The sequence below is a fragment of the Tenrec ecaudatus genome, chromosome 6, assembly GCF_050624435.1.
Source record: "Tenrec ecaudatus isolate mTenEca1 chromosome 6, mTenEca1.hap1, whole genome shotgun sequence".
Taxonomy (NCBI): Eukaryota; Metazoa; Chordata; class Mammalia; order Afrosoricida; family Tenrecidae; genus Tenrec; species Tenrec ecaudatus.
The window spans coordinates 126,323,979-126,395,166 of record NC_134535.1 but is presented as its reverse complement, the minus strand read 5'-3'; the positions used below and the strand labels follow the sequence as shown (position 1 = coordinate 126,395,166).

At 47.1% G+C, this 71,188-nt stretch overlaps 2 protein-coding genes across 2 annotated transcripts; one reads left to right on the top strand and one right to left on the bottom strand.

Annotated features, from left to right (window-relative positions):
- Positions 1 to 23,637: 23,637 nt before the first annotated feature.
- On the top strand, positions 23,638 to 33,947 carry C1S (complement C1s). The gene is made up of 12 exons (XM_075552107.1): positions 23,638 to 23,915; positions 25,014 to 25,091; positions 25,509 to 25,716; positions 26,253 to 26,430; positions 27,165 to 27,290; positions 27,790 to 27,989; positions 28,188 to 28,341; positions 28,711 to 28,826; positions 29,205 to 29,283; positions 29,810 to 29,938; positions 31,436 to 31,510; positions 32,739 to 33,947. The coding sequence occupies exons 2-12, from the start codon at positions 25,087 to 25,089 to the stop codon at positions 33,527 to 33,529; spliced, it is 2,061 nt and encodes a 686-aa protein (XP_075408222.1). The 5' UTR covers positions 23,638 to 23,915; positions 25,014 to 25,086; the 3' UTR covers positions 33,530 to 33,947.
- A 25,517-nt stretch (positions 33,948 to 59,464) lies between these two features.
- Positions 59,465 to 69,562, bottom strand: C1R (complement C1r). Its single transcript, XM_075552106.1, has 11 exons — positions 69,410 to 69,562; positions 68,486 to 68,714; positions 66,909 to 67,101; positions 66,472 to 66,618; positions 66,173 to 66,369; positions 65,770 to 65,917; positions 65,539 to 65,660; positions 63,386 to 63,464; positions 62,961 to 63,116; positions 60,806 to 60,880; positions 59,465 to 60,343 (listed from the first exon to the last, which is right to left on the bottom strand). Exons 1-11 carry the CDS (start codon positions 69,457 to 69,459, stop codon positions 59,574 to 59,576), a joined length of 2,166 nt encoding a protein of 721 aa, XP_075408221.1. The 5' UTR covers positions 69,460 to 69,562; the 3' UTR covers positions 59,465 to 59,573.
- Positions 69,563 to 71,188: the final 1,626 nt, after the last annotated feature.

Here is a 71,188-nt window from a genome sequence, read left to right as displayed (position 1 = left end):
GTGATCCAAGTGAGCTTCATGAAAGATAGAAGACGGTTCCGGTTTACATAGGCCCCCTCAGGGCCCTTCACACCTGTACAGCCACCGAGAAGCTGCTTGAGAGACAAAAAAGAGCTGCAGTGGGCTCCAGATCCGACTTTTCTTTTTTTTTTTTTCCAGATCCGACTTTTCACTTGCTCTGCTGGGAGGCATGGTCAACGATCCTGGATGATCCCATTGACTGAATTGAATACCACCCCTTCCTGGCCAGAAGCTCAAACCTCTGAGCACGGGCAATTGACACCCCAGTCCCTGTGCTAGCTACCTAACACAACCAAGGCTCTGTCCAGGGATGTGGATGGAGGGGAGACCCCAAACCCACCTGTGTGAGAAACTGAAGAAAAAAAATGGGAAGAGCATATATTCGGGCAAACTCTCAACATTCATATATTAAGGAATCTGGGAGGTCAGGGCTCCCGTGGAGGAAACCTTCCCGTTTGTGGGTTAGAGATGTGTCCTACTGACATTCTCTTAAGTAAAAGTTATTCCCCTCAATGCTCCACCCCCATAATAATGCCAAATTTAAGGTGCCATCTGCAAACACATGGTCAGCTGCTCAAAGGTTATCTGCCTGAAGGAAGTCAGCCATCTAAGCAATCAAACCTGGTCTGTCCCACCCCAAGTAGGACCCACTTCCTTCTCCTAAGGATCATGGATTGTCCCCTCGGAGGAGAGCTCAAAGACCTCTAAGGACAAGCCAGCTCAGAGACGATCCAGGCTAGACTGCCATCTTGTTACACATGTGCCTCCCTGTCACATGTGTGCCCTGAATACAAGCCCTTGCATACTTTATCTTGTCTGATGTCTCTTTAATTTACCCCTCAATTACATAACTGCCTCTTGGACCCATTTGGTTGTGGGGAGGCTGGTCCTCCACACACCTCTAAGATAATTGGACAGTCCCTCTCAGAAGGGTCACACTGCTATGGGATTGTCGAATCGTACCCCACTGTGGAAAACAGCAGGACACTGCCTCAAAAAGCTAGTAATAGAAATACCCTGTGATGCAACAATCCCATTCGCAGGTATGTTTCGGGAGCCTCAAAATGTTTACGGAAAAATCTCATCTTTCAGTTCCATGAACTTTTTGAAATCTCAAATATCCTAGAGATTTAAGGGCCAGGACAGGAATAAACACATTCCCACTGAGTTGATTGCTGAATTTATAATAACTAAAAGATGGAAATAATCTGAGTGTCCGTCCATGGATGAGTGGATAAGCAAACTGGTGCCTACATATAAAAGGAATACTATGCAATTACAAAGAATAACAAGGAGTTTGTTGTCCGGAGCCATGAGGCCCGGCCATTACTTGGAATTTATTAGCCTGAGCTCTGGGCATTCTTCTACCCCAGCCTATGTGACAGAGCACTGCAGCTGTAAAGCTTGAGCAAACAAGGGGTAATGCTCTTTAGATAAGTACCTGTGTCCTGCATCCCCTTGATTGGGCAAAAGATTGTTCTCGCCTATGCTTGATTTGCATGTACATGCCACTCCTCTGCGTACCTAATTGAAGACTGTAAGCCCTTACTGACTCATGGGCAGGGCACCACGCTCCCCTGAACTCCCTGATTGGCCTGTTGCCAAGGTAGCCTAATCTGCATGTGCAGCTGAGGCTGCCCCCTTGGCTGGCCCTTTTAAGCTGTGACTCTTTGTTCATTAAAACAGGACTTGATCAGGATATTGTCTTGTCCTCATTCTCCGTGCCTCTTGTATCCCCACTCTCTCCCCCAGGACCCACGGTGAACGTCCCGCGGGACGGGACAGTTTGTGAAACATCTTTTAACTGGGATGAATCTGGAGGATATTTTGATAAGCAAAATAAGTTAATTACAAAAGACAAAGATTGTACGGGTCCAGAATATACATACGGAAAGCAAAGTTCTTCGATGGTTACCAAGGAGAGGGGAGAGAGGAAGTGACTTTCTAGATCATAGATACTTGTTACTTTTGGTGATGGGAACGGCAATAACCCAATACAGGTGAAGTCAGCACACCGTGACTGGGGCAGTTATGTAATCTCCTGTCAGTTTGAGCTAACGGGTGGAGTCTAGCCCGTCAATCAGGTCACAGCTGGATGACCTAATTTGGAGGCATGGTGGAGATAAATAAGCTCACTGGAGGCCAGACCCGCTCTCTGCCTTCCCTTTACTGCTGTTGAGACACTCAGAGAGCATGTAGAGACTGGCATCAGTTTTGGGATGGTGCCACTGCCACTGGATCCACAAGACCTTCTCCCCACTGACCTGCGTTCTTCCTGCATTTGGCATCATTGCATGTGCTGTGTGAGTCTAATGAGGAATTTATGGACTAGTGTCAGACATATGGGCTAATATTGGACTTAGGGACCTGATCTGGGCTGGGCTGGAATGTTTTCTCAATATACAATTGCTCTTTACTATAAAGCTCTTTCTTATATACATATGAGTGTCTCTAGTCACCTAGACTAACACAATGACCAAAGTAAGCAAAGGCCTTTAAGTAGTACATAAGAAAAGGACAATTTCAGTAAATGCTATAAGATACCATTTTTCTTTTTCTTTTAAAAATAAATCACTTTATTGGGCACACTTACAGCTCTTATTATAATCCATCCATTGTGTTAAGCACATTTGTACATATGTTGCCATCATTTTCAAAACATTTTATTTCTACTTGAGCCCTTTATCAGTTCATCCCCCCTTCTCTCTCCCTCATGAACCCTTGATAATTTATAAATCACTATTTTTTTCTTGTCTTATACCAACCTCTGTCTCCCTCCACCCACTTTTCTGTTGCCTGTCCCCCTGAGAGGGGTTATATGTTGATCATTGTGATCAGTTCCCCTTTATCCCCTTCCCCTTGTGATATACCATTTTTCAACAACAGTAGAAATAACTAAAAAGTCCGTGTATGGTTACAGGGTAGGTATGGATGCATTTATGTACACAGAAAGGCATATGTGAGTAAACGGGCACCTATAGGTATATTTGCAGGCATGCATGTGCACATTTGTGGGTGCTGCATATACATTTACATATATAACAAGCCACCTAGGGGACACAGTGGTGGAGGTATCTTAGACATACCCAAACAACCCGTGGGATTAGTTTACTGGGCTGAAAACTTTGGGACCAGGACCATAGTCTTGGGGGTGACTTAGTCAACTGTTATGACCTAATTCACAAAGATAGCGTTCCACATTCTAGATTGGTGAGGAGCTTGTAAGGGACCATATAAGATGTAATGCTTGGTCTCTAGGGAGATGGAATAAAAGAGAATGAAGCTAAAGAAAGGTTCAGAGAAGAAACCAGTTCATGGGACCTTTCGGACACACAAAGAACAGCCTCCTATAACTTGAGACCAGAAGATGCTTGGTCCCAGGTGCTCGATACATGGTGCTTGAGGAAAACAACACGGAAGCCGTGCCTGACTATTTCTGGTTATACAAGAGACTGACTCCTCACCAGCCCCAAGCCTATTGCCATAAGGCAGAGGTCAGACATCCTTTTACCCTCCATCCTTCCGACACTTTCTTCCCATAACACAGGGAAATATTCTTGCGTTGGATAGTCTATTGCAACGACCAAACCGAACTCACAAGCAACCTTCACGAGAAAGGGGGTTCGTGAGGAAAGTTCACAGGGCACCAGAGCCAGGATCAGAAAACAGTCACCCAGTGATTGTTCCGCAGCGGTGCCCCTCCCCAGCAGCAGCCAAGTCTCTCTCTAGCCCTCCTCTTCTCAGCCAGCGGCCTTGGCTGGGAGAGACCGCTCAGCCTGCCTGGGCCAGGAAAGCAGCCTCGTTTCCCTCCCAGTCTCATAGCCTCCGTCCCGCTCCTCGGTTCTGTCTCAGGCGTCTTTGCCTCAACTCTGGCTGAGACCTGTCTCTTTTGCTCCGCCCCGTGCTCTTCAGCCTCAGCCTCTGGTGCCTCTGGTCTCGGCTTCCTCCACTCCAGACACAGAGCTCAGTGTGCTCCACTGGCGACAACCCCGAGCCTGCTCTCTGCTGCTGAGGTGGCTGATGCGGGCGAGTGGCAACCGAGGCGGAGGAACCCTCTCTGTTGCTGCACCGGCCCTATTTTCACAGTGTCGCCCATAGTTACAGAGCCTGGGAGAGAAAGGCCACAGTGAGAAATTTCACTCCACCACACACCCTTACCAATGGTTTTGGTGAGGGGCGCAATCGAAGGTTCAGGTAGAAAAATGTAGAACAAACCTCAGGTTCTCAGAAAAGGCTGGACTTACGACACTGCTAAGGGCCAGATGAATCCCAGAATCGAGGGTCTGAAGATAAACTTTGAACTTGGGTTGGATGCTATTTCTTAGATGATTTCTCAGTCAAATAATGGAGTTGTTTATAAAATAAACAATACCGCCTGGAAACAATGTGCTCCTGTAAACAATAACCACAGGAAACCAATGGTCAACATTTACCCAAAGGAGAGAAGGCCAGGAGGGGAATAGAAGCTGGATCAATGGAAACAGCAAACAGAATAGAAATCACGGAAGTGCTGAAAACCGTAAAAATGATAAACAATGGCACAGAACAATTTGTATAACACTTGCTAAAAGGGAAGCCAGTTGCCTAGGTAAATGCTCACCTAAAATAATCCAATTTTGAAAAATAAAGATTAGACAGTCTCTTTAAGATGACACATATTCATTGAGCACTTACTATGCCCGGTTCTTTGCGGGGCCTCAGACTCCAAAGTTGGATAAGAAACCACTCCCACTTGCAGTCTGTGTCCAGTGGGAAGAGAAACCTGAAGGGATGATGACAAAACCCAGTGGAAGGTCTGAGAAGCCGCTCTTTTCTTACGCACTCTCCCCCGGGCCTTTCTTATTCCTACAGTAACCTCAATCTCTCCCCACCCCGGCAGTTTTATTGGCCTAGAATTCACATATCATACAACTCAATAGCTCAAGCACATCTAGAAGAGGCGTATGATCATCACGGCAATCAGTTGTGGAACATCTCCTTCATTCTGTGCTCATCGTTATTAGCCCCCCATTGCCCCGCAACCCCCCCTGCCACACCCCAATCCAGTTACTGGGGCTAGAGATTCACCAGTTTCCCTCTTCCACCCTCCCTTTCCACTGGCTCCTTGACCACTGTCTGTTACATCCAGGGCTTCCGTCCTTTAATTCTCTCAAGTTACAAGACAAACAAGCCATCTGCCATCAAATAGCTTGTGACTCATCCTTTTTTTAAGGCTGAGACCTTTCGGAAGCAGAGCACCAGGGCTTTCTTCTGCAGCACCTCTGGGTGGCTTCAGAGCTGCCGACCTTTTAGTTAGTCACCGTGGACTGCCTGACTGTTTGCATGCTGCCTTCCTCGGGACACTGGCCAAGGTCTGGCTGGTAAGCAGTTCAAAGCCACCAGTGGCTCCATGGGAGAAAGATGCGACCGTTTTCTTCCCGGAAGAGGTAGAGCCTTGAAACCTCTGGGGTAGTTCTAGAAGAACTGCTCTGTCTTGCAGGGTTGCTCTGAACTGGAACTGAATTGACGGCGGCGGACATCTTTGGGGTGTTCATACCATACCTCGAAGGAGCCCTGGAGGTGCGCGGGCTGCAAGTCAGGCAGCTAACAGCCGTTCCTCGGGAGAAAGATGAGGCTTTCTGTCCCTGTGAGGATTTACAGTCTTGGAAACCCACAGGGGCAGTTCTACTCTGCGCTCTAGGACCACTGAGTCAGAATGGACTCATAGGACTGCAGGGCCATACTTCTTGGGGAGGGGGATCCTTCCCCCCAACTTCCACTTCTTCACCATGACAGAGATGGACGCCTGTGCGAGGTAGAAGGGTTCCTGAGTGGCGCACACGGTGAAGCGCTCGACGAACTGGAAATTTGGTGGATCTAACCTATCTTGAAGTGACTCCAAAGAAAGGGCTGGTGACCTGCTTCCCCAAAGTGACCACCTCGGAAACCCTGTGGAGCACCGTTCTGTCTACTCTGACACACCTGGAACTGCCAGGGGTCGGACTCCCTCACCTGCACCTGGTCTGGTTTTTGTGCGAGGTGGCCGAGTAGGCTTGGGGTGTTTTGCTTCCTCCTTAGTTTCCTCCCTTCTGCTTCTCATCACGACTCTTCCCACGTCCTTTCATTTTCCAAAAATGTATTGAAATGTTTTATTTAAAAACAGTCGTATTGGCACTTCAACCACATGTCCTACCATTCAGTAGTTCAATCACATCAAGAAGAGGTGTACCGTCATTCCCACAATCAATTGTCGAACATTTTCTTCTGCCTGGTACTCACTGTTATTTCTGTCCTTTTTTAAATTGTGGCCAAAATGTACACAACAAAACATTCTCCGATTTAACATGCATAATTCAACGCCATTGGGTACGTTCTTCGTGTTGGGCAGGCATTATAGATACCCTTTTCCAAATTACTCCACCACCATTGGCACAAGGCTCAATGCCCACTAAGCAGAAAGAAATGGCTCATGTGCTGCCTCTCTTCTATTCGCTCTGTCCCAGGAGAGGTAGCCCTCCCTCTTCCCACACTTCAGTGGGATCTTGTACTCAAGGGGAAGCCAACCTACCACCTTTATGAGAAGTCTCCTTTTTTGGCATAAAGGTATTTTTGCAGATGGTCTGCTTAGAAAAATACTTCCACGTAGTTAGTTCTTCCACTAGAACCTTTAGATTTTGAAATCACACGTCCGGGTCTGTTTCCGGATTTGTCCACTTTGCACAGTAGCGGCTGACATTACCGCGTGAAGATGAGGGGAAGCCAGCCCCCTTAAGCCGCCTCCTGTTTCCTGTTGTCCGCCAACTTAAAAACGTCCCAGCAGCATGTATTGCACACCTGGCTGCCTTTACAGTGGCATTACTGCCAACTCCAACTTCTCAGTTGAGCTCACTTAAAAAAATCATTTTATTGGGGCCTCGTACAACTTATCACAATTCATCCATCCATCCAGTGTGTCAAGCACATTTGTACATTTGTTTCCCTCATCATTCTCAAAACATTTGCTTTCTACTTGAGGCCCTGGCATCAGCTCCTCATTTCCCCCCTCCCTCTTTGCTACTCTTTCCCCCATGAACCCTTGATAATTTATAAATTATTATTATTTTGTCATATCTTACACCATCTAACATCTCCCTTCACCCACTTGTCCGCTGTCCATCCCCCAGGGGGGAGGTCATATGTAGATCCTTGTAATCTGTTCCTCCTTTCTCCCTCATATTTTCTCCATCCTCCCATATAAGCTCACTTTTTGAAAATAATGTACACCTCTTATTTTCCTTTTTTAAACAATGCCCAAGTTCTCTTTAGTTTTTTGAAATATGAGTAAAATTTGTCTGACCTTTCTCTTCTGCCTTCTAGGGTAAATTAAAAAAAATAGAGTTAATTTTTTTCAGCAGTTTTGAATCTACAGAGCAGCTGAGCAGATAATCCAGAGTTGCCAGTACCTAACTTCCCAATTATTAATATTACTTTTAAAAACCTTTTTACTGGGAGGTAATACAGACATATTATTCCATAGTTCAATCACATCAAGCAGGATCGTACAATCGCTACTACAGTCAGTTTCAAAACGTTTTTTTTTTCATCATACCTTTACTCCCTGCCATCCCCCGCTGTAGGACCACCCCTCCAGGAGCACTTATTCGACTAGCTGTCTCTATAGGTTCCTCAATCTTGGGCTTCATTTACTGAAATACATCAAGTGATATAGCCAAAATTCAAGAGGGCTATCCCCAATAACAAAGGACATCAAAGTGAAACTCAATATTAAGAAAACAGAAAAAAGGAGACCATTATTAACATCTGATATGAGCATGGCACATCTGTTATAATCAATGAGCTAACAATAGTATTATGTGTTAAAGTCCATTATTTCTTCCAATTCCCTTAGTTTTTTAACTTATGTCCCTTTTCTGTTCCAGGGTCTCGTCCAGGAAAGCACATGCGATTCAGTCATCCCTTAGGTTTGCCTTGGCTCTGACAGTTTCTCAGATGGTCCTTGATCTTGACAACCTTGGCAATTTTGAGGCATGTTTGTATTGATGGAATAAAGATGATCCTTGATACTCCCTCAACACAATAACACTTTGTTCTAATAATTCGGCAGTCTGAGATGCTAACCTTCCTGGCACGATCACTGAAGACAATGGGTGCACAAGCAAATGTGGTGAAGAAAGTGGATGGTGCCTGGCTACCAAAAGATACAGCATCTGAAGTCTTAAAGGCCTGAAGATAAACAAGTAGCCATCTATCTGAGAAACAACAAAACTCACATAGAAAGAAGAAGCTCCCCAGCCTGTGAGATCACAAGGTGTCGAAGGGATCAGGTATCACTCATCAAAGACTGAAAAAAAAATCATAGCATTGTGAATGAGGGGGAGTGCAGAGTGGGGACCCAGGGCCCATCTGTGGGCAATTGGGCATCCCCTTGAAAAAGGGCTGCGGGGAGGAGACAAGCCAGTCAGGGTGCAGTGTAGCAACGATACAATATACAATTTTCCTCTAGTTCTTGAATGCTTCCTTCCCCCCACTATCATGATCCCAATTCTGCTTTACATATCCGGCTGGACCGGAGGATGTACACTGGCACAGACAGGAACTGGAAATACAGGGACTCCAGGACAGATGAACCCTTCAGGACCAGTGGTGAGAGTAGTGATACCGGGAGGGTGGAGGGAAGGTGAGGGAGAAAGGGGGAACAGATTACAAAGATCTACATATAACCTCCTCCCTGGGGGACAGACAGTGGAGAAGTGGGTGAGGGGAGACACTGGATGGTGTAAGATATGACAAAATAATAATAATTTATAAATTATCAAGGGTTCATGGGGAAGGGGGCAGTGGGGAGGGAGGGAAAAAATTAGGAGCTGGTACCAAGGGCTCAAGTAGAAAGCAAATATTTTGAGAATGATGATGGCCACACATGTACAAAAGTGCTTGACACAATGGATGGATGGATGGATTGTGATAAGAGTTGGATGAGCCCCTAATAAAATGATTTAAAAAAAAAAGAGAGACAATCCTTGAAGAGGGTGGGCTTGTATTGTGTGGGTCCCCTTATGGATAAAACAAAACAAGCAGTTTGTCTTTCTGGTAAATTGCAGCTCTCTCTTGGCTCTTGAGCATTTTCTACCATGTTTAGTGCAACACAGTAAACGTTGACTAACACCATGAGACCCACACCAAGGGCCACTAGTGATGTTGGAATGCTCCCAAAGTGTTAGATTGCTTGATGTGTACCACGGACGGAGGCCTGTGGCTGAGGTTGCCCTCCAGTTTAAGACAAATGAATCCATTGTGAGCACCGTTCTAAGAATCACTCACTGCCACAAGTCCATTCCGATTCACAGTGACCTTCTAGGACGAGGGTAGAACTGCCCTGTGGGTCTCCGAGACTGTAACTCTTGATGGAAGTGGAAAGCCTCATCTTTCTCCCTCGGAGAGGCGGTGGTTTCAAACTGCTGTCCTTGTGGTTGGCAGTCCAGCATGTAAAAGAACGGAAACGCGTGAATTAATTTTTCGCTGCAGTTATTCCAGTAGATGCAAAAACCTTGCACTTTGGATGAAATATATTTTCTTTTATTTAAAATGAATCATTTATGTGGGTGTAGTAGATAACCTGGAAGAAAAGACAGATGTTCTACTCCCATTAAGAGCGACAGTCTTGGAAACCCACTGAGGCAGTTCTACCCTGTTCTATAGGGCCACTATGAGATGGAAGCAACTCAGTGACAGTGGGCATACAATTCATATAGCATACAGAATGTGCTGATGTATGATCTATGTCACAGGTAAGGCGTCCAGGCAACAGCAGGCTGTGAGTAGTTTTGGAGAAGTCAAAAGTTGGACATATTTTCAACTGCACAGGGGTCAGTGATTCTAAACCCTGAACTGTTCAAGGCTTAGCTGTACTATAGGATTTGTTTGGTGTTTTCTCATGATCAGCCAAGGGTTACAGGTTTGAGAAGGAAGTAAGATCACAGAGGCCAAGTGTCATTTTTTCACTATCAATTTGACTTATCAGTTGATGCTGACCACCTTGTTGAGATAGTATTTGTTCGGCTTCTCCACTGTAAAGCTGTTCTTTCTCCCTCCTTTCCTGAAGGCACTGGATCTCCCTCCTTTCCTGAAGAAACTGGAATGTTACTATAGAGAACTCACATTCAAGCAATGGGGAGCTGTGCTTCCCTGCCTCTGTGTGTGTGTGGTGTGTCTCCACAACTGATTTGACATTCTGCATCAGAGTGCTAAGGGAACCTTCTGAAGTGTGCTTTTGGTCAACTTTTACTTGTTATCATTTCTCTGTATTTTTTTAGTGGGAAAAGGTTCTTGTGAATAGATATGACTTTTGGATTATTTCAATGATTTTTCATCTTGGCTCTATAATAATCTGAGGGAAAGGAGCAGGGGATGTCTCTGGAGGGAATTGACAGTTTTAAATCAACCATGTTGTATCAAGACACTTTCTAACCAATTTAATGGATCCTCTATTCTATATCACATGCAGTGGTTACACCTTGGACTGCGATCCCCAAGGCCAGCAGTTTGAAACCACTAGGCTCTCAGAAGGAGAAAGATGGAAGGAAGGCTAGGCAATCTCACGGAGACAGCCACTGGTCCAACAGTTCCTGGGGGCGTGGGAAGGCTGAGGGGTGTGTGGGGAGCCAACAATGACGGGTACAGAGGAATAGTAAGTGTTCTAAAGCAAATGTTGAGGAGGGCATAGCATTTCTGGTTTGTTTGATCAACAGTTGTATCTGAGAGGAATTACTGAGAGGGGAATGATGGATAAATACGATAGTGAGGCAGGAGGAAAAAAAAGAAAAAGAGGAAAGAAAACTATGTATATATTTAAAAATAAGTATATGTGTATATGTAAATATATAAACATATGTGACTTTATATGGAGATGCGCAACAAGGAAGGCGATGCACTTGGGGCCGCTACTTACATCTTAGCTCAGTACAGGAATGGTTTGTTCTAATGATGTGACATTGAATAACAATCACCTTCCTATGCAATCACTGAAGACAAAATGGGTGCATAAACGAATGTGGTGAAGAAAGCTGATGGTGCCTGGCTATGAGAAGCTATAGCATCTGGGGTCTTAAAGGCTTGTAGTTAAACAAGTGGCCATCTAGCAGGGAAGCAACAAAGACCACATGAAAGAAGCCTGTGTGACCACGAGGTGTTTGACCAGGATTGATATCAGAAGTTCAAAAACAAGCAACCAAATCTAAGTGAAGTGGGGTGGATGTGAACCCCAAACCCACCCGTAAGATTGGACAGCCCCTCTTAGAAGGGCCCCATGGAAGGGATGATAAATCTAGAGTACAGGAATAGCACCGATGGGCCATTTAACTACTCTAGTTCTTTAATATTTCCTCCTCTTACTATTATGGTTTTTATTTGTTTAAAATCATGAATCATGTTAGACTTGTGTATGCTCATTTGTATATTTAAGATAGTTTAGGTACATGAAAGTCAGGAGAGATAACCCATCATAAACAGTCACAGGAGTAATGGGTCCATGAGGGCATGGGAGAAGAAGAGAGGGGTGGGGTGGGGTAGAGAGAATGGAGAGCTGATAGCATTAATGACTGTGTAAGCCCACTCAATGGGACCAACTACAGAACTGTGGGTGAATGGATATATTGGACTGTGTAAGATATGGCAAAAACAAAACAATTATATATAAAAAAGGGTTTGTGGGGGTGGGGTGGGGAAGGGAGGGGAGAAAGTGGAGCTGATGTCGAGTTCAAGAAGAAAGGACATGTTCTGAGACTGATTGTGGTAGCGATTATTCAATATTGCTTGATGCGATTGAACTACGGGATGTCACAATATCTGTTCAGGGCTCCCGTTAAAATGATTAAAAATGTTGAAAAGAAAAAGAGGGAAACAAAACAAAACAAAAAAGAATTGCAGTCTCAGAAATTCATAGTCTCAGAAACTCACAGTCTCAGAAACTCGTAGGGCAGTGTTGACTTGATGGCAGTGTTTTTTTATTTGCTTATTTTCTACTCTATACACAGTTTTTTTTTTTTTTTTTGCTCCACTCCCCTTTCACCACCCTACTTTTGAAAAAGCAGGCCATGTAAGTGGAAACACCATATGGCTTTCAGAGGACAGGGATTCTTTATTTAGATGTTTACTTTTTAGTTATTTCTGTTCAATAGACTCTAATCAGTTAATAATAGCTATAAAACTGTTAGTGAGGGCATGAGATGCCTGGTAGGGCTTGATCAAAGGTAACATAGCCAGAAGGAATTACTGAAACCCAAATGAAGGCCAAACATGATAGTGGGACAAGAGGAACGTAAAAGGAAATAGAGGAAAGAGCTAGGAGGCAAAGGGCATTTATAGAGGCCTAAATACAGACATGTACATATGTAAATACATTTATATATAACAATAGGACAATAGATCTATGTGCATATACTTATATGTTAAGTATTGAGGCAGCAGACGGATATTGGGCCTCTACTCAAGTACTCCCTCAAGAACACTTTATTTTAATAATCTGATATTATGTGATGCTCACCTTCCCTACGTGATTGCCGAAGACAAAATGAATGCATAAGCAAAAGTGGTGAAGAAAGCTGATGGTGCCCGGCTATCAAAAGATATAGCGTCTAGGGTCTTAAAGGCTTGAAGAGAAACAAGTCGCCATTTAGCTGAGAAGCAACAAAGCCCACATGGAAAAAGCACACCACCCCGTATGATCAAGAGGTGTCAATGGGATCAGGTATCAGACATCAAAGAGCCAGAACAAATAAAATTAATATCAATATGAAAGAGGGGGAGTGCAGAGTGGAGACCCAAAGCCCATCTGTAGACAATTGGACATCCCCTTACAGAAGGGTCACAAGGAAAAGATGAGCCAATCAGGGTGCAGTATAGCACTGATGAAACACACAACTTTCCTCTAGTTTTTTAATGCTCCTCCCACCCCCCATTATTATGACCCCAATTCTACCTTACAAATCCAGCTAGACCAGAACATGTGCATGGGCACAGATAAGAGCTGGAAACACAGGGAATCCAGGACAGATAAATCCCTAAGGCCCAATAATGGGAGTGGTGATGCCAGGAGGGTAGGGGGAAGTTCAGGGGAGAAAGGGAGAACCATTCACAATGGTCGACATATAACAGCCCCCCCCCCAGTCCACCAAGGCAATGAACAACAGAAAAGTAGGTGAAGGAGATGGCAGATGATGTAAGCTATGAAAATAGTAATTAATAATTTATCAAGGGTTTATGAGGGAGGGAGGGTGGAAGAGGGAGGGGAGAAAATGAGCTGCTACCAAGGACTCAAGTAGAAAGAAAATATTTTGAAATTGATGATGGCAACATATGTACAAATGTGCTTGACACATGGATGGATTGTGATGTGAACCGTAAGAGCCCCCAATAAAATGATTTAAAAACCAAACCAAACCAGTTTCTGGTCCTTCTTCCTACCTTTCTGCCTCATCTCCAGACAATTTTTCTCTGTTAAAGTCTGGATTTGTTAGGTTTCTCGGGTGGGAAATACCTCGGTTCTTGGATTCGCAGGAGAAATAATGCATGCCGAAGCTTGGTTTGTGATGCAAGAGGGTTTTTATAAAGGACAGGAGAAGTTTCGGGTTTTACAGTCTCAAAGGAGTACCCGCTATTTCGGGGAAGTGTGCCAAGCTGGGGCTCAGCACTGAACACGGGCAGCCTCGCGGGACTGCGCGCCCACACGTGGTGACCTTGGGCACGGCACAGCAGGCTCAGGACAGGGTCCAAGGGGAGAAGCCTCTGGTGGGGGGGAGGGGTGCGTGGGAGAAGGTATTGGTTTTACCCATTGGCTGAATTAAGCCCACCTGGGCTAGTTTGGGCTGCCCAGGTGTAACACCCACCTGGCTTGGGGGGCGGGGACGGGGGCGGGGGTGGGGGTGGGGGAGGCTTGAATTGGTGCATGCGCTGTTAAAGTCTTTATAGGCGTTTAATGCGCCTGATTCTCTCTTCCAGCCTCCTCTGGGGGTGGGGGCAGCTCCCTCGATGCCCATTCTGCTACCTAGCAGCTTCAAGAAAATTGAGATGGTCTCTATACACACCCTTCTGTAGCACTGGGTCCTCACTTGTGATGTTGTTGGGTGACCTGGCTTGTGGACTCTCTCGTGATTCGCCCTTGTTCCACTCCTTGTTGTTCTGATTGTTGCTAGGTTCCATCAAGTCAGTTCGGACCCAAACCAACCCTGATCCTGCTTCGTCCAGCGCCGCCCTGACAAAGGTTCTATTTGTTGCGCCTGCGTCAACCCGTCGTGCTGAGGGCTTCCTCTTTTCCCTGCCCCTCCACTTCACCAAGAGCGCTGTCCTTCCCCAGGGACGGCTCCTGCTGATGAATGTCCAAAGTACACCATGTCTCGCTCATCTCACGTCCAGGGAACGTGCTGGCCGCACTTCTCCCAAGACAGGTTTGTCTGTCTGGCAGTCCAGGGCACTGTCAATAGTCTTTCACCAGCACCCCCATTCAAACACATTGACTCTTCTTTCGCATGCATATACATTGACCCCAAATCTGATGGCAAATCTGAAAGTGACATTCTTGCTCTTCAGCACCCTAAAGAGGTCCCGTGCAACAGGTTTGCCAATGCAATACGAGTGTATTGCTTAATTTCCTGACTGCTGCTTCCACGAGGACTCCTTGTGGATCCAAGCAGAATGACATCTTTGCGAATGCCAATCTTTTCTCTGCTTCATTTGATACTGTATATTGATCCAGTTGTGAAGAGTTTGGTTTTCGTTCCATTGAGTTGCAGTCCATACTGGAGGCCACAGTCCCCGATCTCTGTCAGCAAGTGCTTCAAGCCAGCGAGGTTGTGGCAGCTGCATATCAAAGTTGTTAACAAGCCCTCCTCTGATCCGACGCCACATTCTTGTTTGCAGATTGTAGTTTCTCACATGATTTTCTCAGCACACAGATCGAATAAGTATCGTGAGAAGATACGACCCTGGTATCCTTTCCGTATTTTAACCCCTCAGTACTCTCTTGCTCTTTCAAATGATTGCCTTTTGATCTGTGTGCAGGCTCCGCTCGAGCGCAGTGAAATGGTCTGGAGTTCCCATTCTCCTCAGTGCTATCTCTGGCTTTTTATCGTCCACAGTTGAATGCCTTTGCATTGTTAAAGTTGTTCTGGTAGAGGATTTTTCACAAAGAAAAGAAAAGAAAAACGATTGCATCTTTTTACATAGCTAATTAAGCTCCCATTTAACAATTTCTATATATGCTGTTCAGTGAAATTGCTTACATTTTCCACGATGTGTTCACATTTTATTTCTGTTCTGGTTGTTCCATTTCCATTAATCTAGCTTCCTTACCTTGTCTCACTCCCCCCCTCCCCACCTCTTTACCTTCTCATCTTTGCTTTAGGATAATTGTTGATTGTTTGGTCTCATATGGATGACTTTTTAAAAAGAGCACAGTATTTTCAGGTGACATTGTTTATGCACTCATTTGTTCTGTAGCTGGAAGGTGGTTGTGATTCCAGTCCATAGTTTCAATGGTATTTCAAGGTGATATTCTGGGGGGCTCCTCTAGCCTCTAATGCCACCCCCCATTATACCTTTAGACTTTCAGTGTGGTCCCCTTGTGAATATCCCTCACCCAGTTAAGATGAGCTGCTAAGTGCTGTCCCTGATCTCCCCCACCCTCTACAATCGGGATTCCTCAGGGACTTCTTGGCTTTGCTCCATGGCCAGTCGGTCTGCAGCACTCCCCTCTTGGTTTGCTCCCCTGTGGGTGGCTCAGACTGGCAGCACTCCCCGAACTGCATCATTCCTCACTGCTGTCCTCTGTAGCGCTGTCATCCAGGGAGGGAAATAGTTGCATTTCTTTTTAAATCATTTTATTGGAGGATCATACAACTCTTATCACAATCCATACATCCATCCATCATGTCAAGCACATTTGTACATTGGTTGCCATCATCATTCTCATAATATTTTCTTTCTACTTCATTTCCCCTCCTCCCTCCCTCCCACCCCTCACTCCCTCACGAACCTTTGATAATTTATAAATTATTATTATTTTGTAATTCATTTTTTTCTCAACCTATTTTGCCATGTCTTACACTGACCAATGTCTCCCTTCACCCACTTTTCTGTTGTCCATCCTCCTGGGAGGGGATTAGATGTAGATCATTGTGATTGGGTCTCCCTTTCTCCCTACCCCCCCACCTTCCCCTTCCCCTCCTAGTATCACTACTCTCATTATTGGTCCTGAGGGGTTTATCTGTCCTTGATTCCCAGTGTTTCCAGCTCTTGTCTGTACCCATGTACATGCTCTGGTCTAGCCGGATTTGTAAGGTAGAATTGGGGTCATGAAAGTGGGGGCGGGGAGAGGAAGCATTAAAGAACTAGAAGAAAGTTGTACGTCTCATCAGTGCTATACTGCACCCTGGCCGGCTCATCTGTTCCTTGTGACCCTTCTGTAAGGGATGTCCAATTGTCTACAGATGGGCTCTGTGTCTCTACTCTGAACTCCCCCTCATTCACAATGATGCAATTTTTTGTTCTAGGTCTTCGACACTGATGCCTGATCCCATTGACACTTTCTTACATGTGGACTTTGTTGCTTCTGAGCTAGATGGCCACTTGCTTATCTTCAAGCCTTTAAGACCCCAGATGCTATATGCACCATCAGCTTTCTTCACCACATTTTCTTATGCACCCATGTTGTCTTCAGCAATCGTGTTGGGAAGTGGGCATTATGGAGTGCCAGGTTATTAGAACAAAATATTGTTGCATTGAGGAAGTATTTGAGTAGAGGCCCAATATCTGCCTGCTACCTTAATACTAAACCTATAAATATATGTACATAGATCTATTTCCCTATTGATTTTATATATATACACACACCTGTATTTAGACCTCTATAAATGCCCGTTGCCTCCTAGTTCTTTTCTGTATTTCCCTTTACTCTCCTCTTGTCCCACCATCATGTTTGGCCTTCATTCAGGTTTCAGTAATTCGTCTCAGTTACATTTGCCCTTGATCAGTCCTACCAGGCATCCTACGCCCTCCTCAACATTGATTTTAGGTCACCTGTTGTTCCCTTGTACCTGGGTTTGTTAACACCCACTTCCTCCATCCCCCCACCCCCACCTCTCCCTTTTCCTTGTCCCCCCCCCCCATCAGAACCGTCTGTCCCATTTTTTTCCTCCAGATTGTTTATCCAGCCTATCTTATCTAGATAGACATGCAGAGACAATAATAAGCACACACAAAAAAAAAGACAGCAAAACAAAACAGCAAAAGAAAACAAAACAACAAAAACAAAAAAAGAAAGAAAAGCCCATAAATAGCTCCAGGTCTGTTGGCTGACCTTTAGGAGTGTTTTCCAGTTGAGTCTGATGGGGTGCCATGTCCTGGTCCCAAAGTCTATTTTTGGTATTCCCCGGGGACTTCATTACTTTGTTTCCTTTGCTGCTCTGTTGCACACCCTTAGTGTTTCACCCCGGAGTAGTAGGGTCAGATCGAGCACAATTACCGCACTGTGTCTCCAGTGTTGGCTCCCGTTGTGCTATGGGTCAGTGAGGGACATCGTGTCTCGTGGTGGGGCTGCCCTTATGGTCCTCTCTGTGCATTGGCTGCTCTGAGCAGGAATATCATCCTTGGGGCTTGGTGGTCCAGGATGTGCTCCACTCTCTCTTCCTCCCCCTTCATTTGCTCCTGTGTGCTCTGATCAGACATGTCCCTCTCCCTGAGCTGTAGCTTCAGTGCTGTCCTCTGAAGTGAATTCTTCTGATGGGGAGGGGAGGTGTCCACATAGTTGGGATTGGGGCCAGCTCTGAAAATAGTCATGTTTTAAATGGCTGCTTATAAGCTTTTAAGATCCCAGATGCTAGCTAGTGAAGGATGAAAGAAACAAACAAAAAGAACAGCTTTATTGGCACATAATCGACATTTCATACAATTCAGCAGTTTAAACATATCAAGAAGAGCTGTACAATCGTCACCACAGTCAATTTTAGAACATTTCCTTCTTCTTTTTAAAAATATTATTTTTATTCTGTTATTAAATTTTGTTGGAACCACATTTTTTTTCTGGTACTCATGGTACTCCGTGCCATGCCCCCAAGAAACCAGAAAATCCAGTTACTGTTTCTACAGAGTCATCTATTCTGGATCTCATATACAGGGAAACAAATATATGGAAAGCTTAGCAAGGTATTATCATAAATTTCATTTCTTGAGATAGTCTGTGTGAATATATATAGTTTGAATGTTTAATAAAAACCCTAAAAAATGAAACAAAATTCCCTCCAGATTCTTTTTCCTTCAAAGCCAAAGAGTGGTCTGAGTGGCCCCCACCTCCCCCCAAAATGGCTTTCTTCCTGCCTTGTGAATTTCTGTTACTTGTCAGGATTCTTGGCTTAGTCATTTCCTTCTGTCTGTATTAGTTTCTGTAAACCTGGAGGCCTATGAGAAACCAAGCAGAGTGTAAAAATATAAAATGTGTCACATTAAAGTAAATGGTGTCTTCAATTATATTTTTTGAGTTCAAAAACCTTTTTCATAATAACCTTGTGCAATAGTCTTTATTCCATAAAGAAATATGTTTCTCCTATTTTTCCCCATGTGACTCCCCCCTATCCCCATTACTTTTGGTTTCCCATTTTTGATAAACAAAATAAATAAACACAATTCCCTTTAATTTTTGTTTGTTTTTCTCAAAGAAATGGTGGTGACAAATGACAACTGACTGTTGGTGTTGCAGTCATTTCTCCTAGGAGAAGCTACGTTCTATTTGTGCTACACTAGCGAGCCAAGTACTAGGGAAACCTTGGCTTGACTTTGTGAGTGCCCAGCCTACGTAGCGAGTGTGAGATTGATGGACAAATTCCATTCTACACTCAGGGCCAAGGTGGATTTATGGGACCGCTGACCTTGTATTTAAGTGACATTAACTTCACAGGCTTGAGAGTGGAAAATTCTCAAATAATTAAAATTCTCGAATAATTACCAGGTGGATTTCAAGGTGGCATTTTTTTGGGGAGTAGGTAGACTTACTGGCTCGGCCTGTGTCCTGCAGAATCAAACAGAGATCAGCACAATGTTTGCCAAAAGAGTAATTCATTTATTGTTAAATAAAAACCAAACCCTTGCTATTTTACAGATGTACTTTTGACCTGGGTGGGGGTTGGTGATGGTGGGACATGTGACCACACTGGAGCTCTTGGTTCTTATCTAAGGACCTAGGCTTCAGAAATTTCACGAATAAACAGAGTTCAGGAATCTGCTGCGGGTGCTTTTTTTGGCTGACACCAGCATGGAGATGAAGGGAGAAACTTCCTTGGGAAGAAGCCTGCTCAGGTCTTCATGATTCCATAAGAGGTCAGTGACAAAAGCCCCTGAGGCTCTTGACTGAAGCGTGTGGCTCCGTACACTGTGAGGCTGCACCCTGGGCAGAGCTCTCCCACTGGGACTGAGTTGAGTCTTCTCAAAATGTAGTTTCGAGCCCTAACCCCTGTTCCTGTGGATGAATGTGGTGGGGAAATAATAGGATTTTCTTGGTTCTGTCAATGAGACCAGAACAATGTAGGGTGTGTCCTCACCCAATCACTTCTTAGTGATAAAATGATCAGACAGGGAAGTGCACAAATTGGGGAAGATGGTTGCCCTGCTAGGGTCACCAAGGAATTGGTGTTAAGAATAGTACTGTGTCCCCACAGTGCATGTTGTAAATTCCAAGCCCTGGATCTGTGGTTTTACGTGGCACACAAATTGGGTAAATGTGGTGAGAGTGCACAACCCTCGTGCACACTTTTCCCGACTTTAAACAATGCACTATTCTTTTGTTCCCAACGGCCTCTTGATCCGTGTGCAAGTTCCATATAAGCGCAAAGAAGTGTTCTGGGATTCCCATTCTTCTCAAGGGTATCCACAGTTTGGGATGGCCCACACATTCAAAAAAGTCCTTCCTCAGCTTGCCGAAGCATTCCAGTTGGTCTTCCATCCACGCCTGGAACTCTGTGTTTGGCGAATGCTTTTGGTGCAGCTTGAACTTCTTCCTTCAGCACCACGGACTCTTGCTCATATGCCGCCTCCTGAAGAGGACGGATGTTGGCCAGGTCTACAGTGCCGCTCTGTATGCTTTCCATCTTCTTTTGAGGCTTCTCGAATCATGCAATATTTTGACCACAGAATTAAAAAAAATCATTTTGTTGGGGGCTCATACAACTCTTATCACAATCCATAAATTCATCCATTGTGCCAAGCACACTTGTACTTTTGTTGCCATCATCATTCTCAAAACATCTTCTTTCTACGTGAGCCCCTGGCATCAGCTCTTCATGTTCCTCCCTCCCTCCCTGCCCTCCTCCCTCATGAACCCTTGATAATTTATAAATTATTATTTTGTCATGTCTTACACTGTCTGACATCTCCATTTACCCACTTTTCTGTTGTCCATCCCCCAGGAAGGGGATTATATGTAGATCCTTGTCATCAGTTCCCCTTTTCTACCCCACCCTCCCTCCACCCTCCCAGTATCACCACTCTCACCACTGATCCGAAGGAATCATCCACCCTGGATCCCTTGTTTCCAGTTCCTGTCTGTACCAGTGTGCAGCCTCTGGTCCAGCTGCGTTCGGTGAGGTAGAATGCCCCTAGAGTTTTCATTGCACCTCGAGGCCTGGCTTTTCCTCGAGTTCTCTCAGTTCAGATCTGCTGGGTGTGGTCTTCCCCTTTGCTTTCCTACCTCTAGGTCTTTGCACGATTATGTTCTACTTGATCTTCTCTGGCTGCCTTTGGAAAATTTCTTTTCTTTCCTTTTTTTACATTTTATTAGGGGCTCACACAACTCTTATCACAATCCATACATAGACATACATCAATTGTATAAAGCACATCCGTACATTCTTTGCCCTCATCATTCTCAAAGCATTTGCTCTCTTTGGCCTCATAATTTCTTCCATTTGCCTTAGCTACTCTGTGATAAAGAACTAGTTTCAGAGTTTCTTCTATTTCCCCATCCTCATATATAAACATATTTGCATATGTACATGCCTTTATTTAGACCTCTATAAATGCCCTTTGCCTCCTAGTCCTTTCCTCTATTTCCTTTTAATTTTCTCTTGTCCCACTATCATGTTCAGCCTTCATTTGGGTTTCAGTAATTCCTCTTGGCTACATTACCCTTGGTCACGCCCTACCAGGCCTCCCACACCTTCCTCACCAGCGATTTGGGTCACTTGCTGTTCCCTTGTCCCTGGGTTTGTTAACACAACTACCTTTCCTCCCACCTCCCCCTCTCCCATGTCCCCCCGGAACTGTCAGTCCTGTTGTTTTCTCCTCCAGATTGTTCATCCAGCCTATCTTATTTAGACAGACCTGCGGAGATAATAACATGCACAAAAACAAGACAGAGCAAAACCAAGCAACAATATACAACAAAACAACAACAACAGCAAACCAATGACAAAAAACAAAACAAAACACAAGAAGAAAGAAAAGCTTGTCGTTAGTTCAAGGACCGCTTGTTGGTTTAGTTTTTTAATTTTTTTATTTGAAATGGGACGAAGACAAGACAAAGAGAAATCATTGGACGCGGGAGACCAGTAGCACCAGGTTATGATTGTGTTTGAGGAGTCACACGCACATGGCCACTTAAACTGGAGAGCAGAGGAAGCTGCCATGAAAGCCTGATCCCGGCAGCCCCCTTCATCCCGATTGCGGGAAAGGCACCGTGGTTGGGATGTGCACTCGACTGCAGATGAGAAAAGCATGGCTCCGGGGCTCTCTGTCCAAGGCAGTCTGGGTATGACGCACGACTATGTGGCCCGAATCGGCTGCCATCGAATGGATTTCGGTTCAGAGCAACCTTGTAGGACAGAGCAGGACTGTCCCTTTGGGTTTCTGAGACTAAACATCTTTGCAGGAGCCGACAATCTCCTCTTTCTCCCTCGGAGTGACGGGTGAATTTGAACTGCTGACCTTTTGCTTGGCAGCCCTGCCTGTCACCCCCTGCACCAGCATGGCTCCTAGAAACCAGATTCCCCTCTAGGGTCTACTACTGAGGCAAGTCTACTGAGAGAGAGGCTGCCCCTCTGGGAACCGACAAGGAGAGTGGTAGCAACCCACGTTCAAACACATTCTGCCAGAGAGTGAAGCTTTGCGCACTGCGGGTCGAAGGTCAGAAAGAACTCCATGGAGGCTGAATCAATGTGGAGACTCAAAAATGGACCAGGGCTCCAACCTAGCGCTCAGCATTTAAGCTCTAGTACACCTCTCACTGGTCAGATTGACCTTGATCACCTGGCTGGGGTCACCCTATCAGGGTTCTTTGGTGTAAAGTTCTTTCCCCTGCCCCTTCTCTATTCTGAAGCACGGCAAGCAAAGCCCATTCTAAAGGAGTGGGGTCAGGCTCCACCTCCTTGAGGGCAGAATTGCCAGGTTCCAGAAAGCAGGTTGTGACTCAGCGGCCCTGTGCCCACAGCAGCAAACACTGCCAGCCCTGCCCGTCCTCACCGCTGTACGCTTGAGCCAATCTGCAGCCACTGGGTCCATCCATCTTGTTGAGGGTTTTCTTCTTTTGTTGCCGAACTTCCAAGCAGGACGCTCTTCTTCAGGAATTGGTGCCTTCTGATAAACAACATGCCCAGAGGACGTGAGACAAAGTCTCTCCATCCTCGCTTCCAAGGAGCATTCTGGTTGAGCTTCTGCCAAGACACATTTGTTTGTTCCTCTGACCAAACCCAAAACTAAACCTAACCCACTGCCATCGACCTGATTTTGACTCATATCAACTCAGAGCAGGCTGTCCATAGGGATTCTAGGCTGTCGGTCGTTACGGGGACAGATCGTCTCACCTTTTCCCCGAGTAGCTGCCATGGGGGTCGAACAGTCCAGGGTCATTTCGCTATTCTTTGTCAACTGTCATTCCAACCAACCAATTCTCGAGTCTCCTTAGCCATTGTCTACTTTCGCCTGTGTCAGAGATGATTGAAAATACCAATAGTCAAGGCTTGGGTCAGGTGCCCCTGGGCCTTCAAAGGGATGCCTTTGCTTGTGAATACTTTTCAAGGGTCTTTGTGCAGCAAATTTGCCCAGTGCAATTCGTCATCTGAAGTTTTGTAACTGCTGCTTCCGTGGACACCGAAATCTTAGACGATGTTAAAAGCAAAACCCCAGAACTTCACTATTGCCACACGAGGTTTGATTTTTCTCTTCCATTCCATTTTTTAAAAACGAATAGTTTTAAAAACAGAACTGCTTTTCTTTTTCTTCTATTCTTTCAGCTCGAGATATCTGCCAAGTGCGTTCTTCCCTTTGGATGTTTCTGACTGTAGGTGTCTGCACGTTCCATGATGATAACGTGGCTTTGTCTTCTTGAGCTGTGCTTTGAAATCTTCTGTTCAGGTCTTTCACTTCATAGTTTCTTCCATTTGTTTGAGCCATGTTCTGATCGCTCGTCTCTTTTAAATCGGGATTCGCATATAGCTGGAAGGCTGGACTTTTTTGACTTGGCTTCTTCCCCGTGTTATCAATCCCCGCCTTTTCTCAAAAATCACCTGACTTCCCTGAAAACTTGGTAACACACCCTTTGGCTGAAAAAGAGCGTTGGGCAATCCGTGAAACTCCTCATGCCTCGGGCAGCCTGGATAGCGGACTCCCCGCAAGGAAGAGACTGCAGTTCTTCTTTCAAAAGCAGAGGGAGCTCCAATATCATGATCGAGTTACTCTTGTCCTAAGTCCTGGTCTCCCAGCCCCCTCTTTGTGAAAGTCAGGGAATTTCAGACAAGCCCACTCGGTCGGTCGGTTGAGACTCATCTGCCCAGAACCAGGACAAGGAGGCCGGCGGAGGTGCTGCAGAGGGATCGTCCACACCCGGTGCTGCTCCCCGAGAGCATGCCCACTGGCCCACTTGTTCCCATCAGCTTCTGAAGGTAAAAAATAACCTCATTCAAATAAACAAATAAATGAAAAGAGCCAGAGCTTTAATGGAGGGAAAAGAGAGGCAGAAAATCCTGGGTGGGAAGGTTCGGGGCAAAGACAGGCAGGTATGGAGCCAAAAAAGTAAAAATAAAAATCAGGAGGAGTAGGGGAAAAGTTATAAATAAAAGGATACAGGACAAAGAGAAGCTATTTCTCTTAGGTTGACCCCACTCACTTCCCAATCACCCCACTGCCTACTACTGTTTTCTGGGTTAAAAATACTTTGGGCAAGATTTTTTTTAGGAATGGTGGGAAGATCTTCATTGCCTTTAGTAAAGAGGGAAAAACAACACAAAAACAAAAAAATCCCAATACACACACACACATCCCAAAACAAACCTGGACAATTACGGTAGGGAACTGAGACAGTATCTTTTGTTTCCTTTTATGCCTCTTGCATCTCAGTGGCTCCCCTTTGCTTGCCCCATGCAAACGTGCCTAACCCGCAGCAGCACTTCTGCTCCCACCCCCTTGGTCCCCAGGCGGGAGCCTTCCCTGCGAAGGCAGCTGCTGCCTCCATCAGTGGCCATGAGAGCAGCCCAGAACCGCTTGCCACAGCAAATGTGGCAAAGAGACTTTGTCTGAAGTGACATCGGGTGAAACTCCTCAAACTCAGGGTGGAAAGAGGGGCGTTGCCTTGTGCGGGTAGGAAAGAGGCTTGGAAGTGTGGAGGTGGAGAACACGGAATAGAAAATCAAGGAAGTAGAAAGCTCAGAGAAAGCCCTCATATCCTTGAGAGAGAGAGAGAGAGAGAGAGAGAGAGAGAGAGAGAGAGAGAGAGAGAGAGAGACAGAGACAGAGACAGAGACAGAGACAGAGACTGACTGGGAGAATGTCGAGGGAAGCAGGGCGAGAGAGACAAGCTCTCAGTGTAGTCTGGACCGGGGACGGGGTGAGAGGATCTGTGTAAATCCGTGTAGCGCACGGTGGTTCATAGTGACAGGGTTCTGCTTAACGATATGATGTGACGGCGACACTGATGACCCTCGCCACCAAAGCAGGTGCCTGTATGTAGTAGACAAATACAGCCAGGCCTTCCCTGCCCTTAGCTTCAAAGTCCAGAAGTGCAGAGAGCCAGGACCGAGGGACGTGCTGCTCATCGGGTTGGACAAATCACCAGTGATGTGGTAAGTGACCAGGGAGCCACAGGCACGGGCAGAGACCTCATTCTCATCATTTCTCAGACCCGAAGCCTAGCTCTCTTTGCTTGACCTTGGCCTTTTGCCTTTATTCTTCTCCATGGCCCATTAGCTGCCCTGCTCCATCCCCCTTCCATCTTCCTGTGACAGTGGTTCTCAACCCCTGGGTCTCGACCCCTTGGGGGTCGAATGACCCTTTCATAAGGGTCGCTGAATTCATAACTAGCAAAATTCCAGTGAAGTAGCAACGAAAATCATGTTATGGTTGGGGGTCACCACCACGAGAAACTGTATGAAAGGGTCGCAGCATGAGGAAGGTTGAGAACCACTGCCCCATGACAAACGCTAGAGTCTTAGACCAGGTCACAAAGACTAGGGTCACCCACCTCTATCTTTCTTTTTCAGGTTCATTTTCATATTTCCCCTTTTGTCATGGGTTTATGCTGAGCCTACCATGTATGGGGAGATCCTGTCCCCGAACTATCCTCAGACATATCCCAACGAGCTAGAGAAATCCTGGGATATAGAAGTTCCCGACGGATACGGGATTCACCTCTACTTCACCCATCTGGATATCGAACTCTCGGAAAACTGTGACTATGACTCTGTGCAGGTACATGAGGAGCATTTCGAGATTCGAGCTCGGAGGCTGTAATGAGAGGGTGTAGGACGGACTGCCCAGGCCGACAGGGAGCTGGAGTGGAATAGTTCAAATGTTGTAAATGCTGCTCCCGCTCCATCTGACTTTCCCTGACTTTGTGGTGGTGCTCTGGGTTAGGTGTTGGGCCATGAACTGCGACGTTGGTGGTCCAACCCCCCAGCTGCTCTGCGGGAGAAAGATGGGTCCGACTGCTCTTGTATCGACTTACAGTCTCAGAAGCCCTAGGTTGGATTTGCTGTGAGTTGGAATGGGCAGCAGGTTTGGATTTCTCCTTCTTTCTTAGGGCCTTTAATTCGTTTATTTTTTATTCCGGTAAATATGTATGGAACAGAAACTTTGCCATTTAAATATTTTTTACATGTGAATTTCAGTAACAATAATTTTGTCCGTCACGTCGTTCCACCATCACCACGATGGGTTGCCGCAATTTCCACCACCCTTCACAAAAGCTTAGGCCCTCCTGTGTTTATCTTGGACTGTTCTCTTAGATCATGTCAGGAGGCCACGTAGAAGGAATTCTTTGTGGGCAGAGGACCAGCAAGGATCCCGGCTCCCCCATTGTGGAAGAGTTCCAAGTCCCGTACAATAAACTCCAGGTGATCTTCAAATCAGATTTCTCCAATGAAGAGCGCTTCACTGGATTTGCTGCCTACTATGTAGCCGTAGGTATGGGTCACCGTCTGTTTCCGCTTGCTTGTCCCAGCCACGAGGTCAGAAAACACAAACCGCCGAGCCATGAATGAGGACGGTTCTTCCAGTGTTGATTGGCATAAGGTCCTCCGTAAATTATCCTTGTGAAATTCAAATATATGATGGTATCTTAGTGCTGATGGTAATGGCACATCATATAATTCATAGTGGTCTCACAGAGAGAGTGTGTGTCCTGCTTCTAGGGGGGAAGACAGGAGTTCCCAGAATCCTCAGGAGAAGGCCCTGCCCACACAGAGGCATGATTGGCTATGACCTGGTTGCCAGGCTAGACCCCACCCCTTCACTCAAGTTGACAGGAGATTATGTAACTGCCACGCTTTGTTTAGATCGGATCGGAGGACCAACAACAGACAAAGTAATAGATGTGCTCATTGTTTCTTCCTGCATAAGACATCCCCATCGTGTTTAACCTGTAGGGGATTGTCTGAAGCTGGAATGCTCTGTAGGTAAGGGAGTTCAAGGGGTCCTGGTGTTGAGAGCCCCCCTCTAGCAGTGCAATGATAGAGCACAACCCTGGAACCTTCTTACATTAGAACAATATAGTGTAACACCATCCTAACGACGCTCCCTTCAGCTCTTTCAGCAAGGAGCCTGAAAGACTGTGTCTTCCCCTCCTAGTTTGGGGTCTAAACTCATTCTTCCTTCTAGGTGTTTGTCCTTAACCTCAAGGTTTTCTTTGCTCTTTTTAGACATAAATGAGTGCACAGACTTTGCAGATGCCCCTTGCAGTCATTTTTGCAACAACTTTATTGGCGGCTACTATTGCTCTTGCCCCCCGGAGTACTTCCTCCATGATGATATGAAGAGCTGTGGAGGTGAGCTTGGCCTCAAGAAGGATGCCCTTCCCTGAGGCTCGGAAGGGCTGGAGCCTGGTGACGGCTCAACTTCCGTCTTTCCATTTTAGTGAGAGCCTTGTCTGGGCCTCTTAAATACATAAGCGATAGCTAGTTATACATTTATATAAACTTATGCATATACATAAACTTAGACCCATCATATGTATTTAAGCGATGCGTTAGCTGAGGGGAAACCACGAGAGGAGAAAAAGACAAGGCTGCAGGGTAAAGTTAGTTAAATGGAGAAGACAGACACGTGGGACGTCCATAACCTTGAAAGATTCTGCCATCGGCAAAGCGGTAGAAACCCAAGAGGCATTAGATAGCCCCTGCTCATTAGTCTTACACACAGCTTCTGCCAGGTCTGGATTTCAGGCTAGTGTGAATGGGGAACCATCAGTTCCGGAGTAAAGGAATTGTAGGGAAGCCCGTTGCTTGATCTCACCTTGGATCCTCCCTTTCTGTGTTTCTCTGTTAGTCAATTGCAGTGGGGATGTGTTCACCACACTGATTGGAGAGATTGCCAGTCCCAATTACCCCAACCCATACCCAGAGAACTCGAGGTGTGAATACCAGATCGTACTGGAGGAAGGCTACCAAGTGGTGGTAACTGTGCGGCGAGAAGACTTTGATGTGGAATCTATGGATTCGGAGGGGAACTGTCCGGACAGTTTAAGTGTGCGTGAGCGTTGATTACATTTCCCCCTGACTTGAGCAAAGAGATCTTTTCTTGATGGCGAAATGATCTTTCTTTCTGCTTCGTATTTTCTTTTTGCCTCATCTATGATCTGTTACTTTTATTCTCTCACTTAAAAAACAAACACGACCTTCTTTTAATTCTTTCTCTCCTGATTGTGTCATTTTGTTTTCTTTCAGTTTGTTGCGAGAGATCAGCAATTCGGCCCTTACTGTGGGAATGGATTCCCTGGGCCGTTAAATATTGAAACCAAGACGAATGCTCTTGATGTCATCTTCCAAACTGACCAAGAAGTGCAAAAAAAGGGCTGGAAACTTCGTTACCATGGAGATCGTGAGTAGCCTAGAAGTTGTCCTTTAATTGGTAGTACCAATGTCCCTGAGCAACCTAGAATCAAAATTACTGTCTGAATGGGAATGCCAAACTGTTTCATTAGTGCTCACATTTGCGACTGCTTAAAAAGATCAAAACCTATCAGCGCGTGCTGTAACCCGAGTAACCCGTCAGCCCTGAGAGTGCGGGCAATTTGGGGTGGTGTGGTAATACCGGATTGCTTTAGACATCTACCGTATTGGAGCGAAGGTAGCGGGACTGAGACTAAGTGAACGATTTTAGAAAGTATGACAGTGTTATCAAATGGCGTGGAGAGTTTCCAGCTACCAAGTCATTTATTTATTTTTCTGTTTTGAATTGTGTTCTAAGCTATCCCGTGCCCGAAAGAAATCCTTGCTAATTCTGTGTGGGAGCCTGAGAAGGCAAAATACGTGTTTAAAGATGTGGTGAAGATAAGCTGCCTGGATGGGTTTGAAGTGGTGGAGGTAAAGTACCCCTCAGGCTTCTCCTTCATCACTGCGAGGCTGTCCCCTTGTTTACGTGGTGTCCCGGTTCACGTCAGCTACCATTCCAGTTCCATGAGCAGAGCAGCTCAAGACCACAAGTCTTTCCTTGTGACTCATGGAGCTCTCTGGTTGGCGTGCCAGTCTCTTTTTGTCATCTTGGGGAGGTGGGGGCTGAGAAGCTAAGGTAAGATTGTCATTACACCCCTAGGCCGTGGACGCTTTGGGCCATTCTGCTGAGATGGCTTCCAACTTCTGGTGGCAAGGCCTCCTCTGAGGTCCAGGGCCAGAGATAGATTCCGCTATTGGTGCTATTTCTCTGGTCACTCGTGCTCAGTTAATGCCTGTTATTATCTCCAGGGAAACATTGGTTCAACCTCCTTCTATTCTACTTGTCAAAGCAATGGAAAGTGGAGTCATTCCAAACGGAAATGTCAACGTAAGCATCTCTTCAAATGCGGACGCCCCTTCTTTCGAAAGGAATCGAAAGATTGGCCCATCAAGATTCAAATGCAATTATTTTTTCTTAGGTTCTTGAGAGAATGGGTTGAATTTTTAAAAAAGGAATGCAGTCATTGAGACTTCTCTAGTCCCGGTTCTGATCTGGTTGCAGGCTAGCCAGACCACTCAGGTTACTGCAGAGAAGACTGGGAGAGTGAATAGCCCCGTGTGGGTGCGTGCCTGCCTCCCACTGGGGACTTCAACCACCGAGGACCAGGCTCCTCTTGTAGTCTTGAAGGGGTCATCTGAACTGGCAGGACTCAGGGAACTGAGGAGTTGAGTGGGGGCAGCTGGTCGGGCCACACAGAGGGTGGGGTGGGGAGATTCATTCCCATGCGTGTTTATGGATGAGTTTATGTGGGATGAGGAAGGAGTGCAGAACATGCCTGGGAGGGTGGAATTGGGTCTAGGACTCTTTCCAGGGGGGTTGTCTTGCCCGTCACTCTCCTGCCTTATTCCTGTAGCTGTGGACTGTGGTGTTCCTGAAGCCATTCAGCACGGGAAAGCCGAAGATCCAGGAGACACTCTATTTGGCTCTGTCACTCGCTATACTTGCGAGCAGCCATATTACACCATGGACAATGACGGAAGTGGTAGGTTACTTTTGCTAGAGGAAAGCAAGAGAGGAGGAGAGGAGGGAGGAGGAGGCAGGAGGGTGAATAAAATGATCTTTCTGGGTTGAAGAGAGTTCACAGAGAAATAGATATCTGTCCATACTTTTGGCTTAGGCTAAAGGTAATAGTTTTCCTATGGGGCAGAGTAAGGTCTTTGAGACCAGCCATAGGGGATGATGGAGGGCACTTAGCTACATCTCACAGCTCCGACAGGAATCACCCCTATGACATCCATGTCCTACAGCCATCCAGCTTCTGAAAAATTATTTAACTGCAAAAGCCATCGGGGTAATGCTTTCAGTCTCAGGTGACCATCCTACGAAGGCTTGCTTTGCCAATGTAGCTGCCCCGAGGGGCTGGATGAGGCAAACTACATCCTACTACGCTGTTGGCTCCCTTCCTTTATTTTTCCCAAATGTAGCGCTTCCTACATTTGTACGAGATTTCTCCTTCCGTCTGCTTCTGAGGCTTTTCCTGCCTTTTCACTGACAGAATATAATCCAGAGGAATAGCTGTATTTTAATTTGAAGTATTCTTTAAAAAAAAAAGAATTTTATTGGCACATAATCCACAACTCATACAATTCAATAGTTCAGGCATGTCAAAGAGCTATACGAGCATTATCACAGTCAATTGTAGACATTTTCTCCTGCCTTGTACTCATGGTTATTAGCACCTCATTTCCCCTCACCCTCCAAGAAACCATTTATCCTGTCTCTGTGAATTCACCCCTCCTGGATTTCATATACCGAAAAACGTACAAAACCAAAGAAACAAAAAAGTTAACAACCATAACAACGACACAGAGAAAAACCTTAATTGAAAAGAACACAGAAAATGTTAAGAAACTAAAACAACTTTAAAATGGGCCAAGAGGGAGATCGGATGGCAGGTTGTTAAAGTTTAACCTAGCGATGTCTGCCATCATCCATTTTCCAATGCACTCTGCATGATAGCAAGGCTACTGATTTGAGACGTTCTTACGGGTTTTTTTTAGGGGGTGGGAAGCCTGCTTTCTTTCCATTTCAGGCGTAAGGATGGGATGGGCTCATCTCCCACCTGGCTACCCTTCTATCCCCTCCCTGAGCCATGGCTGGGTTGCAGGGTGACCTCTGGGGCTGTGGACATGCAGGTGACATTGTCGGGAGCTGAGGCCCAGCCAGGAGGAATTAGTTTAGTAGGCAGGGGCCTGGGCCAGCCCCCACTGAGAGGGTTAGGCTAGACTTGCTCCTTGTGGCCCAGGGAGACAGCCACCATGCAGGGCCATGTGTGCCCTGGCACTTTTAGGCTTGAGAGCCTCCTTCTTCCCCAGTGGCAGCTGCCAGAGCCTGGCCCAGCCCAGTCTTACGGTTCTTTTCTGGCTGACTTGATGATACCTTCTTGCATCCCGAGGAGCGGAGGCGCTGATAGAAGGGAGGGCACGGAAGAGGAAGGATGCAGGGGTGAGTGTGTCCTGCGTCTCTTGTGTTACTGCAGGGGAGTACCGCTGTTCCAGCAACGGGAGCTGGGTGAACGATGTGTTGGGCGTGACGCTGCCGAAATGCGTTCCAGGTGAGCAGGGCTCAGGGGTGTGTACAAACCCTAGGCACAGGTGCAGGTGAGTGGGGCCGTCACCTTCTGAAAGCAGCTGCAGTCTTCACGGGGAAGGACTTAACAGTCCTGCCTCTGTCAGGGTCCAGGACAACGACGTGGAGACAGCACTGGGAGGTGGAGGGGGGCCTGCCAAGGTCTCCAGGAATGCCCCCAATCACCCTGGGTCAGGCCGATGGAAAGGAACAAGAAAAGCAAGCCAGTGATAGTTGGCGTCTGAGTCAGGGACAAGGGGGCTGGTAATGTGGAGACAGGAAGGGGATGCACGGTTTTCCGGAGTGAGGAGGCGACACTCGGAAACCAAACTAGCTGCACAGCTTAGTGGTGAAATTCAAATCGACGTGGCAACGAGCTGCAGAGGAGTAAAGCCAATGAGAGGTTGCAGGCAGATCAGAGGCGAAGCCTGAAGAATGATTCCGGCGGAAGCCACAGTGCTATTGAGAGGCAGGGAGTGCATACCTTTGTTGTGTTCTTGATCTCCTTCAAGTCCGTGGCAGCCCTGAGGTAAGTGGGACCAGACCCAGGGTAGCGACGCGGGAATGAGAGCAAGAACTCAGAGCTCCTAAGGGACAGGATCAGGCTTTGAACCCTGGCCTCTCTCAGGCCAACGCCCATAGTTCACTGCTTTGTCTGTTCAGGCTGACTGGTGAGGGCTTTTAGGTAAGGCAACTTCACCTGAAGTCAAATTCCATTTCAGCTGCCCTTGATAGTGGCAGAAAGGATTGTCCCGGGAACCCAGTCAGTGGGGCGTAGAGGCCAAGGGGAAAGAAGGCCCTCTCCTTGACCTTCGTCTGTAGGCTGACCTTGGATCAGAACTACGAACAGGTGATGAGGTGTGATGTGGGCATCAGAAAGAGGTAAAATGCTGCTCTCTTCCACCGGTGTGAGGCGATGGTCTAAAGGGACCCAGTCAAGCTGTCAATAGCATCAGGCACTAGCTGATTTGGATGCACTGGTCTAACTAGCCTTCTGCCAGAGCCTGCCTGTGGCCCAAGAGGGCTGTTTGGGCCTTCAGTAGAGTCGAGATGAGTCAGGTCCTGAGATGGGTTAACCAAGGGCATGGTGGGCTGTATCCTACAAGAGAACTTCGCTGTCGCTGCGGGGCAGAGGTCTCTGAGTGAGTGGCAGTTTGCAGGAGACAAACATCGATTGCTTGCTCTCTCCTCACCGTGTTTTGGTTCCTTCTTAGTCTGTGGAGTGCCCAGCAAGACCTTTGCAGGAAAGCAGAGGATCTTTGGAGGAGTCCGTGCAGAGATCCAAAATTTCCCCTGGCAAGTTTTCTTCGCAAATCCACGGGCTGGCGGGGCTCTCATTGACGAGTACTGGGTGCTGACGGCGGCCCATGTTGTGGAGGAAAATCAGGACCCCAAAATGTATGTTGGTTCCACCTCAGTGCGCACCGCACATCTGGAAGATGCCCAGATGCTCACTGCAGAGCAAGTGATTATTCATCCTGGTTGGGAATTCCTGGATGTACCAGAATCCCGGAAGAATTACAACAATGACATTGCCCTCGTGAGACTGAAAGACCCAGTGAAAATGGGACCCACTGTGTCCCCCATCTGCCTGCCAGGCACAACCCCAGAATATAGCCCCACAGTGGGAGACTTGGGGCTAATCTCAGGTTGGGGCAGAACAGAGTCCAAAGACCATGTTGCCTACATCCACGGGGCAAAGTTACCCATCGCTCCTTTACACAATTGCAAGGGGATGCAGGTGGAAGATATGCGGTCCTATGTTTTCACTGATAACATGATCTGTGCTGGGGGTGAGAAGGGGGTTGATAGCTGTAAAGGGGACAGTGGGGGCCCCTTTGTTATACAAGACCCCAATGTAGAGACCCCCAAATTTTATGTATCTGGCCTGGTGTCCTGGGGCCCCAAGCAGTGTGGGATTTACGGGCTCTACACCAAAGTGAAGAACTATCTTGGTTGGATAAAAAAGACTATGCAGGAAAACAGCACCCCCAGGACAGACTAAGCCGGACCTTCACGGCCACCCTTTCCAAGGAGCATCATGAGTCTCCGGATTGGTGTGACCAGTCCATTGCTTTCAGTTCCTCCCGATAGTCTTACTACTTCACTGTGACCGAGAGAAGGCATAGGAGTAAGATTGAGCTAGAACCTGTCAGGACACCTGAGAGGAGAACTTGATGGTGCATTGGCCTCATTGTTCAGTTGCGCTCTGAATCTGTGGCGTCTCGCCCCCACCCCGCTCAGTGCCTGCTATAGACAACAACACCACGGGGAGGGCGCCCCTATTCTGCATTTTCAGTAGGGAGTTCCCTTTCCTGATGACTCTGAAATCTTGCTGTTGGAGCATCCTTGGTTGTTTCTCTTTCGTAGCTCTGAAGTTCTGTTTATCATTCTTAGTTATAATAAAGCATGCTGATAGCTCAGTTCTGGCTGACTAGCTTTATTCCACAGGCGGAACTTGGAACAACAGAAAGGGAATGGAGTAAAGAGCTACTGTGTCATGAAGAGTGGGGTGTTTGGTATGAGTATTTAATTGTCATTAAAGAAAGAGTTCGTCTTGTATTCTTTGGTATTGCGCATTAGCATGAACACCCCCAACACCAGGCACCATAGTCTCTCTGCTTTCCAAGCCCATGAAACATACACGATCCTCATTCAGAAGACCGTGTGCCGCAGTGAGGGTTTGGTTGTTGGAAAGCTTAAAGGATCAACTGCGGAGGTACAGGCTGATTCCATATGTCATCTGAAAATCGTCAAAGGATTTTCTCATTTCTGTAATGCCACATGATGACTTCATAATCATTAAAAAGAAATTCAGCATGCCCTTATCTGTTTTCTAGGTGGGTTTAGTCAGTAGTAAAAATGTCCTCTCTGGGTTGAACTGTCTACTATACCAAGTGCTAGAGCCGAATGTTCCGTGGGGCTGGACCCAAAGGCTCTAGCGCAGCGGTTCTCAACCTGTGGGTCGTGACCCCTTTGTGGGTCGAAAGACCCTTTCACAGGGGTCACCCGATTCACAACAGTAGCAAAATGACAGTGATGAAGTAGCAACAAAAATAAATTTATGACAGGGGGTCACCACACATGAGGAACTGTATGAAAGGGTCACAGCGTGAGGAAGGTTGAGAACCCCTGGGCTAGCGGAAGGGAATTTCAAACAAATAAACACAAGAACCAGAATAGCCTCCTCCTTGCAAAAATAATTAGTGATGAGAAATGGCCACAGGCTAGAAACTGCTGTTAGGTGAATTCTAAAATGGAAAGTTAGCATTGAAAACGGACAACAGGAGGATTTTCTTAGGGACGGTCGTAGTCGCCCTAGCAGAGTGGCTAGTGTAAGTTGATGACTGTTTAACATCCCCCCCACCAGTCATGGTTAAAAAACTTATCATTGCAAATTAGGTAAAGGTTTACAGAGCAGGTCATCAGTTTTGCCTTCGGCAATTCATAGACTCTTAGTTTCAACTCATCCGTTATAATTGCTTAAAGTACCATCACTTATTTCCTTTCTTCTCTGTGTTTTCTATTTCCATAACTTCTTTCCTAACCCTCTGTACCTTGCCCTTGGGGAAATCTACCCTTTTGATCTTAAATGATTGACTAACACGGGGGGGGGGGGGGGGGGGGGTGAGTTTGGTTCCAGACTTGAAGGTAAGAGCCATACTCGTGGGCTTCTACCATTCTCTAGCAACCAGAAAGCCTGTTTCTTTTGGGATTTTGAGTTTTGGTTCATATTACCACCACCCCTTCCCTCTCACCCCCAGCCCCATTCTGACCTTGATATTCTAATGTGATCCTTTTCAGAGCAATTGGAAGTCTGAGTTCAGGGCGCGCGGTTCTGGGAACCGGAGCTCTCTGTCTGCGCTGGGAGAAAAATCCTGGTCTCCTTCAGCTTTGGTTCGTTGGTGAGGCAGCAGGGCCTCAGCTCTCCCCACCTGAGCCTGCTCCGGTGCCCGAAAGGAGTCCTGGTGGCAGAGCGTGGTCCACACTGACTGGCTCACTCCAAGTTAGCTGGAGAAGGGAGAAGAATGAGGCAGTCTGCTCCCGTAGAGCCTCTTAAAGTCTCAGAAATCCAAAGAGGGCATCTACTCTGTCCGGTAGGACGGTGTGAGTCGGATTGTCTCGATGGCAGTAGGTTTGGCTTCTGCACCTAAACGGCTCCTTCAGTATCTCAAAATGTACTGGTTCCAGGCACAGTCTACATGGATACAACCTAATTAACAAAACAAAGAGAACCCTATTTACAGATGGCATTCCATCCACGAGTATGTGTAAGTATGAAACGACAGCTACAACAATGACAACCATAAAAACTCACTGCTATCACGTGGATTCGGACTCAGAGACTCTATCGGACAGAGTAGAGCTATCCTGTGCGGTTTCGAGACGGGAAATCGTTACGAGAGTAGAAAGCCTCATCTTTCTCCTTCAGAGTAGCTGGTGGTTTCACACTGCTGACCCTGTGGTTACCAGCCCAAGTCCTAACCCACTACGCCACCAGGAATAAATATAGACATTAGCATTTACAACACTTTTTTTGGGGGGAAACCATTCAATCCATAACAAACTCTAATTAAAGGGCCTTAGAATCAAAGAGGAATGACGAGAGGTCGCCTCTGTGCTCCAAATAGCACACAGCCCTTTACCTTATGCCTTTACTCTGGGGGCTGTAATCACCACCACTTACTCCTCCCACGTAGCAAATGCAGTGGACTTGACCGTGTACTATGGACTGCAGTGTTTAAGGTGGTGAAGATGGATCCTTCCAGGAAAAGAAGAGGGATTGCAGAAAAATTAAGATATTGAAACATAATCTGTGATGAACTTCTCTTCTTTTATAATCAAAATTGTATGATTATACATTGCTGGTGTTGGCCATGCTCTCTGAAGACTCTGGGAAGATCCTTCTCCTCTTTCAACCTCGCAGTGGTTGCTGGCGATCCTGCTGTTCCGTGCCTCATAGACCCATCACCTTAATCTCTATATCTACCTTTGTCTCTGTGTCGAAATCTTCTCATAGGGACACCTGTCATTGGACTAGGGCCCACCCAAATCCAGTGTGACCTCGTCTTCATTTGATGACGTCTGCAGAAACGCCATTTCCAAACAAGGCCACACTCGAAGACTCTGGAAGTTTGGACGGAAGCATCTTTAAAACTTCTGTTAGGAATCGGTTAAAGGTTTACAGAGGAGGAGGGTTTCCCATTCAACAGTTCATACATATTTTGTTTCATGTCATTGATTGCAGTCCTGACAATGTAGCATTATGGTTCTCTTTGCCCTGTGTTTCCGGTTTCTGCTCCCCACTCTTTCCTAACAATTCTCAAGGTTGCCCTGGAGGAAATGCTGCCCCTTTGGCTTCAAATGGTTGATGATTCTAGCCTCCCTGGTGTTCTTGCACGCCTGTAAGACTGCATCTCATTTGAGGCTGACCCTCAATGGGATGGAGGGACGCAGTGGCTGCAACAATGGGCTCAAACATAACAATTGGGAGCAGGACAGCGGACGAGGCAGTGTTTCATTCTATCGTCGCTGTGAGTTGGAACCAACTTCCTGACACCTAAGAACAGCAGCAAATCATCTGGCTGAAATCGAGCCACCGGGGTGAGCTCATTTCCAGATCTGAAGGGTGACGAGAGTCGTAGTCTCAGGGATTTCACCAGTCTCTATCTGACCAGGAAATCCGGGTTGTGCATGGTTAAGTAATTTTGAATTCTGTTCCATGTTTTTCTCTCATTTTATCCAGATCTTCCTAATGCGATTTTCCCCCAGAGCAGTTTGTAGTGAGAGCCAGGGTTTCAGGGCTGAGGGCACTGGCGTTCACATGGTCCATTGCACTGATAGCGTCCCTAGGTCTTCAGTTATCCTCCCTCTTTCGTCCAGCTGTGAAACACAGTAGCCGCACCTTGGACGACCACTCACTAGCTGTTCCGACCTCAGTCGCTATTCCCCGAAGCAGGATGTAGAACATTATTGTTGCGGACTAGCTTATGATGTGACAGTTAGGTTTTGTGTCAACTTGACTGCATCGAGATTCACAGTCATTCAACAGTCCAGGCCTGGAATTCCCTTTGGATGTGATTTAACATAATGTGACCGTTTCCATGATGGGATCTGCTGGGAGCAGTGAAGCCGTTGTAAGAAGCTTAGGGTAGCGTGCAAGCCCTTACTCAGGTCACAAGCCTGATGCAATTGAAAGGAGGTTTCCCGTGGGCTGTGGCCAACTTCCTAAATAAAGAGATATTGGCGGAAAGCTTGCTTGCTTTTTGCTGGGTCGGGATCCTGTTTCTGGATTGTTGACCTCTGGTTCTTTGGACTTGAACCAACTTCCTGCCATATTGCCTGCCAGTCCAGAGAGACATCTGACCTGCGGCCTTTGAATTCATCTACCTCTGCAGCCTGTGATGTTCTTGCCTCTCCTGGATTTATCAGCCCTTAAGCTATGTGAGCCTGGAGAAGCATCCAGTGTACTAACTAGTCCACAACTTGAAACCAGACTGGACTTACACTATTCTAAAAATGCGTGAGCTATCTTCATGACATAAATCTATCTATCATCTATCTATCTATCTATCTATCATCTATCTGCTTTTGCTTCTCTAGAGAACCCTATTGAACCCATATGCCAAATATATCTCTTTGGAGGACACAATTATACCCGCTACAGGGTAATACCAAGAAATGAACCTGTGGTCTGACAAGTAACTGAAAAAGGAAGTCTATCACTGCCATAGGGAATCTACAGTTTATCTGGCTTCAGTCTTTGCTGATGAGCAAGATTTCCCATTGATAAATTAAACTGAAGGAATTCCTTCTTTGCTGCGGCGTGTGCAGTGTGCAGGGTATGGGCTTTGCATGTGTGTTAGGTTGGGTTGCCTAGAGAAACAAATCCATAAAAACTCATATGTGTATAAGAGGGAGTTTTATATAAAGGGTAATTGTATGTTAAGAAAGCATTCCAACCCAGTCCAGTCCAAGCCCATAAGTCCGATACCAATCTATAAAGTCCTCTTCAGCCTCACGAAACACATGCAATGACACCGAATGCAGGACGATCACAGGCCAGTGGGTAGAAAGTCTGGATCCAGTGGTGTTGTGAGCATTTCAGCGCTGGCAGGGGGTCTCCATGTGGCTGGAGACCAGCTTCAGTGGTCTGGTTGCATCAGGGTAGGCCCATGTGGCTTGTCCAGCTCGGGCCACTAGCGTAGTTCCATGTGTCTTGTCAGCTGAGCAGAGAAAGTGTGTCTTCTGCCTCCAAGGAGGAAATCCCAGATTTCCCAGAATTCTTAAGAGAAAGCCATGCCCACACAGAGACCTCATTGGCTAGGATCTGATTGACATAGTAGACTCCACCTCTTCACTCTTCATCCTCCAGCTGGCAAACGATTATGTAACTACCACCATGGCACAGCACACTAAGACTTGCCCCAGATCCTCCCCCCCGCCCCCCGGGTGAATGGCAGGGTGGGGAGCTAAGTGAGTCATCCTCAGAGATTCCAGACGTGGGAGGAACTCAATGAAACGCTCTAAGTTTCTTTTGTGAATTTTATCCTTCTGTAGCTTACCAGTTATTGCGCATAATATGTCACAAGTCACTTGGGAGCAACCTGTGTCCATTTTACCTGAGAATTAGGAAAAGACATCCATGTTTAAAAAAGATGAGGCATTGCCAACATGCCAATTCAAACTGATAGCAACCCTACAGGGCAGAGTAGAAGTGTCCTTTCGGGTTTCTGCGGCTGACATTTTTTATCTCATCTTTCTCACGCAGAGTCCCTGGTGGGCCCCACCTCCGTGTGATTAACCAGCACAGCCAGTGACCCACGACACCACTAGCACTTCCTTCGGTTAAAAAAGGTCTATCTTACTGTAATGGAGTGAATGGTGTCCCTTGAAATATGTGTCTGAATGTGGGCCTTCTCCTAAAATTTGCACCCTGAACTTGAACTTCTAACTTCCTAAACCGTGAGAGAATAAATTTCTGTAAAAGCCAAATAAAAGAAAGAGAGCTGTGTGTGTGTGTGTGTGTGTGTGTGTGTGTGTCTTAGGCCAGGCAGAGAACATGGTGCTCACCAGTGAAGAGAACTTGAAGATATGAAACCTAGTTGAAACTGGTTTCTAGACAGAAGAGATGATTTTGGAACTCTCTAAATTGCTGTTTTGGGGATTCTTAGAATAAAAAAAATTCTGTGGAAATGTGACATTGTGTGATTTTCCTGTTTGTTTTTTTTAAACAAAAATCTGAAAATATGAGAAAACTTTGATTATGAGAAAAATTTAATTTTGATCAAATCCATGAGCTCTCCACTAATATATTTTATGATGTGAGAAGAAATCTTTTTCTTTAGGAACATAGATGCACAGAAAGGTTCATAGGCAGTGCCCGCTCCTTGGTCCCCCAATGGTCACATCTCATGAACTCTGCTGTGGCCCGTTGCCTGTGCGTGAGCCCTGACTCCCGGCAGCCTCATGGGAGCACAGGAGACCGACTGCACAGGGTTTCTACCGTATGTGGCCGGGAACCCCTCGTGGACTACAAACCCAAAACCAAGACATTGACACGAGGTCAATGGGGACGTAGCAGGGGCTTCAAAATGTTCGTGGAAAGTGGAACTAAGTGGTAATTAGATTGTTCACCTCACGTTGGCCGACTCATCCAGATGATTTGTCCATGTCTTGTTTATGTCTTAATAATCAGGTCTGTATTTTAAAAAAAGATCGTGTATTTCCCCCCCACGGAGACTGTGAAGCCTCCTCATAGAGTTTGGTGCCATCTTGTCGTGTGTGTGGACTGATGTAACCAAGATCAAGAGCGCGCCTATCATCACGCACCTATCATCACACGCCTATCATCACGTGGCTCTCTCTCATGGCATCTGCGTACAGACACACCGTTCTCGTTGTAAGGTCCTCTCTCAGTTTAAGAGAGCAAACCCTTGAAAGAGAAACAGTATTTTTCAAGTGTGCTCACTCACGCTGGGGCCAGAGAGAGAGGAGCCTGAGCATCAAACTGGGTGGGGTTGGGGGGATTAGGCGGAGCCACCAGGGACCACAGTGGGAAACTTAAGCACATTTTTTTTTTTCAAAAAGCCAGTCTTTTAATTTCAAAAAAGCTGTGCCACACATTTCTACCGGGTGCCGATGGTCACCTGCCATACTCGCACGAGGTTATCTGTGTAACCTGCAAACAGAGTCTGGCCATCAGCAGACCAGGCCAGAGACGTGCACTGGGGCGGTTCAGCCTTGCTGCTGGTGCTGATCACTTCTTGCTTCAGCTCATCAACAATGATCCTGCCCTCCAAGTCCCAGATCTTGATGCTGGGGCCGGTGGCAGCACAGAGCCAGTAGCGGTTGGGACTGAAGCACAGGGCGTTGATAATGTCTCCTCCATCGAGGGTATAAAGGTGTCAAGCACAGTCTTGAAAGGAGAATACCCTATTGGGGGGACTTGTCTCCTGGGGCCACAGGTTCCATGTTCAATCACCTGCCTCTGGCTTCACACTAAGGAATATCAGAGACGGAAGACTAGCCCCTGCAGTCAGGAACTAGTTCTAATGTGAGCCATGTGTCCTGTCTAAAGGTTCCTGGGAGAGGCAAATAGTTTATGCTTCGCTACGGACCTAAATATTGATGGTTCAGACCCATCCAGTGACATCTCAGTGTGGGAAACCGACCCGGGAAGAGAATGCATGCAGTCAAATTCTCTACGTTCATATGTTCAGGAGTCTGGGAGGCCGGGACTCCTGTGGAGGGAGACCTTCATGTTCGTGGCTTGGCGATGTGTCCCACTCACATTCTCCCAAGTAAAAGTTACTCCCTACGATGTCCCACCCCTCACCCTGACCCCCTTGTAATAATGCCAATCTTAAAATGCTTGCAAGTGACAGGTCCCTAGGTCAGGGATAAAGGGGATTGTCTTCCTGAATGCCTGCCCTAGCAAAAATTAGCCAGACGGCTGAGAAGTGGGTGAGGGAGACATCGGATGGTGTGAGATATGGCAAAATAATAATACTTTACAAATTATCAAGGGTTCAGGGGGGAGTGGGGAACGGAGAGGGAGGGGAAAATGAGGAGTTGATGCCAAGGGCTCAAGTAGAAAGTGGGTGTTTTGAGAATGATGATGGCAAAAGATGTACGAATGTGCTGGACACAATTGATGTATGTATGGATAGTGATAAGAATTGTCTGAGCCCCCAGTAAAATGATTTAAAAAGGGGTTGGAAAGAAATCAGGCACACTAATTAGACACCCAGGGAAAATCCAACCTGGGCCCACACACAATGCTAGGCACCAGTGACATGACATCATCACACAGGTATGCCTACACTTAGTCAACAGGTTGGCCATACGCTCCACCAGTGGGCTGGGAGGGTGTAAACGCAGGCCGTGCCTCTTCTGCCCCTCGTTCCCGTGCGCTCTGCAAGTGGAGCGTGTGGTTCCTCCTGCTGCTTCCAGCCCACTCACTCTCAGGGTTTCCTGCTCTTGGCTCCACACGCGGGTTCCGCACTCCTGATCCGGCATTCCTTCCACGTGCTTTTCCACGCTCTCTCCCAAAGGTCGTTTTCTGTTGCAAACTTTCCCATGGTCCCGCCATGTGGCCCTGCACGCTTTCAGGGAACAACGGGTACTTTCTGACACTGTAATATTTGAAACTTTTCTTTGTCTCGTACAAGTCACTTGGAGTTACAAAGTGCTTCTGCTGTGTGAATTCTTTCCGCGTCGAGAAGCAAGAACTGAAGTAAACCACCACAGAAACCTAACACAGGCCCATGGCTGCTACCACACATGCTTGAAGGCTGCTTGGCTGAAAACAGTCTGCCATGGAAAGCAATCAGACCCTATTGTCAGTTCCACCCTAAGTAGGGCCCACTCCCTTCTGATAAGATTGCTCCCCTGGAGAGGAGCTCAAAGACCCCTAAGGTCAAGCCAGCCCAAGGTTAGGCTGCCATCTTGACTCTAGAATCCACCCATCTTGTTACCTATGTACCTTCCTGTCACCTGTGTGCCTCGGCATCTCCCATTTCCTATTGTGTGTGTACCCCTAGCTTATCCCCCCCCCATGTTACTTGTATGCTTCTAATACAACCCTTTCCTGTTAAGTGTGTGCGAGAGAATACATCACGGCCTCATTCTGGCGCTGGTCTTCACTGGGAGAGGCGAGCCCTGCATGCCTTGTCTCGTGTCTCTTTAATTTACCCCTTAGGACCCATCCAGATGTGGGGCTGGATCCCACGCCTCAGGAGAAAGGCCTGGCCGGGGTGGGGAGAAACCGAATGGATGGCATGGGGGGAACAGGGCACTAACCCACCCAGGGGGAGAGTGTTGGTTGTGTCCCCACAGAACTGGAACAGGCATACGGACCCCACCATGAGACGCCAAACCAGGAGGGCAACGTAAAGTGCGGAGGAATCCACAGAGACTGGACCATAAGCCGGTCCCAACCAGAATTAGCCCGACCCCCACCATCGATGGGAGTACCACAGAAAATGAAAATAGATCGTCTGGTGTGGGAAAGGAACTGACCTACCACACCACTCCCAGAAGGAAGCTGAAGCAAAGGAAGGAGGAAGAACGGACCGCAACACACCTGGGCCCACCAAGCTCAGAGGACGATAGCCCGGCTCGAAGGGCCCATTGTACAGAGAGGAGCATACAGCCGGCCCCACAGCGAGATGCGACATCCTGCACTGACCCATGGCCCAGCACCGGAGACAGTGGGGGATGTGTGACTGAGCTGCCCCCCTCCCCCCACACACACTGAGGCAAACACTGGGGGTGTGCAATGGAGAGGCAGGGGAAGCAGAGCAAAGAGGTCCCGAGGGAGTATAAAGGATGGACTTTGGGACCAGGACATGGCATCCCATCAGACTTGCCCAAAAAACACTCCTAAAGGTCAACGAACAGACCTCGAACTACTAACAGGGTGTTTTTTTTTTTTTTGCTGTCTTTTTGTTTTTTCTTTTTTTCTCTTCTTTTAAATTTTGTATGTCAGTGGCTTTTTTGTTTGTTAGTGTGTCGGTGTTGCTGCTGTCGAAGCCATGTTCTTATGTGCCACCTCGGTGCTGTCAAAACCATCTGCATTTGTATGCACATATTACTGTATCTGCAGGTCCACCTAGATAAGATAGGCTGGACAAACAATGTGAGAAGAAAATAACGGGATCAACAGTGCCGGTGGGACATGAGAGTGTGGGAGGGAGGGGAAGGGAGGAGGTGTTGGCCAACCCAGGGACAAGGGAACAACAGTGGTTCAAAGCCAGTGCCAGGGAGGGGATGGGAGGACTGGTAGGGATTAACCAAGGGCAAGGTAACTGAGAGGAATTACTGAAACCAGAATGAAGGCTGAACATGGTAGTGGGACAGGAGGAAAGTGTAAGGAAATAGAGGGAAGGAGTAGGAAGCAAAGGGCATACATAGAAGCCTAAATACAAACATGTACATATGTAAATATATTTATGATTATGGAGGAAATAGACCTATGTACATACATTTATAGGTTCAGTAGTAGGGTAGTAGGTGGACATTGGGCCTCCTCGTGTGCATTCCCTCAATACAAGAGCACCTTGCTCAGCTAAACGGTGATTCCATGAGACCCACCTTCCCGACATGATCGCTGAAGACAGACATGTGCATAAGCAAACATGGTGAAGAAAGCTGATGGTGCCCGGCTATCAAAAAGATATAGCATCTGGGGTCGTAAAGGTTTGAAGGCAAACAAGCGACCATCTAGCTCGGAAGCAACAAAGCCCACAGAAAAGCACACAAGCCTAAGTGAACACTAGGTGTTGAAGGGATCAGGTAGCAGACACCAAAAAACAAAAACCATCATTGTGTGATCACCTTCCCCACATAAACACTGAAGACGAAGGTGTGCATAAGCAAGTGTACTGAAGAAGGCTGATGGTGCCCGGCTATTGAGAGATATAGTGTCTGGGGACGTAAAGGCTTGAAAGTAAACAAGCGGCCATCTAGCCCAGAAGCAACAAAGCCCACATGGAAGCAGCACACCAATATGTGTGATCATGCAGGACAGAGGGGACCAGGTTTCAAACAACAAAGGCGGGGAAAAGAATCATATCACCGTGAATGAGGGGAGTGCGTGATGGGGACCCAATGCCCATCTGTAGACAACTGGACATCCCTTATAGAGGGGTAGTGGGGAGGAGATGAGTCACTCAGGGTTCAGTGTAGCAACAGTGACACTTACAACCTTCCTCTAGTTCTTAAACGCTTCCTCCCCCCAACTATCATGATCCCAATTCTACCTTGCAAACCTGGTTAGCCCAGAGGATGCACAGCGGTACAGCTGGGATCTGGAAACTCAGGGAATCTAGGACAGATGAACCCCTCAGGACCAGCGGTGGGAGTGGTGACACTGGGAGGGAAGGGGGTGTAGAAAGGGAGAACCGATTTCGGGGATCTATGTGTAACCTCCTCTCTGGGGGATGGGCAACAGGAAAGTGGGTGAAGGGAGATGCCGGGCAGTGTAAGATAAGATAAAAATAATAATTTATAAATTATTAAGAGTTCATGAGGGAGGGGGAGCGGGGAGGGAGGAGGAGGGAACAAAGGAAAATGAGCTGATTCCAGGAACCCAAGCGGAAGGTGAATTTTGAGAATGACGAGGGCAGCGAATGTATAAGGGTGCTTTACTCAATGCATGTATGTGTGGATTGTGCTGAGAGTTGTATGAGCCCCAATAAAATGATTTAAAAAAGAGAAAGGCCTGGCGATCTGCTTTCATAAATCTTAGAGGCGAGAACATGCCATGGAGCAGTTCTATTCTGACACACAGGGGATTGCCGCCAGTCAAATGGATCTGATGACAAGAAAGCGCTGTTACCCTTCAAACAGGGGGTTTGTAGCCTGTGTCTCCCCCATGCTTAGCCTGGGCGCAAATCGTTTCATCTTTTTGGTGGTAGGGGGGTCTGAGTTCTGAATACTTTGGGCATGATATGCGCGGGTTTTCTGGGTTTCGGCAAAATGAAAATGCTTCTTGATTTCTCTTAGGCAGAAAAAAAGAAGGCCCTAAAGTTTCTAACGGGAGCAAAGAGGATGGTTATAAATTGGTGACAAAAGAAAGAAAGAAGAGCCTGAGGATTAGTGGAGGGGAGACTCAGGACAGAGGTTGAACAGAATCTGGGGTTCCTGTAGGCCAGCGCTCTCAGGCAGCTCGGAAGGGCTGAGTGGCGATGGAAGATGCAAGAGAACCTGGCAGGCTCCCAGAGCCTCGCGGAGGTGGTGCGCTCGGCGAAGAGCTGACTCAAACGAACAGAAAACCCCGAGAAAGACTTTGGAGAAAATTAAGCAGCTCTCTCTTTGCTGGGGACGTTGGGGTAGGTGGGAGGTCCTCTCCGTGGGACGAAAATTAATGCAGAGATGGTTGTCAATAGTTTGTCGAGTTGGCTTAGTTCATCTTGGTGGCCTTGAGTCCTTGTAAGTCTGCTTGCCTGGTCCTTGGCCATGTACACATTAGTCCTGTCAACTCTGAGGCTAGAATAACTAGATGGAGTCCAGTTGCACTACCAGCTACTCTGAAAAGGATGACAGTAGAAGATCCTGGAGAGACTGTGGGATGAAGGCCTCAAGTCACAGGAGAGTGCAGGCTTACTGGCCAGATAGAGATTGGTAGAACCCCAAAGACTATGGCCCTTCGCAACCCTTCAAATCTGGAGCCGAACTCACCCCTGTATTAGAATAATAATCAGTCAGTTAAGATAAAAAGGGCAGTATTTACCCAAGGTCAGAGGGTTAGAAAAGGAGAAATGGAAACCGGAAACACAAGGAGGAAGTAGAAGAAGCAATGACACACTGAGGGGATGGAAATAGATGAGTTGACATCATTCAAGGTGTATGAATGATTTATTGAATGTGAAATTCATGATCTGCTCCATAAAACTTCACCTAATTCACAATCAATGTTAAAAAAAAAACTTAGTTCACGTGGCAGTTACATAATCTGTCAAGTTGAGTGAAGGGGTGGAGTCTTGCCTGTCAATCAGATCACGAAGTGATCCACCAGGAGGATTCTGGGAACTACCAACAGGAGGATTCTGGGAACTCCCTGAAGGTGGGACACACGTACTCTGCTTCACATTCTGTTGACAAGGCAGATGAAGCTATGTCGATGGCAGCCAGAGCCCTGGAGCTGGAGGAACCACGTGGAGAGCCCCGCCAGACTTTCACCCACTGGCCTGTGATCTTCCTGCTTTCAGCACCATTGCATGTGCTACATGAGTCTAAAGAGGAGTTTATGGACTAGTATTGACATATAGACTAATATTGGAATTATGGCCTTGATCCAGACTGGGCTGGGATGTTTTCTCAATATACAATTGCTCTTTTATATAAAACTCGCTCTTAAACACGAGTGTCAATGAATTTGTTTCTCTAGTCTACCCGAACTAACACAGTTCACTGTAATCACTTTACTGTATGTTTGTTGTCCATCATCCTCTCTTGCCCCCTTTACTCCATCTCTTCTTTTCCTAATTTAAATTCCGTATAGCAACTCTCTTGCGTACACTTTAGTTTAAACAAACTCTCCTGGTAAAAATCAAACTCTGCCTTCCAAGTAGTTGTATTGATGCAGCTGATAATAACTGAGAACAGAAATGTCTCACTTTTTTACTAAGGGCCCTGACCCTCTACTGAATCCTTCATCCTCCTCTCACACCCAAACCAAACCCACTCATTGCGTTTATTCCATCCATAACCCAAGGAAAACTCAACTACCATCGAGTCATTCATGGAGTCTTCCTCCCAACCAAACTCAAACTCCAAGCACACCGCCACTGAATTGATCCAACTCTCAGTGACCCGACAGGACAAGGTACGGCGGCCCCATATGGATTTCCAAGACTAACTCTTTAAGGGAGTAGAAAGCCTCATCTTTTCCGTGTGGAGTGGTTGGTGGCTTTTAACTGCTGACCTTGTGATTCACATTACAGCGCATAACTGTTATGCCACCAGAGCTCCTCAGCGCCCCCATAAAGCAGAGTAGAATTGCGTCTTAGGGCTTCTGAGAGGCTGACTCTTCCTGGGAGCAGGCATTTTTCTCCTAAGGAATGGCTGGTGAGTTTGAACCACGGACGTCGTTTTGACATTCCAATCCTTAATCCACGGCACCACCAATTTCAGGCAATCAAAAAGGCGTTTTAGGCCATTCTCGCTCTCGTTCTCCTACATGACTATTTAATTCTGTCTTCTTTCCTTCAGCCCCCAGCCCCTTCTCGAGCTTCAGTCAGCAATGACCTATCTTCCATCTCACCAACACAAACAAAGAACGAGACCTTTTACATATGGTTATAGATCCAACAGCCTATTCACCAGCTACTGGAACACCAGCTTCTGATCCCTTAGTCTCTCCAGCCTGCTTGTCACCATGAACAACCATCCATGTTCTCAATCGAGTCCACACTACCTCCCCACCTAACTGGCCATGGTTAGCATTTGCCTTTTTGTGTATGACTGCTATGAGTTGAAATCATCTTGATGGCAATTTGGTTTCTTTTTTACTTTTTTCTTTTTAGCTTTTAACATTGTGTAATTCCCATCTGGATACAAACATGTCCGTTCTCTAATCTTAAAAAGCTCTCGAATGCATACTCCCAACCGCTTGCCCCACTTTTTAGTTTCCTTTCACAGAAAACAAAACAAGTGGTCATGCTTTCTGTTTCTAGTTCCCATTCTTTCTACCACTCCGGTTTGACTTTTGCCCTTTTCATTCCACCAAAATATGCCTTTCGGGGCCACCTTGGTATGATTCTCACCTCATCTTGACTTACACGACATTGGTCACTTCTCTTCTTTGATGTATTTTTGTCCTTGGCTCCTGAAATACTAAGCTTTCCAGGTTTACTGCCTGTGCTTCCTTGCGGATTCGTCCTGTTCCCGGATGGTCAGAGCATAGTCCTGTCTTCTTTCTACCCAAGTTCACACCCTTCGTAGCCTCCCCCAAGTTTGTGGCTTTAGATATTATTTAAATCTACAAATGACCACCAGTTTATTTTCAGTTTGGACCTCTTTCCTTACTACAAATTTAAATGTCAACTCCAATTCCCTCAACTCCAAATTTGTATACCAAACAGCCTATCAGCATCTCACCTTGGGTCTCTGATGAACACACAGAATGCATGTATGATGCTTGTTTTAATGTGCTAGTCTTCTAATTCTATGTCAGCCTTAACTGAATTTTGATCAATTTTCTCCTCATTGTGGTCATATTTTCCAGCTTCTTTGCCTCATGTTTTTGATTGAATGCCATATTTTGATCTTGCTGGGTGCTGGTTATTTTTGTGATTCTATAAATATTGCTGAGCTTTGTTCTGCGATTCAGTAAGTTGTTGGAAGCAATTTGATTCTTTTGAGTCTTGTTTTAAAAGGCTGTTGGATGGGAACAGAGCAATGTTGCACCTAGAACTGGTTATGCCCACTCTGAAGCAAGGCCCTTCTCTGTAGCCACCCAATGGCCCAGGAGTTGATGTTTCCTAGTCCATGATGGATCAGGCTCTGTGCGGTCTTGGTGAGCTCATGGTATGCATTCCTCTAGTAATCTCATGGGTTTTTTTGTTTTGTTTTGTTCCCCCCCTCCACTCTTGGGTAGTTTCTTCATACACAAGTGTTGACCAATACTTTGCTGAATACTTAAGGGAATTTTCAGTCGACTTCTGGAATTTTCCATCTGCGTAGGTCTCCCATCTCAGTCTTGTGAAATCTTTTGGAGTTTTGGCCTTTCCCTCAAGTCCACTGTGCTCCGTGTAGGTTTCTCCTTTCAGTGCCTCAGCTTGGACATTCTCTCAAAGCAGGCCACTGAGGCAACGTGGAACTTAGTCTCTCAGAGGCCACTGTCCTTTGTTACTGCTGTCTAGTGTCTTGAAGAATATTGTGAGACTCAGTGGGCACTGAGTTCATGCTCACGGTGGTGGGACCATTTGGAGAGGGCTATCAGTAACGGTTGTACGATACAAAGAGTATAGTCAATGGCACTGAATTACACATGCTGAAGTTGTTGAATGCGAAAATGCCTGCCACAATTGAAAAAAATAATCACACACATAACAAGGAGTACAAGGAAGAAGAAAATGTTCTAAAATTGATTGTGGTCATGATTGTACTATTGAATTAACTGTAGGATACGTTGATGGAGTATCAATAGAACTGTTAAAAAACCAAAGAAGAAAAAAATATAAAGACTGCAATATCTAAGCCTCAAACAAACAAACAAACACGCAGACAGATGCGCTGTGAGCGGTGTAAGAGTCACCTGGGAACCATGGGGTATTGACAAGGAGGAAAGACACCGGGCCCACACCTCCTTTGGACTGTTAGTCTCGGGCAGACGGGGTTGGCAAACTGGCTTGCTAGCCACTATATGCAGTTCTTTTGGAATATACACGAGGCTCTGAAGTAAAATAGAAACATTTTAAAGGATATTATGTAGACAATGGTGATATCATTTGCTTGTAAAAATACATTTTTTTATCATCCTTAAATGGTGAAGGACAGGATTGGCTTTTCCATCTCAAAAGTTTGCCGACATCTAGCCTGGAGAACTGTGAGGAAATAAATGTCTGTTCTTTTTTAAAAAGGAGAGGGAGAGAGAGAAGGAAAAAGCATTGTTTAATCGCTTTTGTTTATTTCTGGCACCTGCTATTCCATCCCGCCAGAAGTGAAGTTCCTAGTCTAAAAGGCATCTGAAAATTAATATTCCCTGAACGGAACTCATGTGGCTCATCAGCCTGCTTCTCTCGTAATCTCTCACACCATAGCTGAGTTGGGGCTTGTTCAACTCATCACAATCCACACGTGAGGTCTCCTTTTCGACCCTCCTCTATTATGGTCTACACCAGCGGTTCTCAACCTGTGGGTCGCAACCCCTTTGGGGCCTTGGACGACCCTTTCACAGGGGTCGCCTAAGACCATCGGAAAACACATAAATATTTCACAATATATAATTATGTATTGTTTTGTGATTGACCACTATGCTTTAATGATGTTCGATTATGTTCAATTTGTAACCATGAAAATACATCCTGCAGATCAGCCATTTACATGACGATTCACAACAGTAGCAAAATGACAGTGATGAAGTAGCAAAGAAAATAATTTTACGGTTGGGGGGTCGCCACCACGTGAGGAACTGTCTGAAAGGGTCGTGGCATGAGGAAGGTTGAGAACCACTGGTCTACACCATCAAGAAATTATTTTGTCTCTTCTTTCAAATGATATCCATACTATGACCACTTCTTCCCATTTTCCCTGCTGACCTCTGGTCTGATCCACCATTATTCTTGCTTGGATTCCCGCCTTCTAATGAATATCCTTTTTTACCTTCTCTCCTCGATCTAGCATCCAGGCTGAGCTAAGTTCCCACTGCACACACTCATGGCCGCTGAATCAACTCTGACTGACAGGGACCGCACAGAGCAGCGTTTCCAAGGTTTAATCTTCATGGAATCGCACACTGCCATCTCTCCCTCCTGCCGAGTGACCGGTGGATTCAAAGTGCGGACTTCTCGGTTTGCAGCCAAGAGCTTAACCACTCTGCCACATGGCCTCCAGGGTCACAGCGCTCTGCTCAAAACATTGCCTTGACCTCCCCTCAGGAACGGACGCTTCTGCTGACTACATCTCCGGCTTCAGAGGGCGGAACTGACACAGAATTCTACAAAGTGCTGTGGATTCTGTGCTGCCTGGCCGGACACCTGGGAGCTGCCCCTCTCTGGCTCTTTGGACTTTAGTCTAGAGCGGATAGTCCCTCCTCCTTGCCCGCTGTTAATGAACACTGCTTTCCCTGCATAAGTGTGGAGCCGCTTGCGCCCGAACTTGGGCCGAAGCATTCACAGCTTCTGAGCCCTGAGGCTGACAGGGAAATGCCCCGAACATGGCATGCCAGCTGGATAGGGGCAGTTGAGGTCTGCTGTGGACTGGCTCCCAATGCTGGGCTGGAACTCCGGGGGACTGGACGGCAGTGGGACATCCCAGGAGCACCATCGGATGGGCTGACCCTCGGGGTGTGCAGAATCGAGTGGACAGCAATTAGGGGAGAGAATCAGCACGGCAGAGTGCTTCCCTGCCGACCCACCATTTAAAGTGCCAGCACTTGCCTGTCTGCAGGCCCATGTCCGCGCCCAGGACCAAATCAAAGCTGACCCCAACTCTGACATCCCGACTGGTAAAAAGAGCTCTGGCAGGTGGTGTAGTAAATACTCCCTCCCGCCCCTGCTGTGCTGGTCTTGTCCACCATTGCTTGACACTCCCTGGAAACCTGAGAGCCAGTCTTGAACCCCAGGATTTCGATGGAGGAAACATTTAATTGTTTTCTGCCTTTGGCTTCTGCTTGCGGGTAGGCTGGTGCCAAACTGCTTGACCATCCGTGACTATCCTGGTTCCACACTAAGTTGACGGGTATTAATTGTACCCAGAGACATATAATAAAAACAAACAAAATGACATATCTAGAAAATAACGGTCAATTTCAGTGCCCTTATGGAGACAGGAGAAAACAACTGAAATTACTAGACTGCAGAGAGGCTTGGACCTGGAGGAGCTCCTGCGGGGAGAGGGCCTTGGATCCTCCCATGAGGAATATTAGAGGGATGAACTCCAGCTACGTTACACAATTGGAAGCAAAAATTTAGAAACAGATGAGGCTATACAGGCACGCAGGAATGCTCTAAAAGACCTTTCTGACAAAATAAATGAACGTCTCGAGATAATTCAACAGCTTCAAGTAGGAACCAAAAGGCAAGCACTAAAATGCTAGAACCGGCTAACACTTTGAGAGAGCAAGGCAGAATGATTGAAGCAATGGAATCAAGAATCAGTGATCTTGAAGATGAGTCTCTTGAGAACAAAATACAAGAAGATCAAGCTGTAAAACAATGATGCCAAAAGGGTGTCTAAGTAATGGTGGGCCAGAATTACTATATATTTACTATTTTAATGCCCTCCTTATTTTATTATGACACAGATTAACCTGGTAGGCATGCTTCTGCCGTTATGAATGAATATTATCGAAGTTTTGACATATCATCAACTCTTTGTTTTTTTTTATTTTACATTTTATTAGGGGCTCATACAACTCTTATCACAATCAATACATATACAAACATCAATTGTATAAAGCACATCCGCACATTCCCTGCCCCAATCATTCTCAAAGCATTTGCTCTCCACTTAAGCCCTCTGCATAAGGTCCTCTTTTTTTTCCCCCTCCCTCCCCGCTCCCCCCTCCCTCATGTGCCCTTGGTAATTTATACATCGTTATTTTGTCATATCTTGCCCTGTCCGGAGTCCCCCTTCCCCCCCCCCCTTCTCTGCCGTCCATCTCCCAGGGAGGAAGTCACATGTGGATCCTTGTAATCAGTTCCCCCTTTCCAACCCACTCACCCTCCACTCTCCCAGCATCGTCCCTCACACCCTTGGTCCATCAACTCTTTTATGTAAATGTGTCCAGTCACTTAAGCGTTTAATCTGTGAAGGCAACCGTTCATGTAGTGCAGCTCATAGCTGACCCCTACTCCTATAATTTCCTTTTCTCAACAGTGTTTTAAATTATGTACTATATGCCCAGGGGGGTGATTGATAATGTTCTCTAACATAAAAATGACAATGATATCTCTAAGGTAAACCAGAGTCATATATAAACCATAGATATATCAATGGATTTTGAATTGCACTTAATTTTAAGCCAATCTAAGAGCAATCAGTTCGTGTGACATGGCCCTATCGCTTCCCGGCCTGTTGGCTAAGATCGAGTGTAGCGTATGACATGGCCCTGCTCGATGCGCACCCCCATGAAGAGATCACTGAGATGAGCACTCAAGCAAAGCGCAGTGAAGACATGAGCTGGTGCCTGGCTACCAGAAAGAATCCCATCTGGGGTCTTAAAGGCTTGTCTTCAAACAAGCAGGCATTTAAGTGAGGTGTCCCCTAAGTCCACACGGAAGAAGCACACCAGCCTGTGAGATCCAAATTGTAAATCCTAACCCCCAAATCCAAAGGAGGGAGCAGTAGCAGAGCTTCAGTTGGGAACGCCTGGCTTGCAGAGGGTCTGGATGTCAGCGGAAGCCCACATGCATTAAGCGCTCGGTGAATCCCCTCTGACCGTAGTTGAGCGAGGTGAACAGCCTTGCAGATTAGATTGTGGCAGGTGTAGTTAGGTTAAAATGTAATGTCATTTGCTCTCCCTTTTGACCCATTTTAAGGTTGTTTCAATTTTTAAAAAATGAAGAGGAAATATAAGTTGATTAAGCCTCTGATTAATTCCCTTTGGTCTTAGGCCAGGGATGTAAATAGACTTGCTATCATGTAGAATGTGTTGGAAAGTGGATTGTGATAAATGCGGTCAGGTTAAAATTTAACATCTTATTATGTGATCTTCCTTTTGATCTATTTTGAATTTGTTCTAGTTTTTACTATTCCTGATATCTTGTCAGTTGAGGTTTTTCTCTGTTTTATGTTGTTATTGCAGTTAGATTTCTAAAAATGTTTTTCTGTATATGAAATCCAGGGTAGGCGATTCTGTAGAGACAGTAACTGGATTAATGATTTCTGATGGGTGTGGCAGGGGAGGCTGGGGGAAATGAGGAGCTAATAATGATGAGCACAGGAAGTGCTCTGCAATTGATTGTGGTGATGATTATACAACGTTTCTTAATATAACTGAACTATTGAATTGTATGATTTGTGAGTTATATGCCAACAAAATCATCAAAAACAAACAAAAAAGACCACAAAAGCTGAAGAAAACCTAACAGTTCTATGGGACACCATCAAAAGGAATAATATATACTTCATAAATATCCTAGAACATCAAGAATAAATGTTAACGAGAGGAAATAATTGATGACGTAGTAAAGGGGAACTCCCCTAGTACATGATAGAAAACAAAATAACTATTCAAGACGCCCAGAAACTCCGTACAGAACTGACCCACCCCCAAGTCACCACGATGTGTTCTAGCCAAACTTTCTAACATCAAAGAAATGGGCACAATCCTGAGAGCAGCTCAGTAAACAAGGAACAATCACATATGAGGGCCAGTTGACCAAGATAAGTTTATATTTCTTTATTGAAACCACGAAGAGAAGAGGGCAATGGATTTATATATTTAAACCTTTGCAGCAAAGTAAGCGATCAGCTACCAGGAAAAAAAAGTAATAAGAAAGATTAAGGGAGAAATAAATGAATTAGAAAAAAATTAAAACTACAGAGAAAAATCAATAAGACATGAAGTTGGGTCTTTATCAATATTAACAAAATTGATAAATAACTGACAAACCTAACAAAAGAAAAGGATGAGAAAGAACAAAGTCTATGAGTAAGAAATAAAATGGATGATATTACAACAGAACCAAATGAGATAAAAAAGATAATCACATACTATAATGAAAAATTGAATTCTAGAAAATCTGAAAATCTAGAAGTGGACACATTTCTAAACTAAATTAAACTCACTGCCATGGAGTTGGTGCTGGCTTCTATGGGCATGTAGAGCAGGGGCCACCTGCCCTGGGGCTTCTAAAACTGTAACTGTTTGACGGAGTAGAAATCCCTGTCTTTCTCTCAAGGAGCAGCTGCTGGTTTCAAACTGCTGACCTTGCAGTTATCAGCCCAATGTGTATAAGACAAAGGGCTAATTTCAAAAATCTATAGAAAACCTCAATACCTTAATAAGAAAAATACACATAACCTAATTAAAAAAGGGGCACAAAAAGTGAATAGCCCACTTACTAAAGATGACATCTGGGTGCCCAATACCCACTTGAAGAAATGTTCTTGTTAATTAGCAATAAGAGAAGTACAATTTCAACTAACAATTGGATACGACATCACATGACACCTTTAGCAAAAACAAAAAACAAGGGGAGCGGGGAGGGAGGGGAGAAAAAAAAAAGAGGCCCTGATGCAAAGGGCTTAAGTGGAGAGCAAATGCTTTGAAAATGATTAGGGCAAAGAATGTACGGATGTGCTTTATACAATTGATGTCTGTATATGTATGGACTGTGATAAGAGTTGTATGAGCCCCTAATAAAATGTAAAAAAAAAAGGAAAAATAAGAACTAATGAATCTACCGTATCGCCTTTCTAAGGCTCAAAAATAAAGTAGACTTTGAAGCTGAAAAAAACAAAAAGCAAAACCCAGAAAATAATGAATACTGGAGAGGATGTGGAGAGATTGGAAGGCTCATATCTTGCTGGCAGGACTTCAGATTTTTACACCATTATGGAAATCAGGATGGTACTCCTTTGAGCAGATGCAAATACAATTATCTTATGATCTTGCAATCCCTCTACTGTGTATATACCCTAAATAAATAAAGAACACAACATGAACAGACATATGCACACCGTGTTAGACAGGGTTCTCTAGAGAAACAAAACCAGGACACAGAAATAAATAGCTAATTAGTCCACAGAGCAGTACAGAGGGCTCAGTTCAACTCACTTCCATGAGACAGTTGATATACTGACAGTCCTTCAACTCACGAGGGCTGCTGGGTGCAAGTCAAGGAAGCAGACAGCTGAGTCCTCTGTAGAGCAGTACAGCAAATCCGGCCACAGGCAGCAAACACTGGGGCAGGTCACCAACAGTCTGATGACAGGGTCTGACAACCCCCAGTTCAAGTGATGTACACACCAGCAGTGTGGCGAAGCAAGTCTCAAAGGAACCTCAAACTAGAGTGACCACAATCCACAGGTTGGGTGTCTCACAGGTAGTGTAGCTTGCAAGTTGAGGCAGAGAACTCACTCAGGCAGCCACACACTGGTCCGATCATCAGAGAGCAAGAGACAGAAAGGCGAGGCTCCCCGAGTTATTTATCTCTTTGCCCTTCAATTAAACGGCAACCTTATTAACCCCACATGTGTCTATTGGCCAGGTTGGAACAATAAACCGACCTTTTACACACACATAGTTCTTATTGTAGCAATTTTCATAATAGTAGAAAAATATGGAAGCAGCAATAACTACAATTACAGAAGAACGAACAAACGCTAGTCCATTCAGACGATGGGATAGTATGCATCAATAACAACCATTGGTGATTCTATACAACACGGTAAGATATGGACAAAACTAGACAACATTGTGCTTCCCAAAGTTAGTCAATACTATAAAGATGAATATTTGATGACACTACTATTATAAGGAAACCCAGAAGAAGTGAAGTGATTTTCCTACCAAAGGGTAAGAGTTTGAAGATTAAGAGGAAACCAGGGATGGGGTGGGGCTGGGGCAAGGAGAGGGGAGGGACAGGAAATTATGGAGGGAGGGAAGGATAAAGAATAGGGTGGGGGAAAGAATCACATTTATGGGGGGTTAACAGGATACTATTCCTGATTTGAGTTGTTGAAATGGTCATGCAACGACACAGAATGTGTTTTGATTCAAACCACAAAGAAATTAATAAAGTTAAATTTAGGAAGAAAGAGAGATAGGGAGGTCACAGACTTAAAACCCCTTCAGAGTCCTTACCCCTCAGACCTCCTCGTGGGCCTGAGTGGCTATACAAGGAGCAAACGTAAAACTGAAGTGGACTTGCATTCCTTAATGACACAAGTTTATTTCAAACACAGCAACAAAGAGTTTGCCCACAACTAGGAGTGGTTTGATGGCCTACGACGGGGCCAGGATGTGATTCTGAAGGAGTTAGTGCTTGATTTCCGGTACACCACCACCCCTGCAGCCAGGTCTGACAAGCTGGAAAGTAAGTTCTGGTGTGACTCAGTGGTATAGAATGTTTAGAAATCATATTCTTGTTGCATTTGAAGATCTGAGGAGTCCAGGCAAAGTATCATAAGTTAACTGTTAATCAGTGACTCACATGCTGGGTCTCGGGCTGAGCTCTATGCTAACCAGAATGGGGGTCACGTACCTGAACCCCCAGGACGGAGAGTGGCTCAGAGGTCATCCAGACACCCAATGCCGTTAGAGAGGATGTTAGAGACCAGGTTAGGGTTCAGGACAGGGTGGGGCTTGTGGGGAATAATCAATATAAAGCTGCCAATTGGACCCTCAGAGCTGAAGTTCATACTAAGCTCAAACTCAGAGCGTGAGTTCATACTAATATAAACTAGTGATCAAATAAAGAGGCACACGCCCCTATTCTGAAAATAAATAGTATAGTTTAAGGTTTTTGTTTTGTTAAACACCTCTGTCATGTCTGCCACCCTTGCCAGTAGAATCTGGGAGGTACTACTTCAATTACAACACGTTTTCTGGTCATTAAAAAAAAAAACCTACAAGAAAAGTATGCTAAACAGAGAGAGACTGAGAGAGAGAGAGAGAGAGAGAGAGAGAGAGAGAGAGAGAGAGAGAGAGAGAGAGAGAGAGAGAGAGAGAGAGAGAGAGAGAGAGAGAGAGAACGTATGCTCTTCAAATATATTGCACACCATTTGGACAAACTATGAGAAAACGTTTACTTCTGTCATCTCTGCATGCACACGTTTATCTCGGGGAAATCTTAAGTGCCCCAAGAACTGACAGTGCTTTGTAGGCAACAAAGCTTATTTAGTGACAAAACCTGACCTGAACCGATGGGCAGTTATTGAAAATATTCATTTATCTCACCTACTGTGAATATTCAAAAAAATTTCCCCCCAGAGAGTGACTCAGCTGCTTAATTCCAGGAGAGAGATAATTCATAACCGTAGCTAACATTTCTAAAATCTAAAAATCTTGAATAAACCACAACATTTGGCCTTGAGGGTTTTCAATAAAGGATTACAGGCTTGTATTCAGACTTACAAACTTTTCATTAATTGTGAAATTAAAAAAATTTAATTGTGGTTTTGGCAAAAGTTTATATAGCAAGTTAGTGTTCCATTTCACAATTGATGCACATTTTGCTTTGTGATATTAATAGCAATTCTCTCAGTATAACGGCCCTCTTCTCACTCCTCCTGGCTCTCCATATCCTTCACCTTCCTTTCAGGCTCCACCATCATTTTCATTTCTAATTTCATAAAATTTCCCCCGTGGTTGTACCATTTTGTACGAGGGCTCAGATCATTCTATACCATTGGCAACGTTTGTTGATTTCTTTTTTTGTGTGACTTAGGTATTAGTGCTGGGGTGAGATGATATTGCTGTTTTGATGACTTGAGAAGGTTTGAACCCTATACTGTTCTTTGTGCATTCCCACCTGTTTGTGTTGGCTCATGTGAAATGGTTCAGACAAGTCGTTAGTTGTGTAACCATACCCTGAGAATATTCCATCATAAATATATGTCATGCTCATGTCAAAGTTTGGATCTTTCTCTGAATATTAAATAGATGATAGGAAATACAAGTGACTTTAAAATATTGTTAGTGATTTAACTTGGAAATAAAAATTTCATAGCGCTCCTCTCTCAAAAAAAATCCTTAGAACTTGCAAAAGGAGGGACCGAAAATCGAGCAGCTGTGATATTTACAGCTATGTGAGAAAAACCAGAATTTCCTATATATTATAATTACAATCCTCATTGTAAACGTGTGCATAAGTTATTCTCACTGTCTCCCTAAGTGAATATTTTAAATATGAGCATAAAGGTTTTCATATTAATTAATTACCACGTTGACTCATCGAGAGTCCGTGGGCGGTACAAACGTAATTGGCAGAAGGCCAAAAGGTTGGGGGCTGAGTTCACCCAGAGGGGCCTTGGAAGCAAGTTCTGCCAAGCTCCTTCTGAAAGACGGCCATCGAAGGCGCCCTGGCGCGCAATTCCACTCTGGCACATGCCAGGGGTCTGCGTGACGGTGGTCTGCTCACTTGATAGACTTGTTTCTCGTGAAGCTTTATTTGGGAAAAGAGTTTTAGGCAACCACTCAATGATCTGAAAATGGGGAGGAAAAAGCGAGAACGAGAGATTGAGGAGCGATGCTCTTGGGACTGTGTCCGGGGAAGGGCGTGGAGGAGAGTTCAGGAGACAGAATGGATTGAACACCGTGTGTTCTGCGTCAGTGGTTTTAATAGGGGCTCGTGGCGGTGATCAATACCTGGTCGGATCATTTTCTTTTACACACCGCTCTCTGGACTGGGACCTCTGGAGCCTGGGGTTCAGCCCTCCTCCCCCATCTCCTTCTTGATCCAGTCGACATAGCTGAGTAACTTGGTGTAGAAACCGTACCCTCGGCTGCACCCAATGCCCCAGGACACAATGCCGGTGGCCACCCAGTGATCGCTGTTGGGATCCCTCACGGCAAAGACCCCCCCGCTGTCCCCCTGGCAGGAATCCTGCTTCAGGCTCGGGTCTCCAGCACAGAACATGCTCTGGGAAAACACATCGTTCCTTTGCTTCCCCTGGAGCCATTTCTCGCAGGCCTCTCGCCTGGCGACTGGCAGACGGACAAACCGGAGGTGAGAAACGATCCTCTCCTCTGTTATCCCAAAGCCACTGACGTAGCCCATGAGGCCCGTGTCGTAGAAGGTGTCATTGTCCGGCAGGCAGATGGGGAGGAGGTTGGGGCCCAGGGTGACGCTGTTTTCCAGCTCGAGCAGGGCAATGTCCCCCTCGAAGTTGTTGGATTCGTCCTGACGGTAGTCTGGGTGGATGCTGACCCTGCGGATGGGGTGGTTCCCCAGTTTCATGATCTCTTCTACGCTGGTGTGGCCCAGGAACACATCCACAGACGCGTTGCCTTGTGCGGAGTGGTCCTTGGGGTAGAGCGTGTGGGCAGCTGTGAGGATCCACCGGTCACCCAGCAGGGCGCCCCCGCCTCGCCCGTAGATGTTGGTGAACGCCTGCCAGGGGAAGTTGCCTGGCCGGGCCCTCTGCCCTCCGATGATACGCTGTTTGGATTCCACTGGGTTGACTGGCTTCCCACACACTGGAGAAGAGAGAAAAGAGAGGCCAGGCTAGGTCAGCTCCAGGTTCTGTCCCTCCCTGCTCTCTGTGGCTATTCAGTTCCCCCCCTGCATCCTTTCTTCTTGCCCTGTCCCTTCCCTCTTCCTCCTCCAGTTCCCACACTTCCTTCTTTGGACTGCTGTCAACCTTTTTTCTTGGGAGTGAGTCTTCTTGTCCGTGTTTTCTTTCTTTTTAAGTGGGGAGTGGGGAAGCAGACTTCCCGTTTCCCCAGTGAGACTCCTAGAATGCCAATGTCCAGCCTGGTTCTCTAGGTCCCTCTGTCCCTGTCTCCTAGATGCTCTCCTCTCTGATGTCCTTACTCCGCATCTCCATCTTTGACTTTTCTCCTTCACCCCTTTCTCTCCATTCTCTGTGCCCGAGCGCTTCAGAGACCACGCTGGATTGCAAAAGACACCGAGAACCGCCCCGGGGAGTTTCCAGTCACCTGGCAAGCACCGAGGAAGCTTTTCTCCTTCCTGTTCATTCTTCCAAATGCCCTGGGCTGTGCAGGTATAGGCCCCTGAGAGGAGAGGAGAGGAGAGAGAGAGGAGGAGATGCTTGAGCAGGGTGGCGATAGGTGAGAGGTCCGTGCACAACACTGGCTAGCAGAGATAAGGCCAAGGCATGGCCAAGGACCACCAGGCACACGGCTACACAAAGATGGACTATGGAACGTGTTAAGAAGCTCACGCAGATATATGAATGTACAGCTCTAGGTTTGATATGATCCCTTTTCAGGAAAGTAGGCATAAAAACCAAAAGGAATTTGCCAACATCGTCTTCATGCTTGCATTTTGGTAGTGAGATTAAGCTGCTAATGATAGCTGATATTTTCTCATTGCTGACCGTATGCCAAGCACGTTATTTGCGTAATCACACCGGATATTCACCGTGGCATTTTGAGGTATTTCTTAGTATCTTCGTTTTATTAACGAAGAAATTTAGCTTCGGTTGTTTCCTCAAGGTCATGAAACTTTTAAGTACCAGCACCAAGAGGGTGAGCTAAGCCTAAAGTCCAGCTCTTAACTAATACCTTATATAATCTAGATTTCCACCCCTGTTGTCATTAGTTTCCAATGTAGAATGCGTCTAATTTCTTTTATTAAAGTAGATTTTAAAGCTAGCCCCTGGTGAATTTGAGAGTATCGGTACACCCACATGCGATACATTACAACACCGTCGCCTGGGATTGGTGTTGACACGGTGGCGATGGTAACAAGGAGGAGGAGGACAGTGGAAGTGACGGCGATGTGTTACTACTGGTGTTGGGACAGCGGTGACGGTCATGGTCATGGTGGTGGTCACGAGGGTGGTTGTGGGGTTGGGAATCATGGGGATGGTGTTGGCAATGATGATCATAGGGAACTGTTGGAAAAAATCACCCAGTTGCCTCCTTTTTCAAGTCTACCAGATGGCTCTTGGCCTTGTGATTTAGGCCCTGACCCAATGCTCTAATGCGGGGGTGTCAAACTCAATTAAAACAAAGGCCATTTGGTACCACAGATTCATGTGGGCCACATCACATTTACACATCTTGTTAAATTTATATTTTGAAGTGAGGATTCAGGAATATGGATAGGATAATTAAGACACTATAAAATTGCTTTTATTGAGACATTTAACTTATTTAATGTATTTATAAAACTAAAATTATTCTTTTCTCCCTGAAACTTGCCAGCGCTTTCCTCCTACTAGTGTCCACTTACCTCTTACATTGTGACCGGAAAATATAACAAAGTAACTAATAAAAAGCAAAATGTTGGACAGCTGACAAACGTGATGCACAGTCGTCATGGCTTCCCTCTAACACGTTTACCAGCGCTGCCGCGAGGTATGATTCCTCACAGCACACCCAGAGCGCTCTTTTTAACCTTTTGCTATTGGGATCTGTTTACACTGTGTGACACTGAGAGTGGCAGACACCTCGCCTCTAAATGTCGCCGGAACTGAGTCAGCACGTTTATCCACGTCCACGGCCCCCAGGGAAGCACTGGGCCACGTTAACGTCAGGAGTTAGAGGGTTTGCGAGGAAATTGTGTGCACGGTATTGCCTCGATCTCCCCTAAGTGCTGTTTTCATGACATTCTTTTCTATTTTCACTTTATTTCAGAGCATCAAGGGCCACAAAAAATTACCTTGGGGGGCCGCATGCAGGCCACCAGTTTGACACCCCTGCTCTCGTGCATACCCCCTAAGGATTACGAATTGAGAACAAAGGGGGAACAGATTGCAAGGATCTACATATAACCTTCTCCCTGGGGGATGGACAGCGGAGAAGTGGGTGAAGGGCGATGTTGGACGGTGTAAGATATGGCAAAATAATATTAATTTATGAATTATGAAGGGTTCATGAGGGAGGGAGAAGCAGGGAGAGAGGGGAAAATGAGGAGTTGATACCAAGGGCTCAAGTAGAAACCAAATGTTTTGAGAATGATGATGGCAACAAATGTACAAAAGTGCTTAACACAATGGATGGATGGATGGATTGTGATAAGAGTTGTACGAGCCCCCCAAAAATGATTAAAAAAAAGAATTGAGGGGGAATCTCAGAGGATGTTGGCTCCAGACAAGGGGTGAATGGCACTTCCAATGGCTCTTACCTCTTTCGGACTCACTGTTTTCCGCCCTGGTGAGCATCTTGTAGTATGGCTCACGGCAATAGTACTGGATGCGAGCCTGGTAGGTGTGCACTCCCTTTGTGGTGGTGTAATGGAAGTACCCATTAGGCAGGCTTCGGGGCTGCCCACAGTCCTTGACTTTGAAAGAACACAGAGTCACGTGAGCGCGAACCTTAGAGAAATAAGCTCCCTGGGAAGGACGCTGGCCATGGATGGGAACTGGACAGAGTAACATTCTACTCTGGGTGGAAGAGCCCTTGGACTGAGACGGAGGTTCCCTTGATGGGCCATAACATTTGAAGGACACATGGAGGAAGGTGTCCCCCTCTTCCTTCCCTCCCTGTAGGTCCCTCAGGCTGGGCTTGGGAGGTCCCCGGGGACAGACACGTGCATGAGCCCTGACTTACTCCTGCACCTGGGCATGGCACGGTGCCATGTGCCGTCGTCTTGGCAAACAGCTGTGAAGGATGCCAACACTTGCTTTCCCTGTTTGAGCAAAGATAGAGGCGCCATTAGTAAAAGGGACGCGGTGACTCCCTTCTGACTTACCTGCGTGGGGATGACAGGGAATGAGAAGACGTCTCTCAAGGGCCCAGTCCTCAGGTCCTCCCGGCCCCGCCCATTGATGTGTCCTCATCCCTTCTCCCCAGCCTGCCCTCCCCAATCAGAGTTATACTTATAGACAAGAGTACCAACTCTCACACCGAGCAAGGGCTACCTGTTAGGCCCTATAGTCTCTCTAAGTTTGCCAGGGGGAATTCGTCTCTTCTCTGATTCCGATTAGGCTTCCAGGTGAATCCCTTCAACAAGAAGGGGCTGTTCCCCAACTACCATGATCCGAATTCTACCTTGCAGGACTGGAGAGGGCAGAGGTTGTACAGTGGTGCATATGAGGGCTGGAGGCACAGGGAATCCAGGGTGGATAATACCTTCAGGACCAAGGGTGTGAGGGCGATACTGGGAGGGTAGAGGGAGAGTGGGTTGGAAAGGGGGAACCGATTACAAGGATCTACATGTGACCTCCTCTCTGGGGGACGGACAACAGAAAAGGGGGTGAAGGGAGATGCCGGATAGGGCAAGATATGACAAAATAATAATCTATAAATTATCAAGGGCTCATGAGGGAGGGAGGAGCGGGGAGAGAGGGGAAAGAAAAAGAGGACCTGATGCAAAGGGCTTAAGTGGAGAGCAAATGCCTTGAGAATGATTGGGGCAGGGAATGTACGGATGTGCTTTATACAATTGATGTATGTATATGTATGGATTGTGATGAGTTGTATGAGCCCCTAATAAAGTGTTAAAAAACAAAACAAAACAAACAAGCAAACAACAACAAAAAAGAAGGGGCTGTCCAGTCCTAGGTGCCTGGCCTGGGCTGTCCTATAGGGTCACTTTGAAGCAGGGAGGCCTCCCTGGCAGTGAGTTTGAATTGTCTGAAGTGCTATAGCTCAGGGACTTTAAGGAGGCTCTGTGCCAGGCCTTGCCAGCTTTTTGTCACACTTTTTTCTTGGACTATACTTCATTAAATATCTAATTCTAATCTCATTAAAAAAAATAGTACTCTAGTTTCCTAGGTCTTGTGGGACTGAACCAAATAATAATACAAAACAAAACAAAACAAAGGAGGTTGTGTTTCTTTGGTGTGGAAACAAAAGGCCCCGAGCTGAAGCAGAGCCATATCCCTCACCCTTCTGGAATGTCCCCCAGGTGATGCTAATGTCAGTTAACTTCTCCGAGCAGTTTTCCAGAGCACACAGGCCTTTCCCAAAATGCTAGTGTCTCTGAGCACCTTCCAAAGATGCTTGGGGCTTGGGACTTGCGTTCCATTATATCTACGTGAATGGCCAGTGCAGAGGGAAAGGAGCTGGTGGCGTTGAAAAGGGAGTAAAGCATTTGTCAGTCTTCGGACCACCTGATGGGAATGGGATGGGACTGGGGGTCTCCTGGAATCAGGGGCAATTCATCAGACTGAGGTGGCTCATGGAGACATTCGAATGTCTGCTCCACAAAGACAGGTGACCACACATGTTTTTGAACACTGTATCTCCAGCATCTGGAACACGGCGTGGCCCTTGAAATATTTGTTGAACGAATTAATTACCACTGGAGGACCTACTGTCAATCTCCGATTTGCCTTCGTTTTTCAGGTGGCTCTATTAAACAAGGGGCGGGATGGGGTGGGGGTGGGGGTGCCCAGGCCTGGCTACCTGGCCAGGGATAACCCTAATAGTATGGGTCACAAATAGCTTTGTAGTTTCCCAGTTTTTATGGGACTGAACCCAGTGATAAACCCGAGTTCTTTCCTGGGTCCGCAAAGCTGAGGACAGGATGGTGGCCTCCAAGGAGACTACCAATGTGCACCATGGAGCGAGAGGCAGGCTGTGTCCCGGTCTCTGCGCTATTCCAGCCCAATGGAGTCGGAAACTCTAGTGGGCGACCCAGACATCTGTATTTTTAAAACTTCCTTTGTGTTTCTCATGCGCAGCCAAGATTGAGAGCCAGTGGGGCGGGGGCCCTTGTCACCGGGATGACTCCCCGCCTGCCGGCCCTCTTCTCTCACCTCCATGAGTTCGTAGCCTGGCTTACAGGAGGCAATGAAGTAGTCACGGAACTGGTACTTTGGTTGTAGGTCCCGGATCATGGTGAACTCGTCCAGTGCCTTGGGCTGGGGGCACTTGATGACTGTTGGGGAGACCAGAGGGCATGTTTATCTCAGACTCCCTGGTCCTCGCCCCCTCCACACCACCCTGCCCCATCCTGGCCGGCAACAGAAGCCTGCAAGCAAGCTTACTCTCCGTGGTGTAGTGCAACTTCCAGCCTCGGCTATCCCCGGACTCATCTGTGAAGAAGAGCAGGTCTATGGCGTTGCTGCTGCTGTCCAGGGCGGGGGGCCTCTGCGTGCCACAGAACTCGCCAATATTCTTCCCATTGGCATAAATCTGGACGGGAGGAAGGGCAGTCATTGCCCCATCTCGGCCATTTCCCCCAGGGCCACCTGGGTCTTCCCTTGGTGGTTAGACGTGCTGGGACTCCTGCTTTGGGGGTGTTTTCAGTTTAAGGGGGAAAGGACTTGCTAGCCCACGTGTAACCGTGGCCCCTCCTGTCCCCCGATGACACAGGAGGCAGCCGGGGAAGAGAGCAGCCAGAGGGGGACAGGGAGGAGAGGAAGAGTGCTCCCAGGAGGTCAGATGTACCTGCAGCTGGTCATAGGGGCAGTGGACTTGCTGATGGTCATCGATTTCAAAAGGCTCCAGGAACTTGAGGTGGAGGGTGAGGCCCCGCTCGACGCGGATGCTGTAGTTACAGCGCAGGTCCGGGGGGTAGGGCCGGGGGTACTCTAGGCTGGAGATGTAGCCCGAGGGTTCTGTGTACAGCTCGCTGCTGCAGGAAGCTGGGAGGGCAGAGTCGGGCCCGGGTCACCAGCAGACCCTGCACCAGACCCAGCAAGGCCAGCCGCCATCCTTGCCTCCCTCCCGTACCCACACGCCCTTACCCTGGCAGGAATGGCCATCTGTTTGAAGCTCATAGCCTGGGCGGCAGGAGCAGAAGTAGCCGCCCACGTAGTTGTGACACAGGTGCTGACACGGGGGCTGGGCAGCCTCTTCCACAGAGTTGAGCTGGGTGGCACACTCGTTGAGGTCTGGAGGGCATTCAGGAGGCAAGGGTGAGGTTCCTGCCAGGGAGGGATCTGGGGGGTTGGGGGGGCTCTGATCTCAGGAAGGCCCATCGCCAGACGCCACTGGGACCTCTTGGAACTCCCCGATGGGGTGGGGAGAGCCAACGTTGGCAGACTTCTGGAAGAAGTTCTCTCAAGGGGAGGAAGACACAAGGTGAGGATTCTGGCTCCTTCGGATTCAAGCTTCTACTTTACTAGGCCCCTGGTCGAGACCACTGAGGCCAGAAACGGGGGCTTCCTCGTGGACCACTCACCCACAGCTTGGTAATAGGCCAGGAAGCCTTTGTAGAACATCATGGTCCCATTCTCCTCGTTGGAGAAGTCCGTGTGGAAGGTCAGCAACATCTTGTTCCCTTGGGACAAGAACTCCTTCTTCCCAGGTGGGTTGCCCAGTGGGGAACCCAGCTGCCCACAGAACCGCCCCAGGTTTTTCTTGTCTGCGGAGATCTGGGGGCAGAAGAACAAAGGAAAGAGAGGTGTCAGAGGTCCCCTCTGTCTGGTCCTACAGAGGGAATCATGCCCCCCAGTTGGTCACCACCTGCTGCCTTCTGATGGTGGCAAAGGTCCCCGGGGGGGGGGGGGGTGTTGCATCTGTCCAGCTGGGTCTCCCAGGGACAAATTCCTCGTCTGTTCTCCTGTGTCCCCTGCCTAAGTCCTGGGGGCTGGCGGTTTAGGCCTTGGCCGCTAACCATCTATCTGGTCCATGGTGGTGAAGCCACCAGCTATTGCCTCCTCCTCCGGAGAACGAGGAGGCCTTCGACCCCTGTGAAGATGGACAGCCTCAGACGCAGCGCTGCTCTGTTCTCCAGGCTCGTTGCGACGCGTCGGAAGTCCCTCAGCGGCAGTGAGGGAGTGGGGCACACCCCAGATGTCCGTTCATCTCCCCCAGGGCTCTGCCCTTCTGCCGCAGGAAACCTGGTCCTCTCGGCCCCTCCTGGCCCGTGTCTTCCTTCCCAGCGCCTGCAGGGCTCGGCTCTGCTTACCCTGCTTCACCGCACTGAAACTGCACCCCGCCACCCCGCTCAGCGGAGAGGACCTCCGGAGCAGCACGGATCACCGTCAGGCTTCTCTGCGCTTCACCCCACGTGCTCCACAGCTCCTCAAAAGCAGAAGTGGCTCGCCCCCCCTCTTCCTGCTCACCAGCACCCCCAGCCCCCTAAAATACAAGCAAACAATGCCCCCCCCCTGACAAACATTTCACATTCCTGACCTAGGAGATGGACCATTTCCTGTTATTCTCACTTAACCTCCAGAAGGGGCTTCTGAGAATGGTGTTTATTGGCTCCAGGTGGGCTTTCCTGGATGCAGGAAGAAGGGCTGAGAAGGTCAGGGGCCCGAGCCGGCTGGCCTCGATGAGGGCTGTGTTCAGGCTGGCACCACACGCGTCTCTCTTCCTCTGGCGCGAGTTGAAGCCGGCCACCAGGGCATTGCTCTCCGTGGAGTGAGTGGGAACGGAGGCACAGAGGTTTCCAAAGATTCCCAGCAAGTCGGCAGGTGGGGGAGGCGTTGAGGCCTGCTATGGAAACTAACACCAGACGCCCTGTCCTCGAGTCGATGGCTGCGCCTAGGGACCCTATGGGACAGGGTAGAGTGGCCCCTGGGCGTTTCGGGGCACAGAGACAGCGAGTTTCCTGTGCGTGTTCTCCCCATGGTCCTCCCCGAGGCTCTTTACAACCCTGTCTGTGACCTTTGAAGGCCACTCAGTCGCCAGCTCTTTCTGGCTAAGGGGCTTGTCCTGGGTGGGAAGGGCGATGTAGGCTCAGAGCACGTGACCTCCTGTACCACAGTTACCCATCTCAGCCGCCCCTCTGCGCCCCACGCTAACCCCCACCTTGACGTAGTCATAGAAACAGCCTTCGGAGGGCTCTAGGTCGAACTGCCAGAAGATGAGCTTCACCCTGTACCCTTGGGGAACCGTGATCACAGTGGTGGTCTCGACGTTGTTGGGGTATGGCTTGGGGTACAGAGGGGAAGTCACCTCCCCAAAGAGCTTCTGAGGGATGTAGATGGAGCCTCCCTCCCTGCAGAGCAGGACTGTCACCAGCAGGTAAGGGAGCCACCTGCCAAAAAGAAAGAGGGTCTCTGTAGGGCTGCAGGGGGGCAGCACCTCCCCGTTTGGAGGGTGGCTTGGCTACGGGATGGATGGGCTCTAACACTCGCGTGTTCCTCTCTGCCCTTCCAGACCCTAAAGGAGATCCTCCAGGTGTGGAGGGGGGCGGGGGCGGAGGGAGGGGAGGTCAGCCTCTGGCTTGCAACATCGCTGCTCCTCCCCAGCAGAGTCCCGTCCAGAGGTCAGCCTCTTTGGTTTCGCTCCCCACCCGCCTCCCCGGCCTCACCCCTCTCTTCCCCTGCCAGATGTGGGCCTTTCCCGGAACACCACTGGCTTGGGACCAGTTGTTTTGAGGGTGAAGGTTTCGAGTATGGCTCTTTGAGCGACTCCCAAAGGCTCAGCCAAGGCCTTTGGGGGAAACCAGTTGGGGAGTATGGGGAGCATGCATGGACGGTCTTCCGCCTGGGCTGTGGTGGTCGCAGGGAATACGGCCGTTCTCTCCTAGGTCTAGGGTCTCTCTGGGAGGAGGTGGGAGGTGGGTTTGTGTGCGTGCACCCCGGAGCACATTGGAAGAGATTAGGTGTGTGGAGAGAAGGCTGGGCCTCTCTTCATGAGTCAAAATTGGGAGTGGGGTGGCCTCCTGCTGCCCAGGATTCTCCCCGCTGGCTCCTCGCCCCCTCCACGGTCCCCATCAGCCTTACTCACATCTCTCCAGGCCGGTGCTTTGATGCTGGCCTCTGCTGACTGCTCTTCATAAGGCAGCTCTGGGTCCAGGGAGAGCCCGGTTCATGCAGAGCAGAGAAGGGGGAGGGAATGACTGGAGGTGGGACGGGGGTGGGGGGTGGGGGGTGGGGGGAAAACTATTCCGGGAGGAACGTTGTAGGGAATGAACTATTTGCATAAACAAAAAAAATTCTGAGTTTCCACTTCAATTTAGTTTTGGTTTTGAAATCCCTGTTGGCAGTGCCACCTGCTGGCCAACTTGGGAAAGTTCTAAGGAGACGGGTTTGCGTCTGCAGATTTGAAGTCTCCCTTTCCCCAAGGCCTTTTCTAGGGACTGCTGTTGTGTTTTCAGGGGGGGTCTGTTGTAAGACAATAGGATATCACAGGTTAAAGGGGACACAGAGTGAGTAAGCAGCCTTTCCCACTTACCAGTCCTTCTGTCTGTCTCCCAGCGGGCCTGGCTCAGGAATGGCCAGGGTTTCTGTGCCCCGGACAATCACTGCGGCTGGGATCAGTTCAAGGGAGCTGCAGTCCTTTACATTGTATGGTACTTGGACTTAGAACGGGGACAACTCTGAAGCAGCAGCCTGCTTTGAGACCCTTCCACCCCCCTCCGTGAGGGCAGTGAGGAAGGAAGGGGTGGAAGCATCCTGTCTTCAGCATCTGGTCCTGAATTTGAGCCCCCGAGGCTACAATGGCTCAGGGTTGTCGGGACCAACCAGGTGGCAGTGACCTTGCTTTGGGTTTGAAAGCATAGGGTATACCTGTGGACCAACAACAACTTGCCCTTTTCTGGGTTCACTCAGCTTTTCTTTCTTTTTTTTTTTGTGTGGTTTTATTGTTTTATTAGGGGCTCATATGACTCTTATCACCATTTATACATACATCAATTGTGTAAAGCACATTTGTACATTCATCGCCCCCATCATTATCAAAACATTTGCTCTCCACTTAAGCCCCTGGCATCAGGTCCTCATTTTTCCCCCTCCCTTCCCGCTCCCCCCTCCCTCATGAACCCTTGATAATTTATAAATTATTGTTTTGTCATATCTTGCACTGTCTGACGTGTCCCTGGCTTTCACCCACTTTTCTGTTGTTCATCCCCCAGGGAGGAGGTCACATGTAGATCCTTATAGTCGGTTCCCTCTTTCCAACCCACCCTCCCTCCACCCTCCTGGTATCACCACTCTCACCACTGGTCCTGAAGGGATCATCTGTCCTGGATTCCCTGTATTTCCAGTTCCTATCTGTACCAGTGTACATCCTCTGGTCTAGCCAGATTTGTAAGGTAGAATTGGGATCATGATAGTGGGGGTGGGGAGGAGGAAGCATTTAGGAAATAGAGGAAAGTTGTATGTATCATCGTTGTTACATCGCATACTGACTGGCTCATCTCCTCCCGGAGACCCTTCTGTGAGGGAATGTCCAGTGGCCTACAAATGGGCATTGGGTCTCCACTCCACACTCCACCCCTCATTTACTTAGATAAGATATTTTGTTCTGATGATGTCTGATACCTGATCCCTTCGACACCTCGTGATCTCACAGGCTGGTGTGCTTCTTCCATGTAGGCTTTGTTGCTTCTGAGCTACATGGCCGCTTGTTCATCTTCAAGCCTTTAAGACCCCAGACACTATTTTTTTGTGATAGCCGGGCACCATCAGCTTTCTTTGCCACATTTGCTTATGTACCCGTTTGTCCTCAGCGATCATATCAGGGAGGTGTACTCAGCTTTTCAAAGAGGAAACCACACCCCTGGAG

What these genes read in the sequence shown, in the direction of transcription:
- C1S (XM_075552107.1), top strand. An exon ending in TGCCTACTATGTAGCCGTAG is followed by an intron (nt 26,431 to 27,164) that starts GTATGGGTCACC and finishes TGCTCTTTTTAG; the next exon opens with ACATAAATGAGTGCACAGAC. An exon ending in TTCCAAACGGAAATGTCAAC is followed by an intron (nt 29,284 to 29,809) that starts GTAAGCATCTCT and finishes TTATTCCTGTAG; the next exon opens with CTGTGGACTGTGGTGTTCCT.
- C1R (XM_075552106.1), bottom strand. Translation starts at nt 69,459, where the DNA reads ATGAAGAGCAGTCAGCAGAGGCCAGCATCAAAGCACCGGCCTGGAGAG. An exon ending in AAGCACCGGCCTGGAGAGAT is followed by an intron (nt 68,715 to 69,409) that starts GTGAGTAAGGCT and finishes TCTTTTTGGCAG; the next exon opens with GTGGCTCCCTTACCTGCTGG. An exon ending in TGCCATGCCCAGGTGCAGGA is followed by an intron (nt 63,117 to 63,385) that starts GTAAGTCAGGGC and finishes GTTCTTTCAAAG; the next exon opens with TCAAGGACTGTGGGCAGCCC.